General features: G+C 41.7%; 2 protein-coding genes across 5 annotated transcripts; one reads left to right on the forward strand and one right to left on the reverse strand.

The window, feature by feature from the left end:
- Nucleotides 1-21,045: 21,045 nt before the first annotated feature.
- On the reverse strand, nt 21,046-28,943 carry zic1 (zic family member 1 (odd-paired homolog, Drosophila)). 2 transcript variants are annotated; one of them, XM_023806125.1, is made up of 5 exons: nt 28,815-28,943; nt 26,233-26,282; nt 22,816-23,804; nt 22,230-22,393; nt 21,046-21,927 (listed from the first exon to the last, which is right to left on the reverse strand). In XM_023806125.1, the coding sequence occupies exons 3-5, from the start codon at nt 23,780-23,782 to the stop codon at nt 21,733-21,735; spliced, it is 1,326 nt and encodes a 441-aa protein (XP_023661893.1). In that variant the 5' UTR covers nt 23,783-23,804; nt 26,233-26,282; nt 28,815-28,943; the 3' UTR covers nt 21,046-21,732. The 2 variants fall into 2 exon arrangements, with proteins under 2 accessions (XP_023661893.1, XP_023661892.1); XM_023806124.2 differs by lacking the exon at nt 28,815-28,943 and adding an exon at nt 28,373-28,512.
- zic4 (zic family member 4) lies at nt 24,451-33,940 on the forward strand. 3 transcript variants are annotated; one of them, XM_023806123.2, is made up of 4 exons: nt 24,451-25,766; nt 27,455-27,491; nt 29,795-30,418; nt 32,477-33,940. In XM_023806123.2, exons 3-4 carry the CDS (start codon nt 29,938-29,940, stop codon nt 32,911-32,913), a joined length of 918 nt encoding a protein of 305 aa, XP_023661891.1. In that variant the 5' UTR covers nt 24,451-25,766; nt 27,455-27,491; nt 29,795-29,937; the 3' UTR covers nt 32,914-33,940. The 3 variants fall into 3 exon arrangements, with proteins under 3 accessions (XP_023661891.1, XP_023661890.2, XP_023661889.2); XM_023806122.2 differs by lacking the exons at nt 24,451-25,766; nt 27,455-27,491 and adding an exon at nt 28,948-29,686; XM_023806121.2 differs by lacking the exons at nt 24,451-25,766; nt 27,455-27,491 and having other exon boundaries at nt 28,948-30,418.
- Nucleotides 33,941-72,089: the final 38,149 nt, after the last annotated feature.

A 72,089-nucleotide genomic window follows, 5' to 3' on the forward strand; every position in this document is an offset into this window, starting at 1 on the left:
CGCCCTACAACATCATCTTATGTAAGGTCACTTTGACTGTACGTATTGTTCCGTAGCACCGAGTTCTCCCCGTCTGACGGTTCTTGAGATGCCCCAGATTTCCCCTTAGACACGCTCTGCATGGGTTCTGGGGGGGTGGGGGGGGTTGATGCATCCAAGTATGGTTTATAATATTGTTTTGTTTTTGGTTGATGCAAAAAATGTTGAACACAAACCAGAATATCCAAGCCGACAAAAGTGTACGGTAAAATGCCTTTTATAAATGACAAAGAAATAAGATGGTTGACTTTTTAGAGTCATGCTCTTGGTATGACAGTGTCCCCTCTTGGACTGACCCTTTGGGATTGAGACATGTGTCCCCGTTGGGACCTTAAGCTATGTCCCCTTTGGGACGCAACGCCTTGTCAGAATTTAATCCCACGTTCCCTTCCAGATTAAATCTTGTGTCGTCTTCATGAATAAATGCCAAATGGATTTAGTTTCTCTCCTGAGTCTTTCATCCAAGGAAACTGATGATTTTTCTCACACATGCAGGCGGATTTCTTCTTTTTTTTTCCTGGAGCGAATTCAGGTGAAGCTCCAGCAAAACATTCAGCTGTAAAATGAGCAGAGTTGTCAAACAGCTGAAGGAAACAGCAGCAGGATCCATCCTGATCTCTGACCAGGCAGCATCTGTATGGAAAGTTCACGTCATTAGTACGTGTGTGTCAGGGGGCTGTGTGTGTGTGTTTTTTTACACACCAATTGACTTTTAGGAATTCCTAGCTAAACACAAGACTGGGTTTCATCAGGACCAGATTAGTGTGAAAATAAGAAGCATCTTACCACAAGTAACATGGCAGCTGGCCAGCTTTTCCTTTTCACTGGTGTATGTGATGCGACCACTGGATTTATGTGTATCATATATATCACCTCCTAGGAAATACATATTCCTTTATGCGATTAAGCTCATCTGTGCTTGAACATTTGTATGATTTCATTTCATTTTCTTTACACAGCCTGAATTTCCATGTCTGAATGTATCATTAGCCACGCCTGTGGATGGTTATTAAGAGTTTATTAATGGTCTGCTTTTCCTTAAACTGGCACACGGTGATTCTGGCCACGCTGTGTTACACTGGGCTGTATTTTTAGTACATCATATGAAGCAAATATTGCACAGAATTTACCACAGTTACCGACCGTGTGCTTCTGTCGATGACCTTTCACTGGTTTAATACATGTGCCGCTGTTTGTTCATGCACCCTCTGGCAGATACGTCAATGCCGTGTCATAAAGCACGTTCCTTTATTTTTTTCCGCAGGTGTGGGCGGACAGTGATCCTCTACCGGCTTCTGCCGTGCTCTCCTCTGTCCAATTACGGAATTTTTTGAAGGCTCGCGAGAGAGTGGATATGGTGTCATAAACTGAATAACCAGATTCATTTCTGTATTTGTTATGAGTGACAATTTTACAGTCCGGTCCGTTTTTTTCAACATCTGCCAATTACAGGTGTTGATATTTTTTACAAGGATGCATGAGCGCTTGATTAAATCAGCTGAATTCTCCTGCTACCACTATTTTTACTAAACATTCAAGTAAATAACTTGACAGGTATTTGTTAGATGGGGGAGCAGGTTGTCTGCTGCGTTTAGAGATTGCAGTAGCGTGTTACAGTTTGTTGTGTTGTATCTGTGATGGTTGACACTATAAAACCATTCTTACTATTGCAAAGAAAGCTGAAAACAAGTAATGTTTTGGTAGCTTTTCTCTTATAAAAACCCACCACTAATGTCCTTTCTTTGTCAAATTTCCCCCGTCCAGCAGTGCATTGAAAATAGGAGGCTCTTCTACTTATTACTTGTTATTTTTGATATATTTACATCTATTCTTATAATTACAGACACTGCTCAAGTTACGATGGTCCATGTTAGGATACTTTACGATGCGTAAATGTTTTTCACTTTCAGTAAATTGTTCAATAAATTCATGAGATATTCAACCTTTTCTTTTTATATAAATTAGGCTTTGTGTTATTTGTTCAACTGTAGGCTAATGTAAGTGTTCTAAGAATATTTAAGGTAGGCTAGGCTATGATGTTTGTTAGGTTAGGTGTACTGTATTAAAGTGCATTTTGACATTACAATATTTTCTCCATACGACAGGTTTATTGGAACGTAACCTCATCGTAACCCGGGGAGAGGCTGTACTCCCCCTTTAAGTTTTCCTAAGTCAATACAAAAAGTGGCATGATTATATATAACACTTTTGTCCCATCAAAGAAATCCAGAGAGACAAGCAGTATCCACAGAGCAATTACAAATCCAAGTAGCTTCCTTAACGCCATCAGCAATCAGGTTTTAAGACATTAGGGGAGCCTAAAGTATGATTAACTTCAGTCTTACAACCATTCAAAGGATGTGAAGCATGTGACACGAGGACATGTACGTGGGGAGGGAGGGGAGTCACAGGTGACGTTGGTGACGCTTGCTCTGCTTGTCAGCTCCCATGTCGTATTACTGCTCGAACACACAAAGTGCGTCTTGGTGGCTAAAGCGGCGTGGTTTATCTGTTTTCGTCAGGCCGAGGGCCCCGTTAAATAGCAGGCGGAAGATGAAAGGTAAATTACATCCCCGTGACTCATTATGTTAATGCAGTTTGCACGGTGCGAGTTCGAAACTCGCGGATTAGAATAAAGCTGAAATGAAATGCGTGTTTTAGCATGACGCGTGTCAATGCCGTTCCGCTGTATACGTGCCAGCAAGTGACTGGGGCATGTGTGGGAAGGCGAGCCCTGCTGTGCCAGCCCGTCAGGGGGGCATGGCCTCCTCCTGTCCATCTGGGCGGACCTGGGCTGAGCCCGGCTGCTCCGGATTAGGGAGAGTGTCCGGTCCTATTCCTATGGATAGTGCTCCAGTGGGAGGGAAGGGGGGGGGGGGGGGTAATGTCTGGAAAAAGAAGGGGCACACACCTCCTGCACAGTGAGAGAGAGAGAGAGAGAGAGAGAGAACACACACGTACACACACACAGGTTTGTAACTATACTTTGTGGGGACTCCCCACTCATTTCTATAGGGGAAAACTTTAACCCAACATGACGACCTTAACCCCTACCCAGCCCTAACCTTAACCATAAATAACCAAACGAAATATGAGATTTTTGGTAATTTTAGTTTTTTGATTGCATTCACAGGTCTTTGTGGGGACCTGAAAAATGGTCCCCACAATGTCAAAATAACAGATTTTTATTACTTTTTGGGGGACATTTAGTCCCCACAATGTAATATTAACACACACAGATATTCCCACACCTCACACCACACATTTCATCACAATTCATCTGCAGTGTTGGACAGCTTCCCTCAGTCAAACACCAAGCTGGGGGGAGGAGGGATGGGGGGGGGGGGGGTTGCCACAATGACAGTGGCCTGCTGACTCTCAGGATGGGTGGGGCCCCTGGGGGAGGGCTCAGCCAGGCCCCCCATCATGATGCGTTATGTCATCGTAGGCCAGCACTGAGAGCACTGAGACGGGGGCCCGGTGGGGAGAGGGATACACAGCGCCCCCTACAGTATTATCATTGTCCCTCTTTACAGTCAGCACCTGTAGACCTGCAGTTCTGCCTTCACTGGTCTGGTCCCACCCTTCTGGGTACAGAACGTCCTGTAACCCCCACCCCCAAAGATACAAAGCTGAGGCACACCAGGGTGGAGCAAGGACCTAGGCACCTAGGGACAGACCTCAGCCCTCAGAGGGGCACTGACAGTGTCTGTGCTGCTTTTATGTCATGCCCCCCCCCCCTCCCCCAGCAAATGCCACCTGCCTCACAGTTAACCTCACAGTAACACTGGCTTCACACATGGCGAAATAGAAAAATATATCTAATCACTCAGTACCCGCAGACCCCATTGCGCCAGATAGGGGGCAGTGCTGAGCTTTTAACAGAGTTAGCATTAGCTAAATGTTAGTTAGCATTCCTATGTGTGCATGATTCTGAAAGGATGGAGAAACCTTGGTCCACAGATTCAGGTTTACCATGAACCCACAAACACGGAACCACAGCTGTGATGCATGTATGTAGGATAAGCCCTTTACCTACTATAATCAGCCCTGGTTCCTCACCACACACAAAGGTACAGTGGCAGTACCCCACATGGGATTTTGTACCTGGGATCTTCTGTTTTACTGCCTTGTTTTGCCACCAGTCTGTGACTCCCCCACAGTTGCAGTCCTTATCCCGTTAAACTGCAAAGCTGCCGGTGCCATCCGCCAGGGCCAGATCATTCCGGAGCCTTCCAGGCGACTCTTCTGCAGACTCAGCAAAGGGGCTGTGACAGCGAGGATGGCGTGACGGGGGCAGTCTGACCCCGCAGTGTGGAGGGGGTCTTCTGTCAAAATCAGCATCATCCCCACAACTATACATGTTCTGATATCTCTATGTGATTTTCACAGTTTGCTTTTACCCCTATGATGCTCTCTAATGTTATTTTTTGCAACCTTAATGAATGAACCTTGGTTTTTTTTATTTAAGAATAATTTTAAAACAGTTTGGAGTGCTACAAAACGGACTTCTACAAGAAGTTAGGGAACAATCCAACCATCCATTAATCCATCCATCCTCTAATTACATAGTGGAGGGAGTTGCTGGAGCATAATCCGTATAGCATAGGACACCAGGGAACACCTTGGATGGGATTCCAGCCCTATGCTGGGCACACAGATATACACAGACACACACAGACACATACAGAGGCACCATAAAGAGATAAAGGGGAGGAAATTTGGAACGTAATTGGATTGGTCTGGATTGTGGGTCCGATATGAAATGTTGTCATGGACCCATGGACACACACAAACATACAGAGACACACAGAAATATACAGCCACATACAGACACACACAGACATGCACGCCCACACCATGGGCAATTTCGATATTCTTGTCAGCCATACTGTCACATGTCCTTGGATCGTGGGAGGACACAGGAGAGCCTTGAAGAATCCCACGTGACACAGGGAGAACATGCAGGCCGCACACACAGAGTGGGGGCGGCGTTAGCGAATGCTAAGGAAAAGTGCTACAATAACAACATGGATCATGTTATTACTGGGAGGAATGAGCAAATCGCACACCAATCCTATGGCATCTGTCTGTTCCGGCTTCGCATGAGCAAACCCCGGATTTCAGTGAGCCATTCATTTGCAGGGACGTGATTTTTATTGCGTATGGATCTGTGTGTCTATCACGCAGAGTCTGATGGGTCACTTCTCTTCAACAGCTCGGCTGCATCTGCAAAGAAATGGTGCATTTCTGTCCCATGAAGTGCTGTGATGTCACTTCCTGGCATCTTTCTTCATCTGTCCGAGTCACCACTTCGTTGGTTCACACATGTCGAGGCAGGAATGCCTTTCCACGGGTTAGATCTGAGTCCTTCCACTTGAATAGTGGTTCTGATGTTTGACCTGGGTGAATATCGATTGGACTGCGTGAGATAATTGTTCAGATCAGTTAAATAAACCGTATCAAACCAGCAGTTAGGCTTGTGTTTTATTTCCCCAAGCCAGGGATGAAGTTTTCCACACACGGGCTACACATGCTACACGCTAGCCCACCCCCTGCTGTGCAGCGCCCCCCACAGGCCTGACGCAGTGGCAGCGCATTACTCGCGTGCAGGCAGACAAAGTTGACAGCTCTGCGACGCCTCGCCAGCCCTGGCCGCTTCCTCGCAGGAATAAAACCGCGAGGCTTCAGTGCAGAAGCCAGCGCTCATAAGTGGCTAAATCCTTTGGCTTTATTGTCTGTGACCATTGTGATTTTTCATGAGTTCACCACCTCCGAGCCTGAAGCTTCCACCTGTTTCCTGCAGGTGGCGTCATCGTCCAATACAGGCATGGGCCTAAGATGTGATGCTTCCTGCAGCCAACGCATCTCTACAGTCAAGGCACAGGACTGACATGGAGATGAAAGTGAGATTCTCCTTTTAATCCCCTGTGTTTCTGATGGACTTTTTCCCAGGGACTGTTGTCAAGGTTTCACCCACGACTGTTTATCTGCTCTCTTGAAAATACCTTCGGAAGAACCGTCATTTCTCCCCTAGACATGACTGCTCTTCTCATGGAAAGCGATCCATGCCCATTCCCAGCGCCGGCAAGACACTCACATCACTCAAATTGATCTCTCTTTTTTTTTTGTACGTGTGACAGCTTACCACATCTAAACTGTAGATTATGATAAAATGGAGGTAAGTGTGCTGAAACTCACATAGCAGGAGATTAGAGGTGACCATCACTGAATTCAGGCAGAGGAACCGGCCTGATCAGATGCCAGGAAAAATATAGATTCCATAAACTGTTACAAATATGTTTTCATATACACCAGTGTGTGTGCAAATACCTGTATTACCTAAATACATACATGTATGATAGTGACCAAACACACACTATAGTCGTTTTGCATATGAGATAGCGGGTGTTTGACAGATACATCACCTTGCATTTCATTGCAGGTTATAGTCAGACTATATACCTTGCACGTCCAAATAAAACCTTTGACTCTCTGAATCGTTCATTAAGATGGATCTCCATTGTGCAAACATCCCAAAGATCTGGTCCAAGTTAGGGGGGTTTATTTGATGTTTTCACACTGGTTTCATTAGAAGACTAATTGATTTATGTACATGGATTGCAGCACAATGGCTGTTTGCTCACTGCTAGAATCTATCAGCATCGATGCATAACATGCCAATGCAGGTGATGTCTGACAGGCAGTAATGGAAATGTCCAAAAGGTACAGACTGCAGGGTTTGTTCTCTGAATCAGAATAAGGCTACAAACAAATGGCGGAGAGGAAAATGGACAGTGTGGTTGGAGAATCCGGATCAGGCCTGTACAGGAGGAGATCCCGCGATCAGCCTGGAACATCGGTCTGGTTGATGGTCCTCACCTGCTTACTTGATGGAGATAGATCTGTTTAAAACACCTCATTATAGGGTTCCTGTAGCTGACGGCACCTAATATTTCACTGCTGCTATTTTTTTAATGTAAATTAATTAGCTCCCCCTCTCTGACGGAGTTTGGTACTTTCCACCTTACATTCTTCTACTCCCCTGATCTCTACATATAGCTTGCCATTGTTGCAGTTTCCCGATAGTTTGTGAGGTAAGGTGCTGAAATAATATGTCAATATGAAGTTTTAATGGCATTATTAGGGGAGCGCTGTTTGAAAACCGGGCGGGACATTTATGACACGATGCTGTGATGTTACTGCTCGGAGCGCTGGAATGGCCTGGCATGCAGATCGCACCACAGCCGAATCGGAGCATGTGTTCATGGTAAAGCCCGAATTGGAAACAGGCATCACCGGCTTGCTGCCTACATGATGTAACAGGCGCTCTCCTCCATCACGGCGCACCCCGGAAATTCCCCTTCGCTGTCAGGGACGATCTCCTCTGAATACGTTTGTAGAGATTTAATTTCCTTGTTCATTTCAAACCGATTAACAGCCTTTGATATGTAATTCATCTCTCAAAATATTTAAAGAAGGGAGTCGGAGAACAACAGGAGCCTCAGGAGAAACGTTTATGGAGAAACGTTGGTTGAAAGGGGTGGGATTGGAAGAACAAGCGTTCGGCATCGAGCCGCTTTGCTAAACACGGCGGAGTTAGAGATAATTGCTTCAGTGTTTGCAGATGTGCATTAATTACTTGAGCATAATTAGCATTTTCAGTTAATTATTACTTTGGCAAAACCGCTATGCTCTAATGATCTCAGGTGAAGAAAAATTACACGCTATACAAAGAGTCCCATGGACATCTGACTGAACATCTTAAAAGCTGTACAACTCATAGTTTCCGGTGTTTATTTGCTTGTTAAAGTCGTTCTGTAATCTTTTTCCCATTACACAAAGGTATATGGTGTTACATTCGCTTGACAATCTACAAGACAATACCCTTGGCATAGGTATAATCATAACTTGCTACTATCAATTACTTTAAGTTTTAATTATAGTAGTAAAATTAAAGCCTAAATGGGTATTAGCCAATCAAATCAAATTTGCCATGGAATCAGCCATGAAAGGATGACACAAAGCATTTGTTCCTCGGCATAAAAGTGAATTTTTATTACAGAGCTAAAAGCTACCCAATTGGATACACGTTAACAAACTGTTAAGTAAATCATTTTAATGTCAAACGTGTAATTATTCCGAAATATCTAGTTCGAATTAGTGATCCCACGCTAAATGGTAATCCCTCTTAGAAGCTGATTAAAGTACTGTTTTCTGTGCCAATCAAAATTATCTTCACAGATTTCTTTAATGGGTGTCACGCAGGGGTGTCACGGTTTGCTGTTTATACACTGGACAAGGATGAGAGAACGTGGGAAAATCAGATCATAACTTTCTAATTTGTACATTTCTCAGTTTATGGTTAGTGTCCAGTCTAGCTCAGTCTTTAACAGAATTGGTGTGCTAAACATAATCTTCTTAGCGGTATATTCTGGACACAAATAGGCCTATAGGCCTGTATACCTACATGTAATTTATCATACCTTGTTGAGAGGTCTATGTATTTGATTTAAAACATCAACATAAATAACTAAGGCCAGTAAAAAAAAAACTGCAGCATAAGTTATTCTTTGGTAAATGCAAACCCCTATTTAACTGGACGAATTTTATATAAAAAAAAAATCTGAAAAGCCCGCAACCTGTACATATAAGACCCTTTATCATTTTGTTGGATTACCCTTGCCAAGCATGCGCAGTGAGACTGCTCAGAGCGGAAATAGGCCTATGAAATCCTGGATATTCACATGAAAAAGCATCTCGTACTTACCCTTGGGCATGCTCTTAAACAGTCATTTTAGGGCATCATCGCCTCCACGTCTTTGTTCCGATGTGAAATGATAACCCGCCTCTCATACCCCTGTGCCGTTTATTACAGTCACCCCCGAACATTTTCAGGCGCAGCGCAATCGTTGACCTGCCTTTGGCATGGACGCTAATTCAGGATCCGCTCCGTAGTAGCCTACTTGACGGCATAAAACCCCCCATAGCCCGCTGGCGAAGTCACTCAGATGGGCCTCTGGCTCTCTAACGGGACTCAGTACTTTGGCCTTTATTCGCTTTATGGGATCGAAACTTAACAGCGGATTATGTCACCAAATGCTGGCAGTTCGCGTTACTACAGTTCTGACACTGATTGATTTGCAGCCACACCTTTAAACGAGCTGTGTAAATGTTTGATTCTTATTTTAGACCAAGTATGTTCAGGTTGTCCTTTTACAACAACAAGACTATAATAATAATAATAATAATAAAAAATATGGTTTTATTTCACAAATATAATGTGGCTGTAAAAGAGACAGTTTTTTTCTGCTCGATACTCATTTTTTTTAAGAAGAATACGTTGTTAAAATCATATCAAGTAATACATATAAATCGTAGCAATTAATTTTCTTTTTTCAGTTTTTTTATTCTATTATTCTAAGCAGCTTTCAACAAAAAGCAGACTAACTATATACTCACTCTTTTTTTGAAAAACCAGCGAACACATACAGACTTGGACTGCGTTTGATCGCTGGCGAAGTTTAGCGGTATGAAAGGTCCCGCCACCTTGCAAAATTAATTACTAAATGAACATTGGGTGACTGTCTAAAAAGAGCAAAACACAAAAAAAACAGCAATAATAAAATAACATTTTTAAACAGGCTGTGGTGCCTTTGGTTGAGTCTGGGCTCCAGTCCAGCTGAACACATAAACGTGCTTTACGGTGGCTTTTGCGTGTTATTTATGAGGTGGTAATTTCACAATATGAAGGCATTTATTTCTGGCATCACTGCCTGGAGTTCAGCTCTGCCAAGTGGACATGGCGATTATCTCCATGTCCAGCGGTCGCTGTAACGTTTCTGGGGGGGCTTCCTCGCTGATGATAATGTCCTTATTCCTCAGCTAAGTGTGCGGGTTTGCCAGGAACGAGCGAGTTTGCACAACCTTCACTCGCGAAGCTGAGAAATGGCTCCCAAACATAAACAATTTAAAAGATCCAAATCGTAATTAAATGCTGGAATAAAATTACGAATTACTAAACAGCAAATTCTGCAATTATTTCGTAAATATATAATTAAAAAAAAACGATGTTCATTTCGTGGAAAAACAGATATTCAGCTGAGTCACAGGTGCATGGAAAGAATCCAGGTGAGAAGCATTTTACCTTAATGTCATTTTGTAATTTTTTTAGGTCATTTCATGATCTCCACAGCATACTCTCAGATCTCAGATCGGTCTGGAGCGCAGGGTGAGCGGCGCCATCGTGCATAAACCAACCTGGAAAAACGAATAGCGTGCAAAGCGAAGGCCGCGGCCCACCTGATCAAGGATGTTGCGGTAGCTTCTCGCTATCTTCTGGTATAGAACTGAACGTGTCGTATGAGGCCTCCTGTCTGCTATGTTCGCCATTGCATTGAATGAAAAGAGTATAGTACTGGCGTTACATTTAAGACAAACGTGTGAACCAACCTCTATAACATTTTTAAAAGTCATTTTTAAAGTTTTACACACACATGTTTGCATTTCTCCGGTTTAATGCCGTCTTTGTGTTATTCTGTATTCACAACAAAATCGATATTTTTCATCAAATCTAACTGACGAACCAACTCTTGTGATGAGTATAATGTATGAATGTTACAATGATTATATTCTGGTGTTTTTCTGGCAATATTAGCAATGTGTAATTTGGCAATTTTGAATATCTAATTACACGTTTTGAGATCTATAATTTAAGCTTTGAATAAAATTATAATATATTTACATGTATATTGGCTAATGTGTTTAAAAGTACACTTTCATGCTTATTTAAAAGAATTGGAGACGATCCTGATGACCCTTGAACTGAAGGTGTCTAAAAGCTTCAGGATGTATTAAGGGTTAGATGCTATGTGCTGTGGTGTCACCCAGAACCTGCAGAAAAAACTTGTGTTAGACGTTCAGATGGAGCGTGTTACCTGGGCTTGTTTCTGCGGGGGCTGGGCTGGACTCGGATTATAAGTCAGCCCTGGAGTTTTGCCCATACAGGCCCCACCTCACATACATACCTATGATAAAAATTGCCTTTTGGAGGGGGGGGGGGGGGGGGAGGCGGAGGTGTCCTCCACGACAAATTTTGCTGGCCCACAACCCCATTGGCCCACTGGGAAAATGCCCGGTATGCCAGATGGCCGGACCGGCTCTATGTGGGGAGGTCTGATGATGCCGACCAGGATGATGATGATGATGGTGATAGGGAGGTGAGGCAGCCTGTTTCGGTTAAGGCCTGGTGTCTCGCTGCATGATGTTTGAAACGCATGACGTTCGAAACCGTTACCGTAGGGAAGGGCAGCCAATCGGCCACCCTGCTTATCAGCAAACCTTGTCGGAGGTTTGGCTTGTTTGACGTTTTTAGATTAGGCGGTTATGAGCATAACGTGGATGCAGTGCCAAGCTTTCATGAAGATGATATAAGCCCAAAGAATGTGTGTCGTGTTGCAGTTCAGTGCATTGTACCCTCCGTCTGAATAGAAGAAAATAGGATACAATACAATAGAATGTCTTTAATCGCATTGTAACACGTTACAACAAAACTCAATGTGCGTGATTCTACAGCATGCTTTGAGGTACATGTGAATATTAAGAGACTGGAGGATCACCTACCTAAATTAATTTCAACAAATAAACAAAAAAGTATAAAGAAGTTTAAAATATGAAAAATCTTGAACAGGGAGGGAAGGTGACCGCTTACGTTGTAATGAACATATACAGTCTGAGTGAACGCTGTTCATTAAAGCCGAGAGCAGAATATATGTGTGAACTTTGGAAGTTATAAGGGAAGCAGGTCGGAACCGGCTGCAGGCTTCATGCCAGGTCAGAGCTGCACAGGGCTGCTGTCCCAGTCAGGCTAACAGGCTGGTCAGAGTCACATCACAGTCCTGTCTTTGTGCGTATGTGTGTGTTTCTCTGAGCAAGACCGTGTGTCTGTGTGTTGGTGAGGGGGGGATGATCGGGGTCAGTCAGGGGATAGGGAATTGAGTCACAGGAGTTTTCCTCAGAGTCACTGGGCTGTAGTATCTCTGGCAGACAATAGGGGATGGGAACAGCCCCTGCGTCCCATCCCTGGCTGTTCCAGCCTGCTGGAGGGCAGCAAAATTGTAAAACATGGTAAAAAGTTATTTGTAAACATATGACTTTAAGACTGAAGGATGCGTTCATGCTACCAAGCTGCTTTAAAATGTCTTTTCCTGTCCTTTCAACTTAACAAAAACTACACAGTCTCTCATGTAAATGCCTCCCTCGACCTTATGCTGTCGTTCCCGAACAGCATCCATGCACCCGATAATCGACGCTAAGCTCATCGGCCTGTAGGCCCCTCTCCTCCCTTGCATGATGCACTGCTGTTCTTCTCAGATGAGTGTTTAATTGGGTGGGGGGTCTAGGTTTACCTAGGTGTTTCTGTTGAATGAATGGGACTGAGCTTGTCGCATGCTGTAGGGGTCGCCGATGCCACTATTTTGAACAACACCTCAAAACAACGTATTCCCCAAGCGCTTATAACATTTTACACAGTAATTAGAATAATAAAGGTGGGGTACGTTAGATCTTACTCTCATTAATTACTCGGTGGCACCGACTTGCTCTAACTGCGTAAATACAGGCAGCAGTGGTACTTATGGTGGGTCTGACCTAGCTAGGCTATGAAAGTAATAAAGCGTGTAAAATATTATGTCACGTTTGTCACTTATTTGATTGCATTACATTTTAAATTAGGACTATATTTTATATAATTAGATAAAGGAACATCTGCAAACTAATTGAATCGAAATGAGGCATCACACAGATGAAAAGTTTTTTTTCTCCAACGACATGCTGTTAAATGTGATGGAGAGAGGCTGCAGTTGTTCCCCTGACCGTGTAATCATTAAGGCTGTCAGACTGCATTTCAGCATTTCCCTTTGGGGACGCCATGTCTAGAATGCGCATGGAACAGACACATGAATAATTATGAAACTGCAGCGTTCACTGTAAAACAATCAGCTTTTTTACTCATTTCTCATCTCTGCAGCCACGTGTAGTAAAAGCACAGAGACAATATCAAAACACACTTCTGAAAAGTCACGGCTGAGCCAAGCGCCATAGGCCGATTGCTTACTCGTGCAGTCCATTTATTAAAAAATGTATTTATGGGAAACACCAAGACTCAACAGACTCACGCAAAACCACCAAATACTGACCATTTGATAGATTCAGCTAAAGCATCATCAGTCAAAAATGAGGAGAGAAAAACCATGGAAATCTCAGAGGTGATATTATTTATTTACTTTTGGGAAATGTTCATCACTGCCGGTCGCAGACGGAATATACAGATGAAGGTTTCCTGCTTCAAATCACAGTCACGAGTTTACTTCAAAGAGCTGACTTGCATGAATTAGAGCCCTGATTAAATCCCAAATTCAGTACAATTAGAAAAGTTGCATATTACGTGTAGCAAGAATCATCAATTAATGGTACTGTCACCATGATTTTTTTATTTAGAGCTTTGCTTTTACAAGTGTTATTTTTACATTTTTTTTCATAAAGTTGCTGCGTAGTTGGTGTTGTTGTGCAGCTCTTGCTCCAAAACGGCTTACATTTGCACCAGGGGATTTATCGGAAGCCCAGCCTAGCTGCACTGCTTAGGTGACTGGTTGACAGAATGTATGCTTGTAATGTGCTGCTTGCCTCGCTTTTACGTCACTTTGGACAAAAGTGTCTACTAAATATATGTATATGAAAATGTAAGATATTTCAATTATATATAAGCCTCATGATTGCTGATTAACGCTGGTAATAGATCAGCAAGGTAATAGATGACGGCCTTTTGGTGATTCGTGACACAAATCCATAAAAGGAAAGCTCACATTCCACTGATCCATGATTCCTACTTCTGAGCAGAGTAACAAGTCACCACTGCAGCTGAAAGGCACCATGACTTTGATGCAATACAAGCTCCAGAAGGGAAATTCATGGATTGTCATAGATCTGACATCCTGAAGCACGAGAAGCACATTCATTGACACCTCTAGATGTATAAATACACCCAGATGTTGAAATGTGAGTTTTGTCATGTCATCCTGAAACGACATCCAAAGAACTCCGTATCGCAATGCTCTGCTTTGAGCTTCTCTGTCTCCTGCTCTCTGAAATGGATCCACATCGGAATTTGCCACGCAGCCTGATATCTCAATGTATACAAGGCTTAGTTAGTTACATCTGTTGCTGAGACATCTGAAATCCTCATCTCCACACCGAACCAGTTTCACGGACAGTGGTGGGTCAAAATCTGTCTCACTCCAGATCCTGGTAACGGAACATGGGAACACAGAGAGAATCAGCACCACCACAACATGTGTGAAAATCAGTGCCCTCAGAATGATATCATGGTCAGACATCACTGTGTTCACGATAGAAGGATTACACACACACACACACACACACACACACACATACACACAGAGACTCTCAGACATCTGTGTTGACGGACATGATTTCATCTGTTGCCTTCCCGGTGGGTCAACACCATTCACTTCCTGCGAAGATATGGACTAAATATCAATGTGCATTGCTGAAAAATATGGAAGTCCTGAATGCTCTTCAACATAAAAAAATGTTGTGTCTGTAGCAATAAGACAGCATCAAGCTCCCAAGCACATGACGGAGGGAGGAGTGTGGTTCAGTGGGTTAAGCCTCTCGCCCTGTGATCAGATGGTCTTTGGTTCAATCCTTGGCAGAACAGACTCCTCTCCGTTAGGCCTTTTGCCCCCTGAAATGCTCTTGGTGTGCTGGCTTCATGGTGTGGCCCTGTGTTTGGGCCCTGAACATACATATATAGGTGTGTGTGTGTCTTGAAAGAGAACAAGATGGGAATACAGTGTAGTTGTGCAAAGAAAGAATTATTTTGTTCTGTCGAATATTGAAAATAATTGATCAAAGACAAAAATAGTGTACCCAACCTTACAGATGCACATCATTGCTAAAGGACTGTCTGTATATCTGTGACGCTGTGTGCCTGGATTTTAAGAATGCCACTCATAAAAGCAAACAGAGCCTAAAACCCGAAGTATTCGTCAGCGGTTAATAAACGACCAAGCATAGCGTCTTTGAGGAGGTAATCGCAATGTTCGCCATTTCTTTTGGGCCGTATCACCCCCAGACAAACGGCCCTTTGTGTATCTAGGATGAAAGTGTCGTATGTGATTTTTGGAATGTCAGGCACCGCCAGTGATTGGAACAGGCTGCGGGGAGAGAGCGGGCGGTTTTCACCAAGACAGATCCGCTCGGCTGTACGGCACACGTGTGCGTGTTATAGGAGGGTGGGCTGGGAGCCATTTAAAGGGACATTGCTTCTGGAAACACACCAGCAGAGAGAGTGTGTTTTATCGTGGGGTTAATATCCTGAGGTGTTTGAAGGTGAGGTCTAGAAGTGACTTCAAATACATCCACATGGAAGTGTGCTGCTGCGCAGGTGGTGTTTTTGTGACCTGCTAATGCCAAAATACAGCGTCACATGTGACTCGTGCAGCTGGAAATGTGTCACCCACCCAATCGGCATAATCTGCAGACTCAGGACAAGCACCGATCATCCCTGAGCTGGCCTAAGTCTTCCTGCTCGGGGTTCAGCCGCGGTGGTCTGGCAAAGGCCGGCAAGAGGGCTATAAAAACCGTGGGTGTGTCTGCCTTTGTGGTCATCGGCGGGATCCTTCCCTCGTGTGTTTATTTCATTAACGGACTGGGCAAGCTGAAGCTAGAGGCCTGCTTGTTAGCAAATGTGTACAAATGTTATATCAGGCTAAAAGCCGGTTTGGCCTTGAACAGCTGAGTTTGGGGGGGTTTGCGTAGTTCCCCAAAAGGGGGGTCTTTTCCTCCCTTTTTACTGGTTCAATGCACAATGTTAATAAGGTCAGTAATTATGTTAATTAGGAATCATTTCCCATTTGTTTTTTATTAGTTTGGTGAATTCACATATTACCTATAAAAATGCAAGGCAGCAGTCAAAATTTCGAAATAATGCAGCATTTCTGTGAACAGCAAACAGCTTTAACCTACTCTGACTGTAGTAAAGGGATTCTGTGAGTGTTTAGACCATAATCTGCATATTAGTACCTTTTATCATTTATTTTTAAATGAGTTAGTATAAATAATTTAAAATACACGTGCAATACCAGGACCAGTTCAAAAACGTTATTTTATTCGTTAATTTATCATCTAATACGATAATGTAGCTTTCGGTTTTTCTTTTTAATCTTCAGTTTTAATTATAAGTAACCTCGTGTCCATTAAACAAGTGTGCCTGAGAGTAATACTTTCAGATTTCAGAATGTTCTGCCTATCACTTAAATATCACATAAACCAAGACATAACCAAAGACCAGCCTGTGTAAAAGTGGAGAGACAACGACGAATACAGTTTTAAAAATTATCATATAAATAATGGTTTAATTTAATATTTTTAACAACTAAAAGGAAACACCCAGAAATAAGTCTTATTAAGCGAGGGCTCCAAGCTACTGCTATAGGACCAGACAAATGATAACATATATCATTCAGATGAGTGGCAATTAAATGAACAGATGTCCACAAGCTGCTAACTTCCATAAAATGTAAATATACCACTTTCCAGAGTAATACGCCGAAATTCACCAAGGCTATGATACTCCATTTCTTTTGTTTTTTTTTTTCTTTCCTTTCTCGTATCAAGCACACGCATAAAAGAAAATTACTGCATTCGATAGGAGCCGACTGCAGAACAGTACATTTTCACGATACTCAACAGAGAAACAATCACATTGGAAATCTCTCGGTTTTTGGTGAATTGGGTTGAGGATTTTCCTGACTTCATAGTTCTTGGAACGTTTGTCTTAATTTTTCATCTCTGGCTAGTCAAAACACATGAAAGCGAAAGATTGGGACTAAATGTCACGAGAACGGAACCGGTAACGAGAATGATCCCACTTTAGCGAGACGGTACCGTACGTTATGCATGTAGTGTAAACCTGACATAATGATCTGAAATGGACTTCACATCATGAAAATATCCGAAACGAGCCCTCATCTCACATAATAATCCCTAAAGGTTCATTTGTGAAGTTTTCATTTTTACTGCACGCAAATGATGGGAGCATTGTCTTTCTGCATCAGGGTGAAGGAAATCTCGAAGCGAATCGATATATCTCTTACCATATTCCTAATGAACGGCTCACTGTTTCCCCACGTGTCTTTATGCTATCATATGTGAAGGAGGAATCAAACATTGAGCGTATGTATTGAAATGTTGCCCGAATAAACGAAACAATTCGTATTTGAAACAAATTCAAGCTGCTAACGCAATGTTAATACTGTGAGTATGTATTTGCGACCAAGTGAAAGTCTCAAACAGCATATATGGCGGTATGTTTTACTGTTAATTCACTCCAGTAAAGCGTCAAATTCACTCACGGTGCACATTATGAATAATAATAATAATAATAATAATAATAATAATAATAATAATAATAATAATAATCAGAATTTATATGAATTTTTGAAAATCACCGCTCAGATTTGGATGGGTTGTTAGTTCGGTTATTATTGGTTGATTGGTTGGGCTGTAAAAAACTGACAAGCAAGTTTGTTGATGACAACAGTGCACCCACCACGAGCCACGGTCATTTGCTGACGACATACCTACCTGCCTCCCCCTGATGCTGCTGCACAGCCGTCTGCAGTGTCCCCTGAGCAAATCCCTACCAAGCAGCCTCGAAGTCAGCCAAAGGTCAAACATATCTGACGGAGAGGGGTGGGGCACGAAAAAAATGCCAGCTACCTTTATATTTAAGGAAGACCTCTGTACCGCTACTTTTAAAATTCCGTCCGGATATTTCCGAAAAAGCATGAAACATCACCCGCGGCTTGTGGACGGAACACCGTAAATCGTTTCCATTAAAATGGCTTAAAACGTTTAATGGCATTTCCCAACATTAAAAGTGCCGTTGGTTACAACCGTAACGGCTGTTCAATCGTTCTGGATTTCCGAGTATTTAGGAAACGCGGCGTGAATGTGTCTTTTAATTATGGCAAATCTTATGGACAAGTTAGACAAAAAACCGTCTGGAGCTTTAATAGTTAGCCTTAACTGCTAAATAGTACTAAAAAAAATACTAGTCTGCATTGCAAAATATCAGATTTCCTTACGCGTTTGCAATACGCAATTAACTTTCTTTTCTACTCAGTAATGGTTTTTATATTTGATTATGAAAAAAGTCAATGTCTAATTAATTACCAAGTCCTGCGTGAAATCGACATGGATAAAATCCGAGGACAGGCACCAACATGAATTTTATCAAATTCAGAATTTAACTTTTCATCCGGGGCTAAAATTAAATCGATGACTAGGCCTATGAAACACCATGGTCAATATCGGTCTTAGTAAATATTCAAGTAGTATTTGTTTCAGCTAATTAGTTACACTTTCCATCAAAATAACGACGTGCTGTCGGCCATTCATAATTCAAAAGCCACGTGTGGAAATATGCAGAAATGTGGTGAGTGTAAAATTGTAACAGCTATTTACAAGTAACGCTGATGGCTCCCTGTAGTATTTCACAATTTCAGTAATTACTACAATACACAATGTGTTTTGCCAGTTTATATTTTAATCTCATGTAAATGAGGGATTTCGGTTAATGGGCCTTTGTCACGTTTGTCATTGCAAACAATCCATCGTATTTATTTGAGGAAGCTGCAGTTTCCGAGAAATAGAAATGGTCGTCCTTTCAAGACGCCGACTTTGCTTACCTTAAAAATATTTTTCTATACAACATATTTATTTAGGCAATTGCCTAGTTTACTGAGGCAAACAGCCACAGCACTTGCGAACGATTTTCCTTTCAAAGCGTTTTCTTTGCTGACGAATACACGTAAATCGCTGTTTAAATGGACTAACTTTTTCTGTTACAGAAAAGAAATCCAATACGCCATATGCGTCGTTGAAAAGCTTATAGATTTATATGAGATACAAGTGAATACTTCCATCTTTTGTACAGCATTGCTTAAAGCGATTAACCGCAGATAGCAGACTATTTCATCCTGGATTTTACGCCTTTACACGATGGCGTTCGTGTCACCTGCTTAAAATACATCGTAAGAGGCCTGGCTAACAGTTCTTCACCTGTAACTGGCAAAGTGTGTCAAGGGAATACGCAAATGCAGTGGCGTAAACAAAAAGTCTCTATCGCCTGTCTCCACTGCCCTGGTTAAAAAAAAAAACTGAGCAACATTCGCGTCGTGAGAGGTCCAAATCTGGTGGGCTATTGCGTAACACGGTGCAAAAATGTTTCCATGCAAACACGCACATCGTACTTGAAATCCACAAACCGCGAACTGCCAGCTATTAACAACGTTTAAACAAAGGCGTTTGCTTATGACCAAACTGCAGAAAACATACTGGCGAGAACGTAAAACAAAGCAAGCTTTGTTAGTTCCGTGTACACTTTCTAATACACAACACAACTAAAGAAAGGATCATGGTGAAAATACCGAGACAAAAACGACAAATCAGTTCATAAACACTTTCCATTGTTTCGCTACCGGTGTATATAAATGACCACAAACGGAGCGTTTCCCCAGTCGAATGAGTGTGTTAAACAGAGCTGAACAATTCCCTGTCAATGTCATTCACACATTTCAAGACACAACAGCACTCGAATAATAATAATAATAATAATAATAATAATAATAATAATAGTAATAATAACTTCGAGAATCTGCGGTCCTTATTTCCTACATATGTAGCAGTTCAATTGAAACGCAACTGCAAATGGATTCCAGTTTCTGAGACATTTCCCTTCTGTTTTCACAGAGAGGCATAGAGATTACGAATCTCTTCAAAACTAATACTTCTTGTAAATTTCATTAATCCTGCAAGGTGGCGCCATCTGTCCAGTAACATTCCAAGAACAAACATCAAACAGCCCATTTTCCTTCTTGCATTGTATTTAAATCTGAATAAAATCGTAAAATAATATCGTTAAATGTCATTGCACATTTGCTTCCTTAGAAAATTTCTATTTTTAGGATTTTTAAATAAGATTTTCGGAACACACGCTCCAAAACAAAGGCAGACTGCGTGCAGTACATGATATTGCTTATCGTTTTAATGCGTGCTTTTGTTATTTCTGAAGTTGTGTCAGTCTTGCAAGCTGTAAAGTTCACTCGTAAACTTCTTTTGCTCCTCGCGTACCGCCAGCGTTTACTCGGCTTATATGAGCGCTGTGGTCCATTGAAATGGTGTCTGACTAATGGGTCGGTCAAACTAACTGCAAGGGAACAAAGCTTAACATTTCTTGCAACTGTGTAGCTAAGTCTTGGTAGTGTCACAGACCCACCAAATCAAACAACGGGAATCGAATTTACTGCCTGGAAACAACAGTCACCGGTTATTGGATAGCAGCAATTCCATTTTTAAAACACCGACGCGTTTTGGCTTTGTTCGGACGCTTTTCTGGGCAAGATTTTCAAGGATAATAGCGATTAAATAAAATGTAGAAACATAGCAGAAAAAACTCGATTACCTTAATTGACAAATTAGACCCCGAATAACATCGGTATCCGCGGAAACGTTCGCCGTCGAGGTTTCTAGGTGGAAAATCAATAATGCGGTTTATTTCCCAGAAGAAATGCTTTGAAATATTCCGGTCTTCGGACACTTTTATCGACGAAACTCGGTAAAATGTGTATCTCTGTGGACACTTTATTTAATGATATTTGCATACCACACCAGAGGCCGCAGGATGTTTACCAATCCCCAAATTCTTCACGAAACTCTCCAGAGGATCTCGAACATGATTAAATCATACCGAGCCCTTCGTGGAAATAATGCTGAACGCCGTTTTTTTTAGTCTTTAATACTGTACGAAATGTAACCAAACATTGGTGAAAACTAAAATTTACATACGAACGCAATTTCCCATGAATACCGATCATTTCTAGTATGAGATGCCGGCCCTTTACATGCGATAAATATGGAAAATTAAGTTATATACATTTATTATTTTTTGCAATAGCCAAGGGAGTGAACAAATACTTATTTTATCAATGTTTACATAAACAGATTGACACGGAGTTTCAGGCTTTCACTATACGATTTATCGACATGACATTAAATAACAACAATTTACTGGGCTATTCAGACTTGACTTGGGACGAAATGGTTGCACTGTATACAAAGCACATTAAAACTAATAGTCGGTTAGCTCGACGAGTAGACTGTAGTAATACGGAGTCATTCACATTTGGTACACATTAACTATAACATTATGATCAGCCAACACTAAAATTCGCATAATTCTTTAAAACCGTTCAATTTTCCATAAATCTAGGGACCACATTTTCACACATTCCCTTAAAATGTGATATAAGTATTTACAAAATAAAATATTACATTTTTAATCTAGTAAATCTTTATGTACAAAATAGGCCGCGAGCCGGGGGTGTGTCATGCACTTCGAAATCCTTCGAGCAGTTCTTCAAAAAATCATTTTCAAAACTGGCAGTCAGCGTTTTCCCGAGTCCATGCATTGCTCATAATTCGCTTTAATGCCATTTTACAAAGATTTGGGCTTCTTCATTTTTTGCCTTTTCGGTCCACGTTTATGTATTTGATTAGTTTAAATTTGCTTCGGAACAGTCCTAGTCTGAAGTCTTTTTATATAGTATTTTACACGTACCATTCATTAAAATTTGATGACAGCGTGCTGTGACTGGTCGTGTGATGCACTGTCGATGATGCTGGCGATATGGAGCTGCCGCTCTGGTTCTCTGTCGATGGAGACACAATTGTTGGCGGCGTGGATGACTCGTACCCTGAGCTGGCCGCTGGCGACGGTTGTGATCCGTGTGTGGATTCGTGAACCTGCACAGAGACCGTCATCAGCATTTCTTTTATATTTGTGCTCCTGCAGTCTATGTTATCTGCTGTAAAATTTAAAACCTTTTTTTCCGGTTTCCTAAGTCTCCATCTCCATTACAGATGCACGCAAAATGAAACAGATTACATTTTTATTTAACTTAAGTTATACGCACCCAAAAGTATGAAAACCCGTAATTGTTTGCGTTTTCCATTTATTAATATTTTTTAGGACTGCAGGCATAAAATGACATGAAGGAAAAAATCAATTATAATATAATAAAAAGACACGGAAGCTTTTATTTTACCTTCATATGTTTTCGGAGGGAGCTGGGATGCGTGTATGATTTGTCGCACATTTTGCAAAGATAGGGTTTGTCCGACGTGTGCACGTGCATGTGTTTCTTTCGGTCGCTGCTGTTTGCAAACCGCCTGTCGCAGCCCTCAAACTCACACTTAAATGGTTTTTCACCTGCCGCAGAAATAAACAACACAGTTTTAACACATTTAAAATCAGGGAAACATCCACAACCTCGCGGCACAAAATCTGTTTTTCGTGTACAGCACATTACATGCATTTTCGCTTTTTCAAAATTCATTAAAAAAAATACTGAGCTTGTCATTTTTTTTTTTTAATTCTATAAATACGCCGATTTGTCTGTTTCAAATAAAAATATTAATTTAAAAATATCACAAAATACTATTTAAAAAAAAATGTAATATTACATACAACATACAATATAATAATTGAGGAGATATAATTTGGGAACACTTATTTTTCCACTAAAAATATATCGAATTAATTGTGCCTTTTTCAATGCAGCAATACACAACAGCGATAAACATCTAATAGAGAAAAAATGTGTGCTACAGAAAGTCGCGCGTGATTCTTACCCGTGTGCGTCCTTTTGTGGATTTTCAGGTTTTCCGATCGGGCAAACACTTTTCCACAGCCGGGGAAAGGGCACGGGAACGGTTTCTCTCCGGTGTGTACTCTGATATGGTTCACAAGTTTGTACTTGGCTTTAAAGGGCTTTCCTTCACGGGCGCATTCTTCCCAAAAGCAGATATGGTTCGACTGCTCCGGCCCTCCAACATGCTCCACTGTGAGGTGGGTGACCAGCTCGTGCATCGTGCTAAAAGTTTTGTTGCAAGACTTTTTTGGATTCGATAGCTGCTCCGGCTCAATCCATTTGCAAATGAGCTCTTGTTTTATCGGTTGTCTCATATATCGAAAGAAGGCCCCAGCTCCGTGGTGTGCAGCCATATTCATGTTCATGGGGCCGTAGCCGTGCAGCTGGGTCGAAGCATAGTGGTCGGACCTGGGGCTCGTTACGTGACCATACTGCTCTGCTCTGCCGTACATTTCCCCGGAAAAGCCCAGGCGCATCTGGCTGTTCACGACGTTGGATGTCGCGTGAGTGGCCGCCTGCTCGTGAAGTCCCTGGAAAAGGAGATGTCCCGCGGCATCCGAGTGCCCGTGCGGCCCCGCGAAACCGCCTGCAGCAGTAGCAAAGAGGCTGTGCTGAGCGCTCGCCGCATCCCCGAAGCCCCGATTTCGAAACAGAAAGTCCCGGGTGGAGTTGAACGCCGCCGTAGAGTATGAACTGACATGGGCGGGGTGGTGGTGATGTCCCAGAGCGGCAGCCGCATATCCCGAAGCCTGCGAGGTGAATGCCGTCTGTCCAGACCCTAAATCGTGGGTACTGTGGTTGATCTTGAAAGCACCCATCCCCTCGGCAAACGGATTTATCCCCAAAGCCACTTCTCTGTCGGTGACTTCGCTTGTTGAGTGATGTCTGGAAGAACCGAAGGTAGTCACTCCTATCGTAGGATACTGTGGTCCGGCGTCCAAGAGCATCTTCACTCAGTTTCTGAAACGGCTGCGAGAATAAAAAAAAAATCAAAACTACCCACAAATTTTCTCACCACAGCTTTTGCTTGGGAAACTGCGTGGTTTAACTCAGTCTGCGTTCTACTAACGGCAATCCTAAAATTTTCTATGTATCTTTTAGTGGAAAAGGAATTTTACCCACTCCTTCTCCTCAACTGCAAACGCAAATCATGTACAATATTGTCTTTTGCGGTTTATCTTCCTGTGGCGAAACTTTCACCTCCTCAGCCAGGCGGTAAGCTCCAGACTGATAGTCGCAATCATTCCTGCAGATAAATGAATTGAAAGGATAACACCGTCCACCCTTGATGAATGGGGAAGGAGGGGAGGCATCACGTGAGTCCGTGCCTGGGTGCTCATTCGAGAGCGCCTTCTCCCCCTGCTTACACACGCTCGCCGAATAACAGTTTTCAAGGCTCAGGCTTTGGCCCTATTGGTCAATTCCCATCATCAATCTCAGGTATTGTACGCTTGTTGACTATGCCTGTGCTTTATAGAGAGCAGAGCGGTAAGAAAAGTTGACAAACGTGAGCAGTTAATACACATAAAACTCTTCTAAAACAATGCCCTCGGTTTTTTTCTGTCAATTTTTTTTTTTTTGCTAAATTCTTGTTTTAGCAAATACCACAGGAAAATGTCCTGCTTCCAATCAATCATCCTACCCAAGAGAAGATTATTTTGAGCAGAAAAGCGAATAGGTAATTATGCAGTGTGCACTTTCTTATTTTCGCAGTCTAGGCCCACCGCTATTGTATTCCGCGTGGCCACCTTCCGAACCTTCCGCGTGGCCACCTTCCGAAGACCGTTGAGTTGGAATTGTATCATCGGTTTGACGACTGAAACAATAAAGAATACGGCAGAAAACCCCAGTGTCTACCCATGACTAATCGTTTAACGACCCCAAAATTGAAATTGGATTGAGTTCAAGGAGTAATATTAACGTAGCGTTTACTACAACAAAATAATAACAGAAACAAAAAACATATCCAGATATTTTAATATACAAGTTACGAAGGCCTACGTAAGCATTATAGTGCATTGTATAAAAATATTAGCAGTATCGTGTTTATCATTAAATACGAAAACATCATGTTCAAAACAACAACTGTGTTACCGAATTCCTTTATTTTTTCAAATTGAGTCAGCCTACTTTGTGCGCCATTATAGCAAAATGCTTGTTGGTCTTTAACTGGAACTCTGGGGGAAAGTCGCATTTTTATTCCAGCTCGGTACAATTCACGTGACCCACGTGTTTTCTTCCCAAGCCGCAGAAACATTTTCACCTACTTAATTAGCTCGTCAGTAAAAACGTGATGTTTAAAATTATTTTTATAAGTTGCTAACTTAAACACGTGAATGTGATTTGCATAGGAATCTACACATACGTAAAGTAGTTTTGTCTTACAGGATGTGGTCTGTTTGTGCAGACACAACCCGTTAAAACAAAACAAAACAAAAAAAAAACTAACGTGAGACTAGGACATACATTATTTAATGCTGATTAATAATTTACGGTCTAAAGCATTTATGCAGGTTTATACGCCCAAATAGCCTTTACTGTAATAGATGTCAAACTAGTTTGACTAGAGGTTTACGCTGCTTTTTAAGGCATGACTTAAACCCGTAGTCTGTGGTTAGTGAATATTTTTACAGCGAGTTAAAATGCGTTGCAATTACAAGTACAAAAGTTGTGGGCTGTTGAAGTTATCAAGTGGGATTTGCGTCGCCCTTCAGGAAACCGACTGCTTGAGTTCAAAGCCGCACGCACTGACGTGCAGTACAAGCCATTAAAATATCCTGACTGTTCCAGCCTGCCACATGCATTCTCAAACTGATTCCAGACAGAAAGAAGTGAAGAAATAGAGGATCGTAGTTTTTGTCTTTATAGTTATAACGCCAGTTTACGCCTGTGAGAAAAAATCCGGAAGACGTCTTCAACAGGTGTAAAACGGTAAGGCAAACACGTGACTGTGGAACCTTCATGTTCTTTTTGGGAAAAGAAAATAGGGTGTTATAACAGGGGGAATAGTTTTGGGGAGGTCAGGAAAAGTGACTAGATTAGCAATCTGCTTTCCAGGGTTTCTGGCTACAGTAGTGCGTTTCCATTGAATAGGGACATATACGTCATAAATTTTAGAATGAATCAAATATTTATCCGAATTTATCGATGCGTTTTCATTATTTTTTTGCACAATTTTTTATGCATAAAGTTTTAAATATTTTTGGAGTTCGAAAATTATATTACCACTGCTATGTCAAGTTGCGTTGTTTTTTTTAAGCAAATGTAGTAGGTGCAATTTCTTTTTCAATCGTACTAAAAACAACCCTTTATGCTTCACTGGAAGCGCATGGAAGACTTTCTGTGCAGTTGCCTACTAGGTTAACGATTACGCACATTTCAGTCAGCATTCACTTACCGGTGTGTTGACGCGGCATTGTCACCAAAGCCGTATGACAGGGAGTTCAGCTGAAAGAAAGACATTTGATGCTTGTTTAGACGAAGTAAAATACTATAGGGAAGTCTTACTTTTCTGCAGAAAATATTTATTCAGTGTGTTGCACACAAGATATTAAATTGTTTATTAACAATAATTCGTGAGACGGATCCCAGTACTAACCACAATGTATGGTATTCAGTCCAGGGTAATGGAATTTTGAGTTTTGAACTTAAATCTGCTATTTTGTTTGAGAGTTTGTTAGTAACTCTAAGAAATATACTTGCCGCAGAATGAACTCAAATTGATCAGATTACCTGCCTGGGTTTATTTTCCATTTCGTATGTCTTAGATAATCTGCTACATTAATCACTCACTCACACACGAGCGCGCGCGCACACACACACACACACACATACACGTTTTATTCATATCTTTGTGGGGACTCTGCATTCATTTCTATGGGAAAAACTCTAATCCCAACAATGTCAACTTTAACTCCTACCCAGCCCTAACCTTAATCATAAGTAACCAAGAAAAATACAAGACTTTTTGTATTTTTAGTTTTTAAATTGCAGTTACAGTTTTTTTATAAATAAGATTGGGTTTCCCTTGTGGGGACCGAAAAGGTGGTCCCCACACCGTCTAAATGACAGGATTTTAATCACATCATGGGGTCATTTGGTCCCCACAATGTAATATTGTACATGACCCCCCCCACACACACAAATACACGCACACACAAACTACCACGAAGTTTTAACTCTTCAGACACGCTGCAGAACTTTACAGAACTGTAGTTTAATCAACATAAAATTTGCTTATGCCACTGTTATAAAATTCCACTTAGAATACGAAAGAGACGTGGTAATGCTTCATTTGAATTTAAAAGGTTATAATTGAAAGTTTACAATTAAATAACTTGGGAAAATCGAACATATATCTTGTAAACTGCCGGCAAATCGATACACTATTTTCAAATGACATCCAAAGAACATACGATAACATAGCAGTTTTGTAACGTAATAAAGTAATAAAGAGCGTCAGGAAGTAAAATAACTGCCTGATTTTTTTTTTATTTGTCAATGGGGATTACATTTCTCTGCCCTACATATGATCAAACTCTGACAACTTCACTTTATGACCTTTGAATGAACGGTTTCTCTTTGGTTTACTTAACATAGCCATTCTTGTTTGTCTCCAGGCAATTAGAATTAAATTTTGATGGCACTGGAGAAACGGTAAGACCATTTTATTAATATCGCAAAAATATTCATCACATTTTCAGTACCTCACACGATTCGTGATGATTTTCTGATGTGTTTCATGTATAGGATGCTTATTTAGAGGATTCTGATAATAGCGGGAACATCATTCACATTCTGATAATAGCGGTAACATGATTAACGGAATGCGGAGTGTTCACGGAATTAGGCAAGATATGTGGAATGTCGGTGAGTAATTACATACTGAAGAGATGTCCATAAATCGGAAAATACTCATCTCTTTATATGTCTCTACTTCGAAATTAATGTCACATACCGATTTATATTCGGATTATATATCGATGTTTAATCTTTAATGGTGAAGCAATTTGGATCGAGATACGACGTTAACCTGGGTTAACCACTGTAATTGACATTAACCCTTCAGAAATTGTTGCAGTAAATCCAACATACTTTTATTGTTTAAAAAAAGCAGTGCAAACATTTGTTTTATCGCCTGCATTCGCGTGCTGACTGCTTATTATGTTATCCGAGGATAACTATATTTATAATTATTTTAAGTGATGGGTTTTTAATCATATATTTGCTGCTTTTTAATGATGCAAATAGGTGTTTAGAAGGACACAATGTGTTTTACACCGGAACGAAATGCGAATGGAATAGAAAAACGGATCAGACGCGCCATCGAAGCTTAAACGAACTTTATGACGTGGAGATCTTGAAGTCTGTTAACATTTGTTTTGTAGATCTGTGACTAATTATACATTTGTCAGTAATGAATATAGCTCTAAATTAACCCCCTATTTTGCCCAAATGCTGTGTTAATATCAGAAAAGTTGGTCAATGTTTATCATTCTATTCGGTAATTTCGACATGCGATTTCCCTGTTCACTTACTCTTTGATTAGCCACTTCCTCTTGCACCTTTGATCCAATCCAACCCGGCCCCAGATCACTACAAAACTCGGAAACAGATTCACCTCTAGTCTTAAGTACATCACCTTTACATTTCTTCTTCTAAGAGGGATATGCAGTCTTAGCGCTGTTGATAAATACAGAGAAATAAAACCCATCTCGAAGTTTTAAAAAACAACGCAGAAGTTAGGAAGAGGAGGGAACAGGGTGGGATGGTATGGGAAGGGCAGTTTTGGGGGAGGTCTTACAAAAGCCCGATTTCTTATGACAATCATACCATTTCATAATTATTTGTCTGAACAGTGGAAAAGCGAAATCATTTTATATAATTTTCTTATAATTTGTTTATCCGGCACAATTATTATAGTTGATGACGCACGTACGTAAGAGAGTTTTGCCATCTGATTTTGAAAAGAGAACGTACCTTGTGTTCAAAAAGTTTTGCACTGGGGTTCTTTCGATGAGAAATAAAACTTTTGAGCAGGAAACCTACGCACAACAACAGCGGAAAGTCATTTTTGCCGTCAGCTGAACGAGATTCGGCGCAGGCGCTTTGGATGTCGCTGTCACCAAAACGTTTCCCTTCACACTGGAAACTGTCACAAGTGACGTCAATCATTGTGCCCCGACCAATTAAAACGCTTGGCGATTGTTTAGCTCCACGGGCTGCAGCGCCTACCACGAATCTCTTTTCAGTGTACCAAAGCGTCCCGCTGCCTCCTCTCAGCCGAATGGGATTACATGCAGGCACCGAGATAAAATCAAAACTTCACAAAGTTTTATTTTTTGTTACATTTTTATCACGATTAAAATACATTTGTCATCATCATTATTATTTTGCCCGCTGTCAAGTTATTTTAAAATTAGGCTTAATGAGCGTGGATGCTCCGGGATGCCCAATGATGGACCCCGCGTTTTCCAAACGGAACACGGCGCTGAGATTAGTTGACTTGGCAGGGGCTCACCACCATCACCATCATCACCACCATACCCCTCAGTGCGTGACAGGCTTCCCGGGGCTCAACAGCTATGCACACTCAATGGCTCACACGCACCCTGGGGAGATTACTACAGAACCCTGCCTGGGGCCGAGTCCATTCGGGCCAGAACACATGGGGTACACCGCGGCCCTCAAAATCAGCCCAGCCCATCATTATCCCCACCACCATCACCACTACAATCATCATATGGCAGGCCACAGCGAAGTGGTCTCCAGTCAAACGGGAGCCTTCGGTCCGGCGCAGCCTGCGGCACTCCCATACTCAAAGTCCTGTACGACCCACGTGCTGTCGGCAGGTAGGGACTTCCTATTTGGAAGAGATCTGAAAGCGCAAGGCATTCCGGGTGTCGCCGACCACACGACCGGTGCAGCTTCTCACCACGGAATGTTTGTTTCAACAACAGGTAGCTATCCTGGGCACTATGGTCATCACCCCGACGCCGCAACTCATACACTGTTCGCCGGACTCCATCACGAACAAGCACCTAACGGGGCTCCAGGTGGCCAGACACTCAATGGACAATTAAGGTTAGGAATACCTGGAGAAATGTACGTTAGGTCTGGTCACTTGGCAGTTTCAAGTCAAGTGGCAGTTTCAAGGGCTGATCCGTTTGCTACTTCACCGTTGCATAGTTACAGCGGTATAAATCTCAACATGAACGTAAGCGCACACCACGGACCTGGTGCCTTTTTCCGTTACATGAGGCAGCCGATCAAACAAGAACTAATCTGCAAGTGGATGGAGCCGGAGCACGCTGCAAAAAAACTTTGCTCTAAAACGTACAGCACCATGCACGAGCTGGTTACGCACGTTACGGTGGAGCACGTTGGTGGACCGGAGCAAGCGAATCATATCTGCTTTTGGGAAGAGTGTCCCCGCGAAGGGAAATCTTTTAAAGCCAAATACAAACTTGTGAACCATATCAGAGTACACACCGGCGAGAAGCCCTTTCCATGCCCATTCCCAGGCTGCGGCAAAGTATTTGCAAGGTCTGAAAATCTTAAGATCCACAAAAGGACACACACAGGTTAGTGATTTTATTCGCATTGTATAAATATTGTACTTGCATAACTGTTATAGGCAATTTGACTTTCATTTAAAAAATGTCGATCTGTTTAAGAGTAATACAGTACAAGGTCCGTGTTGGTGTTCCACTGAATTATAACTGCGTGTAGTCCAAGATGACTCTACGTATTCAATAGGGAAGGCTATAGGCAATACAGAAAGGCCTGAAAAACAGCAAATGTTTCAGGGCCAACTCTGACATTAATGTAGCCTACTTTACCAGTGTCTCTACACTAAAATCGGCATTACGACGCCGCACATATTTTCGTCTGTTTGCCAAACCTTTGATACCTAATCTTGTAGTTTTGCAACTATCGCTAAATAACCACCCAATATTACTAGATTATTTTGTTGACGCATTCATGCCTGTGCATATGAATTTAATTCTTGAAAGTACAGAGGTATAAAAGATATAAAATCAGCTTCCTTAAATGCTGCCGGTGTAGCCACGATCATTTGATGTGTTCTGCGTGCAGTTTGTTTCTTGTATTCATATGAGAAACGTGGGCCTATGAAGCTGATTGAGAAACAATTAAGGGAAGATTATTGTGTCAGCGATTTACTTTCTTCGGATATGATGACGGAATGTAACGAGTGATTTTTAGCCACCGTCTAATTCCAAGTGAATAATTACTAGCTAGATGCATTAAGACATTCTTCCCTTTCTACAAAGATTTGGACGAGGCATATATACCTAAGTATATAGGAAGTGTTTGAAGATGTGACCAGGATTATTTTAAAGAGTAGATACGATACCGCAGGTATTTAAGCTGCATGTGCAAAACGATTATACTCTTTATACTGTTCTGCTTAATAGCTGTTTTGTTTTTGTTTGGATTACTGTTATTGTACTACCTGTAAATGCGATAACAGATAACAGTAACGTCAGCATAACATTACATAATAGTATTGTTATTGCTTTTGAAACTTTTTCTTCAAACTGCGGAGCTATAATAGTAATGACGCCGAACTTTTGTGTAAAAATGGGATTTCACGCAACAAGTCGACACAGGCATACCACAGATAGGGGGAGCTCTGATAGGTGGGGGCGCACCTGGCGTCTCGCTTCTATCTGCAGTATACGGGACGCTTAACATACGGTTTTATTTTTCGCATGTAAAAATTAATGAAGGAGATGCGATCAAATCGCGCTTCCCGACGTAATAGCCGCACTATAAATCCCATTTCAGCTTTATAAAACCTGGCTTGAAAAAAAAATGGACATGTCACTTTATACAATGTTTAGGGAATTTTATATATATATATATATATATATATATATATATAATAGCTTGAATGCAGTGTGCAGGAAGTGGGCGAACTCTTCGTGTTCGTCTTTAGTGCATTGGATACCGGGTAAAATTTTCGTGTTCTGGGCTTTCCCTGTGGCTCCCTGGAACCAGCGGCAGCTCATTGTCCACTCATATCATTGATTGGGCGCCTACAGCCAGAACCCCAAGGCCAAGCTGTGCTTCGGTTTGCAGTTACCAAGAAGACTTGTGGCGTTTTAACATGTCCATAAGCCTTAGGAAATACATGCTACATTTGTATTAATAATGCAGAAGACCATACATAAAACACTTAAATACGTAAATAAGACGTAAGTGTAACATGCAGAAGTTATTTATACTTTCATTAATTGAAGGTAACCCATTTTGTGTACACTTCTTGTAAAATAATTACAATCGCATCACATCACGGCTCCATAATTATATTTGGATAATTCCATCCTTTCACCTGGCGTAGAAAATAGTATGTTTAATTATCAGGGTGAAAAATATATAGAATGGCAACTGGGGACTAAAATTTAAGGGAAGGAAAAGAAAAAAGTCACGGAATAAGTATGTAGAAGCTATTAATATAATTATGTAACCGCTGTTTGTTTATTTGGTTGTTAATTTAAATCGGAATATTCCCGTGGCCTTGTTGAGCATATTAATTAGCTAGTGTAAATCTTTTTGATCTGTTCACGTCATCATAAAAATAATATTCACGTGTATTGTGTGTATTCTTGTTTTAGGTGAGAAGCCTTTTAAATGCGAGTTCGATGGATGCGATAGACGTTTTGCTAACAGCAGTGACCGAAAGAAGCACTCGCACGTGCACACCAGCGATAAGCCCTACAACTGTAAAGTGAGGGGCTGTGACAAATCCTACACGCACCCGAGCTCCCTGAGAAAACACATGAAAGTGCACTGCAAGTCTCCACCTCCAAGTTCGGGCTACGAATCTTCGACTACTTCGCTAGTTTCTCCTTCGTCGGACTTCGGTAGAGAACCAGGCTCCTCTACTCTCTCTGAACCTCTATCTTCTTCACAAGCGGCCAATTTAAGTGAGTGGTATGTTTGTCACAGTTCGGGAGCGAGCGGTACCCAGACCCCTCCCAGCAACTCGTCGTCGCCAGACCCAGATGATGGCCCTCCTTACGGAAATCCCGAGCCAAGTGAAGCGTTGTAGTCCCTGGGAAATCGCTCAATATTTCACTGAAAGAAATATCAATGAACCGCTAAGGTTTCATTTCAAGGTAGCCTACGTATGTAATACACTGCACCGGTACGTAAACAAACAATGCACACCTACAGAATTGTGGAACTGTTGTTTATTACTTGGCCGAAAATAAAATAGTATGCCTTAATCAAGACATATTATATAATATGCCTTATGATTTTGCTCTGAATAAGCATGTTTCTGAATTTTATGTACATTGTTTTTCGGTATCACCTTAATTTATTTATAAACTTGATATGAACATTTTGTATTATTGAACCAAAGTGTTGAAATTCAGATTGCTGTATATTTGTAAAAAGGTAATGTTTTCACGTGCAGGTGTTGATAGAAGGTTGTTCAATTTAGTATTTGGAGAAAATATTTTTATCGTTTGCTACCGGTTTGTATATTCATAGTAAAACATTCGAAATTAAAGTTTCATAAAATTCTGTCAATTGGCAAGACCTCCATTTTGTCAGTGGTATAGTTCGTAGTGTGAATACATTCTCTGTTATCACAGTTGGTGTGGAATTTGTGATTTTGTAAGTCACTTGTTTATAATACATTTTACCATGGGCATTTAGATTATTTAAGAGAATCCTTGGAATGTGTACCAAACTGCCTTGTATTTTGTCCGTATTTTGAATAAATCGTGTATGATTGTATTGTTTAAACCAAAAAAGCTGTCTTAATGAAAAAAATCCTGCTGGGAGTAATCGAAACGACCTAATCATATCGTTTTACAACTAAAAAGCAAGACTTCTCATGTTAATATCAATGATATCCATCCAAGTCATTTTTAAATCTTTTTAGTTGCAGTTTAATACTTGCATATAGATAACACGTGAAACAATGTAACAACGAAATCTGTTCTTAAAAACTTCAGAAAGAGATATACAATGCATTAGTCGTTGAAATAAGGTTGCGCTAATACTCTCAAGAGAAATCTGCAACAATGAATAAGCACTGTAAACTAATATTATGCTCTTCATCAGAATCAGCAGAATTAATTAGACTAAGACTGCGTTCTCTTTTTATATATTTCCAGTTTTTACATATGCACATGTGTAAAATGGGTTTTTAAAAGGCCCCGTTTCTTTTCAGAGAACTTCCCACATTCTCTCAAGGTAATCTGTGCAGAGACGGATAAAAGGCTTAAATATTCTCATGTAGACTTCAAAGATTATTTTATACAAAGAACTATTTTCCCCACATCGGTGAATCTTCATGGTGCGTTAAGATTTCAATAGCAATAGGCGAGTCAAACTCAAATAATAAGCGATTGAGCCTGAAAACAGCGACGCGTTCTCAAAGAAATATCTTATGTTACTTCCATGCAAATATGTGTTTTTTTGTTGAAAATTCTGACCGATATATTTCTACGTCACTATAAATAAGTTCTGTCGAGGTGATAAAAAGTACGGTGTGAATGTTACAAAGGCCCGTAAGATTTGTTTGGCCTCTGTGTTTAAATCAACATAAGAAAAAATCAATTGGGAAAAAAAACAGGTGAGACGATATGAAAAATAACCGGACAAAAATTCGTTGAGGGAGACACAGTTAATTCTACAGTCCCAATGTGCCATGTGGGCCAAGAAAACACTGTATAAAAATTTCTGTACATATACGTATGAGTTTTGTCTAGCTGGGCGTTATTCTGGTAAGTACTTTCAGGAATATATTAAATCTAGACTGATTCAGCCTCGATTACCATAAGAATGCCTGTCCATCTTCTATTCGCATACATGAATATTTTTTATAATTAAACATTTAATTGTAATTCATGATTTATATTTTTAATCATTGTTGAACGCGACACTTCGTATTCTTTATTTTGAGAGACAAAGGGGATTGATACGTCCCGGCGCCTGTGGATGGCTGCCTTGGGCTCTGATGCGTTTTGAGTTTGTCTTTATGTAATTGCCTTGTTGTTTACTCTGTCCAAGTGTCCTAATGAATAGGAAAAAAATAAACAACGCAAAAATAACCAACCAGCTGATTCCTCTTCAGTGCTGGTCCTTGTGCACGAATGAAATGGATACCTCGGTCTCAATTGAAGTGAGGCGCCTTTGAAGGGGAGGCCTCTGTCTGAGGGATTCTTGCGTGTTGTCTAAACGACGCTGATGACACGGAAAGCGGGCTTTGTCACCGATTTGTTCTCTTCCTCTTTGTTGAGATGTCCTCTGCTGCCGTTACAAAAAGGATGAAAGCGGATCGAAAAACAGGAAAATAAATAAGTAACCAGATAGATGTCTAACACAGTATTCTCAAATGTGAATTTATATAATGACTATTAAACGCCGTTTCTCACATTATATATATATATATATATATATATATATATATATATATATATATATACACACACACACACACACACACACACACACATATCATATATATATATATACATATGTGTGTGTTAAACATATATAATATACATATATATATATATATATATATATATATATATATATATACCTACGCTCTTTCGTGGGTTTCTCTCTTATGTTAGAGTTAATATTAAATAATAAAAAACGTAGCTTCTAACAGATCATATGTGAGTATATGGACCCAGGTATTTTTTTAAAAACTCACTCACTTGCGTAACTTTTCTTCGTGCGCGCCAACAGCGTTCCACTCGAAGTGAGCAGAGGGTAACTGGTGCTTTCAGACACACACACACGCGTACATATGGTGGAATAACCTGGACTCCGCTGTATCGCACCGTTGACTTGCACATCGCGCTAAAATAGACATGCTCACACATATACCATGCCTTGGCGTTACTTATGCTCGATGAGGATATCACGGTGAACTATAGTCAACATCAGTGGGAAGGGCCCAGCTGGACAACATGGTGAGAGACGTGTGGCCGTCATTAGTGACTCTTTTATCGACGCGGGCTTTACTTGTTCATCTTTGACAAAGCATTTTTGGGGCGATCATCAACTACGGCGCTGCTACTCCATGGCATCAGGCAACGTTGAAAAGCCCTCTGGCCTTCACGTAAAGCACTATCAGGAATTTAAATAAATTGGACATGAATAAAGATTTTCATTTTAAACGTATCCATTGTGCTACAGTGTGCTTTAAAAATGCTGAAAACTGGATACAAACGTGTAAACAAAACCGTTATATTGCATATAAATAGTGCACAAGTTGTTGTTGATGCTAATAACTTTTGTACTTCGCTTAAAACTTACTGGAATGTCAACTTGCTGAATATATGCCTCATAAAAGTATAGGTCCACAAAGACAGCAAGGTTTCTAGAAGGTCCAACAGAACATTACAACGTCTTATTACCGTAAGCACCTAGTCTACGACTAGTGAGTATTAAAAAATAAAAAATCTTAAAATTCATAAATTTTCGAAGTTCGACATTTAGGCATGTCAAAGTATTGTGGATATTTTGTAAAACGGTTTTACAATGTGAACAATGAATTAAAAATTCATATCCTTCACGTATTAATTGCAGATTGATTTAAGGGGATTATTGCAGTTATGTTGTAAATGGAAATGCATCCATTTCACGATTTTAGTTCCTAAAAACACAATGCAGCGATTTCAGCCTTATTATGGGATACTAAGACTCATTTGAGTGTGAAATATCATTTCAACGTAAAATAATGGAGGCAGTAATCCCACTTCCGGAAACTGTCTTGCATTATTTAAAAAGACCCTTTTAATAGGGGATTAGCAGATCCTAAGAATGGCATTTCTACGGGGTATTCAAAGGTTTTTTTATGTCATAATTACAAGACATGAAGTTCCTAGAATCAGTATGCAAAAATCACCGGACAGGTGCTATTCCAAACAAATAAATACATTAATTAGCTATTGGCGCTATAGCGAAAAAGAAAAGGAAAATAGTCCATTAGGAGGAAAAAGCGTTTCCCAAGTCTTAGGGGCCTCTCTTGACTGGCACTATGTTTCATTTGAAGACCACGTGACATAAGCCTAAACTGTTGCTTTTTAATACAACACTGCGGCTGTAGGCTAATGCTTCACGGGACCACTTTAAAAAATGTGGTACTGCGGTTACGACTAAGGTTGCTCGTGAAAATCATGTTGAATTTTGCTTCTTACTTGACTTGGGTAGTATTACATATTATAGGATATTCACATAAAAATATAAAAGCGAGATGAGTAGATTAGCTTTACGAATAACGTATGTCCTTTTTGGAAGAATGGGGCGCTGGAATACTCATCTCCTCGGTCAGGTGTAAAGAAAGGAGTCCCTCACCAAAGTGCGCTACGTTATTTATACTTTGTCAATAATCAGATATAGAAAAGAATAACTGGCAACCGTATCCTCCCATTAGGTGTCAAGTTTTTTCCTCCGAGAGATAAATTAATTTGGAATCTTAAATGCACGTCCGCATTATTCTTCAACACCTTCCACATTAGCCAAAAAAACACATTCCCATTTGATTACCTGTAAGGACTATATGTGATTTAGTTACAGTACGCGAACATAAGCTACTTTAATGTTTTATAGGACCACACTAAATGTAGTCAGCAATCGTTCACTGAATTTGTCTTGTATGTTCTGCAGTTGAACCGACAAGCTTGTATAAATTGCGACCGTTTGAGTGCATAACTTTAAAATTTTAGCGAAGTTGCACTGTGACTCTCTAAAATGTATCCTTTCATGTTAGATGTACATGGTTTATTTGCATTTTAAATGCATTTCTAATGCTAAACGGATAAGTCTTGGTCAAAAAATTGTAATGAGAAAAATCTAGCAATAATACGTATTACTTTACAACCACATCAGTCTTGATCTCCTCTAAGCGCAACTTTTCCAAAGTCGCGTTAATTAAACGTGAGAAAACTCTGTTAAAGCCAACCCGCTCATTGCATGGCTCACTGAAGACTTTGAAGTAACACAGGTAATTATTACATGTAATAAAATATATTCCGTATTAACAGTTCCCGGTCTGTTTATGATTATAATTTTAACAAACACAGCGCCGTAACTCATACAGATTTGTAAGGCTGAAGCAAAGGCCTCATTGTACTGAATGTAGGCTGCTGGTACAAAATGTACCAGAGTACTACAGCTGCACGTTTAAAAGAATTTCTCTCATGCTGCTCGATAGTTTTATATAACGTGTTTACGCATTTCAGTTCTTTTGGGCCTGGTTTCTCTTTGCTTTCTAAACCATCTCGGCGCGTTTAAATAACCTCCTACATGAAACTGTTAAAGCAACGGGTGTTCCCAATGGCAAAAGGCGCGGCGCCCCCTTTCAGACTTGTAAAGATTACACGCGCGTGTTAGAGAGGCAATGAGTGCTTCATCATAACTTTCAGTGGTGATTCAACTAAATGAAAATTTCAAGTAGGATTGTTTTAGGTTCTTTAATATACTTGGTAGCTCATATTCTTTATCGTTGCCATATTTGAATTTCTGATATTGATCCCGTGGGAACTATAAAATGCGCAGGTTCCCATATGGTACGCTGTGTATAAAACCCGTCAAAATACATGAGTATTTATAGAGTAGTTTACAGGTAATGCGGTTTCTTTCCAATAGAAACCTGCAATTTGAAGTTCGCGGCGCGAATATTTTTCACAGTATTAGTTTTTGTCAATTTAGTCATACCCAGTTGGATTTTGCGCGGTGTCATTGTGGGTGACAATTTGCGTTTTGGAAAACACATCGTTTGTGAATGAAACATTAAATGAATGTGTTTTTATCTACCTAACTCGGAAGGATGTTTAATAAACTGGGATTATCTCTGTGTAATTGTGATATTGTTAAAAAGATGGCGTTGCTGGTTTAATAACGCCTGCACATCTTTTCAAATCTTACTTGCTAAACTTTTTCAAAAAGTCCTTCCATCATGTTTGAAAATAAATAGAAAATATTGTGTACATATACGTAGAGTACTGGTAAGAATTGAAATGTCAGATTTTCATTTTATGTGTGTCACGTCTCACCAAAATGAAATTAATCTATAGATGTAATTTTTAAGGATTAGATGCCAATCCATCTCTCACCTTGTAATACGTGTTCTCAAATTATATATATTATCGGTTTTATTTTTTTCCGTGTCCTTTGAAACCACATAGATTGTTAATATTCCCGAGGTAACTGCGAGGTTGCTGCTCTTGAGAAAATCTGCGGAATACATGCACAGGTTTTTAATTAAGTCTTAATTTAAGAAACAGGACGTTTCCCGCAAAGCATATCTATATTATTTATGGTTGTAGTTTCCGGTTAGACACCAACAAGAAGTCTGCTTAATGGGCAGCGTTACATCCAGCACAAGGTGTAATATTATACGTGTTCACAAAGAACGAGCTGTTAAAGGGTTCGGACACCCGCTGCTTAGAGTCATTCGGATCCCGCGCTTTTTGCATTTCACATTTGACCTCAGAAACTTTCTGCAAAGCCAAAAACTCATTTATTACTCGTCAGAGAGTCACGTGATTTTGCTTGGACTCCCTTAGCTACTGCCGCGTGTATATTTTGTTGAAGTGATGTTGGAATTTTAACAATGTGATTAAGAGGAAACTACTTCCTAATAAAAGATATGACTTAACTAAGGTTCCCCACAGCAGCAGCAACAACAACAACCATCGATAACGTGGGGAGATTTGAAAAACACGTATGCTGTTAGCTAATGCCCAAATTCGGTAAAATGTCGCCATATGAAAACGTAAACAATTATACTAAAATCCCGATTGGAAGCAAAATATCCTCATGAAAGCAACGAGCCCCACACAGGCTGTTATTGACATTAATTAACAAATGTAAGTAAACATTTTAACTGAATACTTCCATGAAATTTGTCCAATGTCAAAAAACCTTTAACTGCCCAGAAAAAGTGGCGAAACAAGCCGTTGTCTGATAACTGATAACAGGATTGTCTGTCACGTATTCGATGTATCACATTTAATATGTCTGGTAACTGGGGCGAGAAAACGATTTGGAAAAGTTAGGTGGTCATATGATCACGCTGGTACTGGCGCTATCGGATTTAAAAGGTGTTTGAGTGGGATGGGTGGGTGTGCTGGGGGGGGGGGGCTGCTTTTTGAAAAGTGAAGCAGGCACGACCCGATCGTTTCAGCAGGTCTAACTAGGTCTGTGTTAGAAAGAAAGATTGAAAATTAGTGTTATACCTTTACACGCGTGTTTATTTATATTAATAATTATAGTGCATCCGTTCCATTAACACTGATAGAAAGGTTAAAACAAGTACATAGATTCTTATTACTAGCTATGTTTCTATGTTTTTTTCGTGATCGAGGTGTCTGCGAAGCTGCATAACAAAAGCAACTTTATGACGGTGCCCGTCGAAATTAATCTTGTCTTTCATACGTCCAACAGTTTATCAATAAACACGAAACTCTCAGAACTGCGAACAAAATTCCACCAATGTAAAGCTGCGACCCACCGAAGTGTTTCGCGCGTCAAGAAGGGAAATATTCATCAATATAAAAGCACAGTTTGATAAAAGATATAATTCGTATGCTCACTCTAGCAGCAACAAACACTCTGGGTCATTTCTCGGCCTCCCGCAGAAAAGACATTACGCTCCTCATATTTACATGCGCTTCAATATTTGTCAAACAATCATAAATTGGAAATTAATGAAATGTTTGACGGTCGAGATCACACCAAGAACAGTGGAGTATTTTGTGGTTTTAGGCGCGTCTTTGTCTAGATGTTTGTGTTTCATCATACTGTGCTCTAAGTTGGCCTTATCCAAATCACCTGCTCCAGGTACCGTCTTTTGCAGACCTATATTATCTTCATCTTCCTAGTCAGGAAGATGGAGATGTGTGTGTTCCGTATTTTTGTTGCTAAAACATCTTAAACGACAGTAATAAGCTAAAAATTCGTATTTATACACTCTGGGTGGTTGTGGTTTCACAGTTAAAGCATATAAAGCAGTTCTGTTCAAATTGGCCGAATTCATATTTTGAATTCATATTTTGATGTTTTTCATTTTATACACAGTCATGCGGGCATGGACGTCGTTTGCGGAAACTTTTGGAAAGGAGGGTATGAGCGGAATGCCAGACATCCTCCTGTTTGTCATTAGGAGCAGAGAGAGGACGGCCCGGAGGACCGGTGAATTATTAATCACAGAAAGTAAAGGTCGTTAAACGCGGTTCATATATCGGTCCCTGTAAACTTTTTTGTTGTTAGTTCTTTTCTTTTCTTTTCTGCGGACTAGACACGTGCAGCTGAGGAGCCAAAGTTAGTTTCACTTGATATTTTAACAACCGCTGATGGGACACTTGTTAGTATAAATTTAAAATACAGTATTCATCTTATCAAAGCATATATAATAATACTGGAAACAAATTGGACTTTGATAGTTTGTCCTACGTCAGAGTTTATTATTCGAAAAAAACACAGCTTTTTAATGTCTAACGCATGAAAGTAGCGGTGTTATGAAAGTATATGTGACAAATCAAAACAACATTACAGATTCACACTTTTGGTCTGAAACGTAATATTCAAATCATTAAATAACTGAATTAGAAATGCACCCAAAATTGTATCGTATGCATGGGTTTTCCCCAGCATTGCGTACAGGCCTAGTGTGCTTTCTGTGTAAACAATGAGAGGCAATCGCGTTCCAGGATCTCTGTACCTATAACACACAAACATTAATATAGAATCTTTAAGACTGACAAACCCTACAGATTTTAGATGTGATCACCATTATTGGGCATACATAGAAAGAGGTAGCTTTGTTTTAAGTAAACCGATTCATCTCGAGTCACTATGTAGTATTATATGGATTTCTACGTGTACTTGACATTGTCCGCTAATACAAAAATGTAAAATCGCGCCAAGTGTACTTTTAGCTTGCAGCTTTAAATTAAATTTGTTCATTGTTTTTTCGTAGGCCTATTTACAGTTCGCGGATCATCTATGGAAAAGAAATTATTTCTGCCAAACGTATCCCGTTGTCCTCTACTCCATTCACCATAAAGTTTCTATCAGATGTTTTTTTTTTCTTTTTATAAAGAAAGGCAAAATAATAAACCGACCACTGCGACATTCTTTGGGCTTAGACTATTTTTCATAATACTCTTTTGTGCAACTGAGGAAACTTCACAGACGAGAAACACAGAATCGTCTGAGATTTAACGTTTATTAAATCTGTTCTAATTCTGTGTTAATTTGATTGTGTATAATATTCATATATGTTCTACACATCTATTTTATCAACCCCATTTTGCCAAAAAGTATAAAATGTCTTACATAAAATATATCAAGGTAAGTGGTAGCCTATCTTGATTTATTATTTTGCATCGATGGACTGAAATAAAGAGGTATTCATGAGTATATGCACACTTGTGTGTGGAAGGATTTTCACCGGCCTAGTGTAGTGGTCTCGCTATCGTTGCAGTAAAGGATGACTAATTTCAAAACATAATTAACAATATGGTTAAAATCAATTGTTTCTCTGCTCAGTCAGGGTCCAAGGCTGCAAGCGGTGAAAGGTCTATTTGTGCACGTGTGAAAGCAGGAAACGGCGCTACCTGTCATTCATTAAGACAACAAAAACCCAATAGAAAGATACGGAAGCAAGATTATTTAGCTTGTTAGACCTGCCGGGCAATTAATGTTACTTGTTCTTTTAATCCGTCTGTTCGGAAAATAATTGATTTGTGAGACAAAAGGGCAACTATGCCATAGATAAAATAATGATGGTCTCCCATCCTGTACTCCGTTTGAACATAACTATTGCCCAACTGTTTGGCAGTTTATTTAAATTTTTTTATTCTTGAATTGCCACATTTCAGAATACTCAGACTCGTTTAACATATTGTCATTTAGGCATTTGCAAAATATGCATTTGAGTTTGTGTGCAACATATGAAACCGAACATGATTCAGCTTTTGTGTTTGTTATTGAATTCTCCCTAAAGGAATGAAGATTGAAAGAAGAATAGTGTCAGGAATGATGATTTGTCCCGCGACATATTGTAGGATTTCTGCAAAATGCGCGTTTTCCGTGTTTTCATTTCCGTTGAGTGAGGTCAGATTCGGATGGGGCTGCGCGCGCTGTCTTCAGCCCCGTCCGGCCCCTATCGCAACCGAAGATAATAAAGTGCTGTCGCGTCGGTTCCTAGGTGAATCAGTGCATACTCGAACTGAAAAGGACTTGACCTTTGCCTTTATGTTTAGTCCGATGTTTGTCTAAACTACAATCGGCCTTTATAAAAGACATGTAATGGTGTGACACTTCCTTTTCAGTAGATAGATGTTTGCAGTCACACATAATACTAAGCATTTGAATGGGTTATAGGTATTTGTAAATGTTTATGTGGCTGGTCGCGTTCCTCGTTTTATTTTAACGGTCGATTCAGTCTAATAACATTTTCCCTCTATTTTCAGTGTGGATATATAAAATATACTTTTACGTTGTTTCATTTCAGTGAGGAACCAATGGGCAGACGTTACTAATTCACGCTTAAAGTTGAAAATGCCGTTTGTTGTTTGATCAACTATAACTAATGTAATAAAAATGTAATGGTCTGAACTTTGTTGCCATTGCTGTAACTTCACTTTTTGCTTTTCGTCCTTTAAACAATTTGATGATTTTTTTTGTTTAATTATGCAGGATGTGCTTATATGTACAAAAGAGAAAATAAAATACGCATACTTTGAATTAAAGGTAAACCTTATTTTATAATTAGGTAAATTTCCACAGATATATCGGCTATATTTATGCAAGTTTGCGCAGTAACCTATAAACCTATACATGTTCACCGGATTTCTTGGAAACCCGAAACTCGGGAATGATCTGGTGTAGACTGTAAGCGCATTGTTACAGTCGAGACTATTAAGTTATCCTTAGCATGACTAACCGCACGGGTCACTCACGTGAGCAGCGCCGGACTTTGGCGCGCGTGCATTTTTCACGCTTGATGCGCCCCGTATGGAGGGACTCGGCTTTGGAATATATGTCCACGACAGGCTGTACTCAAAGGCTCGAGCATGTGCTACATAAATCACACATTCATTTTTACTGTATATTTTGCTCCCACTTGTCCCAGAATGTTTTTTTTTTTGTTTGTTTTTTTCAGAAAAAAGAAAGCCTAAAAGTTTATTATTATTATTATTATTATTATTATTATTATTATTATTATTATTATTATCGTTGTTATTATTATTATATCCACTTGTAAGTCATTAAAATAAATCTATGTTAGATGTGGTTATAGCTATTGGTCACATTGGTTTGATAACCATTTTCATTCGGGAAAAAATAATTACCACAGAGCCTGAAATTTAGTTCACATCGGTCTCTATAAATTATGCAAAAGACATATTCAGTTATAATATCTGCATAAAAAGTAAGACAAATATATTTATTGGAATGAGTATACGGAGCACGTGCTTCTGTATTTGTATGCGTCAAAATGCAAATGTAGGGTGAGAATTGCATAGTCCATATATTGGAGGGACGATACAGACAGATAACAAAGGTAATATTTAAACTGATGAAATAATAAGATGTAGCAAAAAACAACACTACTTCATCTATCAGTGTTGCAGCATTTTATTTAACACAGGGTTTAACGCCTTCCAGCAAAAAAAAAAAAAACGCCTAAGATGTATCTGTAAACTTTCGTGTTTTTATTCTAAGGAGGACAGGTTAGCAATAAAAGCAATGCAACAGCGTTAACGGGTGTAGTAAAATACTTATGGTAGTTCAATTGATCTCACATTAACTAACGTTTCTTTTTATTAATGTGATGCTACAATATAGCGGAAAACAATATAAAATTAACCAATGACTGGTGGAATGATGATAATCCGCAATAAGTTTTATTTACGAGCGACAAAAACTAATTTTATAAAATGTTAGTTTTACACTGCTTTTCAATGTGTTGGTCTTTCTTCAACAGAGTTATATTAATTACCAATTATCTCCCTTTCACAGTTTTAAAGAATATTTGAGAAAATCTGAAAGCATATTATATGCTAAAGTCGCGTCACCATAACTTTGGCCTTTTCATTTTACAGATCAAAGGCTTCTAAATTTTGCAATACGAAGATGTACATTGTTGTAATGACAAGATAACAATGCAGCGAGAAAAACATGCTCCATCGGAAATGTCAGCATGGCAAGGATAGGAGGAGAGAGAGGGGGCCGGGCGCACGGAGAGAGAGGAAGAGAGAGCGAGCGGGAGTTGTTTTTTGCGCTTGTTTGCCTATTGATGTATTAATAACACATCACCTGTGGCAAGTCGCGGACAAATGGAATTCATGCCAAAAAATGTTTTGTATTTGAATTAGAGAGCGGGAGGGAGACAAAAGCAGAAGGGGGAGCGGCGTCTCTTGTAAAGGCGTCTTTCACATCCCAAAATTCATTGTCTCCAAGGTTAGAGCTATACAGTAGATCGGCATGGTAGGACAACCTGCTGCTCAACAAACAGTTCAAGTTAAGAGGGAGCTGAAGTGACCATAGCCGCGACAGCAGCAGAATAAACAATATTTGATTCATTTGAGAAATGAGGGGGTTTGAAAAACAAGACACACCGAACAAAGCGCCAAAAACCGACCATGAATACCGCCATTGTCCGGGCTTTTCAAATTTTGATTCACCATATCATATCCCCTACGACGAAGAAAACATCAATATTCCGATGGAACCGACATGTTTCTATGGAAAACTATGGAATTTCGTGCACAACAGATCTGCTTAAAAAAAATCAAAGGGATCAAAGGCAGCGCTCCCGCGAGCGTGGATGCGTCCACCATTCAGAGATAGACGACGCTGACTTTTAAGTACTTGGCAAGATCTCGCATTGCAGCACAAAGCCTATTGCGTTTATAACGATATCAATATGTCAGAGACTTCTGCGAGGCGGACAAAATGAACTATTAGACGGTATACATGTAATAATACACCAAGACAAATAAAGCACAGTTTGGCGACGAATGCTTGTGCTAAAAACATTAAGGACTCGTTATGGCGTAACAGATTCACGCTAGAAAGCAAGATATGTGTCTGTGATGTGTTTCAGTGTCTGTGTGAAGACAGAGCAGCTCCTGTTACACATCTGTGTGGGTAAAATACTTCAAATACTGTGCTGAAGTTTTCATTTAGCTGACACGGGTCTCTCGCAAAACTTAAAACAAGTGGGGAAACTTCGTATTTCAAATTTTATAACTTCCTTAGCATGCTGATGTAATCTGGTGCCTTAGAAACCGCAAGACGCGCACAAACTGGGTGTCAGAGCGAGTCATTGGGCTCATCTTAAAAAAGACGTTAATTGCCATACGGTTCACTTGTCCAAACTGATTAAACAACGTTTACGTGTAACATTCATTAAAACTGCCCGATAATCATGCGTGTAAGATACAAGTGTTATATCTAGTCAAGAAAGGGCATTAAATAAACAGGACAGATAGAGGAATGAACCTTTTGTGAAAAGAGCGCAGCTGCCCGGCCCTCTATTGTAAGGAATTAAACTGACCGCAACCTCCCTGCTACCCCCTCCGCCAAAGCAGCGCGCAGAAACAGATTGGGATGTTCTGCATGCGTGGGTAACACAGCCTCCCCTTTTAAGTTCCCCCATTGACAATGGGGCGCGGTGAACTTTCCTTTTCTGGCAATTACAATGCCGCTATAGACCGCTTTGCGACCAAATACAGAGAAGGAATTAAAGTGATAAAAAGCCAGTAGCAAATGCGCTCTACGGCAAAACAATCAGAAGGAAGTAAAATACAAACCGTTATGCAACTCCAAGGAGATGTCTTTTTGTCTTTACGGAGTTTTCCTTCTCCTAAAACCCAAGTCAAATAAACCACTAGGTAACGTTGACTGCATCAAGGCCACCGGTTATAATAGAAAACAAAGAAAAGAGTTGAATGTGCAATGACCGGGCATTTTAGTGAAAAAAACGGAATAATTAATTTGACACGTGCAATAAAAATCCATCCAGTAAAAAAAAAAAACAATCGGCATTTCTCAGACCAAGGCATAGTTTGTATTATGTGGACTTTGATGGGGGGGGAGGGGGTGTAATTTTTGCTGTCGAATAATACACTTAGAAAATAGAATTCGCATCAATGGTAAGTAAAGCCATTTGTCATCAGTTAGCCTGTTTCCAAAGTTTTAGTGTACTGTAGTTTATTATAAATTATTGTTGTATAAATATGAGATGACATAATTTAAAAGAATTACGAAGTATACGTGAACCTTATCTTAATTCTGAACAGATGGATAAAAACTTTGTGATGCTATAATATCGCCTATTAATATACGTGCCACCCTAAGCCAACAAACCAAGAAAGAATGTTGACTGTACCCATAAAAAAGACAAGGTAATCATTACATTAGCACTTGCAAAGGGACAACTAAAAACAGATGCAAACAAACACACACCCAAGTCTGATTTGTCTGTTCAAGATTATTTTAACTGATGCAATATGTGTCCATTTGTGGAATAATCAGTTGATATTAACCTACATGCTCAGCTGAGTTAGTTAATCACAGCAATCATAGCATCATTTTGTCTAGTGCTGACTTACACGAATCTCTGGGCTTAGCCTTAGCTAAACTCCTAAGAAACCTATTCCAAGCTTTACTTTGTGTGAAGGGAAATACTCTCCTTGCTCTCATCTAAAGTAGTCCCTGTCTAGTTTCTATTTGTGGCCTTTTGTTTTGGACGTAGCACTAATATTAATGAAATCTTCTGGGTGAACCTTATTTCCCCCACCTAATTGGGTAACTTTGCATTTACCCTCACTGAAGTTAATTTCTCAGCGCATTTCCTGCAGCCTTTAACATGGATTATTTTGAATAACTTTGCTGCCTGTTCACACCTGCTAAATCAGCTAACTCTCTGTCATCTGATAATATAACAAGTTAATTATGTACAACAGTGGTGCTGTCGTTCATGTGGTTCAGAAATGGGAGCGGGCCCAGAAGAGAGCCTTGAGGCACTCCGCTGATTCCATTGGGCCAACCAAATGTTTACCCTGTAAAATTACATGCTACCCCCAGTTTGCCAGCCTAACTTGTATCCATGTAATGATATGACTCTGGAACCCAGCTGTCTTGCCTTTTGGACCAGCCTTTTATCTGGAATGCTACTTTATGCCTATTCAATAAATATCAGCCTTCTTAAACGCTCATACTGTCAGCTGCTTTCACTGTGCGATCAAAGAAATCCAGGAAGTTACTTTGGCAAGACCTGCCTTTCTGAAATCCTTGCTGTGTATCCTTTAAAATTCTGTGTCGCATAGGCTATAATTTTAACTGAAAAATAGCCTTAATAACCTGCACCGGTAAAGTCAGCTGTACTGAGGTAAGGCAGATCAGCCTACTTCTATTGCCCTGGCTGTGGACTGGCGATACATTTATTTTTTCCATTTGGTGCCATACTTTCTCTGTGTAGCCACATCTACAGTATGATAGCCAGAAGGTTACATGAAAAATAACTCATTTTCTGTAAAGCTGAGAGGCATCAGGCCCCGAGGTTATATGCATATTTGGATTATCTGGACCCCGCGGTATGTTCACGGTAAATGTACTAGCAGCAGAAATAGGATGATATTGAGTAGCTATTTATCGCAGCATCTCCGTTAACCAGCAGTATGTGATGTTCATTTGAGGGGCTCTCCACCTTGCACTTGTTTTGCCTAACAGACAAGCCAGCTTCACTCTGATGTCCGCTCCCAATTTACTGACACGTCTAAAGAAAATCTGGTTTGGATCCGACAGACCCTGTAGAATGTAGGCATCTTCCAGCGCCGTGTTTTGTCTCCCCTTTGCGTTGGAGCCTAGCCGGGGCCTGGAATGAGCAGGACTGGTTTCACGGATGAGGCTCTTCCCTGCCTAACAGTCAGCAAACTGCACCACTGCTCACCAACCCTGGAGCAAGCGGGGAGGGGAGGGCTGAAGATTAAAAGAATTATTATAAGAAGAGCAAACAGGCCCTAGGACAGACAAACAACGAGGAGATAAACACCTCCCCCCACCTGGCTGCGTGCCAACATGAGTTGCCTGACCTGTGAGGAACCTGCAGCAAATGTGCAATAATGTAAAAAAGCACAAGATGTATTTAATTCTGCCTAATGGACAGATGGTTGTTTCTCTGTGTTAATTGTTCATTAACGTGTTTAGTGCTCTCCTTTTTTTCCACACTCAGCGAGGCAGATTTATTTCCGCACTTAAAGTTTTTCGGCGTAGTCGGCGATGGGGACAGGTGGACGCTCGTCGAGGGGCGTTTATAAGAATGGTGCCGGACGGGACGTTTAACCCTTTAATTAGGGTTACCGTGGAAACCTGTCAGGGAGCCGTTAGGAAAGTTGGGGGTGGATAGAGAGGCAGGGCTGGTACGGTGCACGCTAACGTGGCAGAACGGGAGCGTGGACACGCAACGCTGGAACATGTGATGTGTATGATTCATAGGATCGTGATGCTGTGTTCTACAAATCAGCCTGGCTGGTTCTTCATGTACTGTTTACGTGGTGAGGAACAGTAAATATGGGATGGAAGACCGATAATGTCTTTAGCTCCTGTCTACTCGTTCTCATGGGCTGAAGGTTACAAAAAGAACATGTGTAAAAACAGGGGGGGCGTGTCTGGGGTGGGGGCACGTGGTGGAGAACACATGCGGTTTCGGGGGGCGAGGGGCACAACCCTTACTCTGCCGCTCCCTCTGAAGGGGGGTTAATTAGGCAGAGCGGGTGACGCAGTGCCGCATCCCAACCGTGTAGGTAAACACGGGTGGGGGGGCGGGGGGCTTTACGCAAAAGGCGCTAAACATGTGTCGAGGCTATGGGGGTATCAAGGTCGCAGGGTCACACTTTGAACACTTCAAAGGGCTAGATGCTGCCACTGCTTTTAAGTTTTACGGCAGGTGTGTGTGAGAGGCTGCTGGGCAACCCAGGGTGGTCCTGGGAGTGGGGGGGCTGAAGAGGGCCCGGGAGGCGGCTGGGGGGGGGGGTCTGTAGGGCTGTCTGACCAAACTGTCCGAAATGTCTTTATGCTGCGGGAGACTTCAAGAATGGTGTAGCTGAGAGGGGTTTGGGAGATGCTGCCCAATTCACTTCACTTCAAGCGTCTCTGGTTTCAGAGGACCTCAGCAGGAGCTGGCTGAAGCCTCCAAAGCAGCAGATCCGTCTGCCTCCTGAAGGGCGCGGCGGCGTAACCCGCCCAGCAGGGGGCGGCGTGACCAGACGGTAATAACAGCAGCCTTTAATGCTGACTGTCCGAGGTGCATATTTTTGTCATGTAATTAATAAAGGGGGTGGATAAGTCATAAGGACAGAGTGAGAGAGAGGGACATGTCCATATAACAGACCCTTTGCCTACCACACTGCCCTTGTGTCCATCGTCTAGAGGTTGTGGCAGGTTAAAATGATGCAGGAGCATCAATGGTGGTTCACAATCTGAAAGAGGTCAAAATGAAAGCGCATGAATTCCCATGGACACGCTCTGATGATTCGGTGCTTCACAAACCACTCGTAACCCCTGCCATATTCAGCAAGAAGCAAAGCTAATAATTTAAAAGGTACGCCGATGGAATTGGCTGAGTAGCGAATCCTGTTCCTCCACACTGACTTCTGGAATAGAGTGGTGATTCAGATTATCTCAATAAAGCATTACGAAGCAAGAAGACCTGCACACAGATTGCACACAGAGAAGGTGTCATCTCCTCCTGATATAGGAAGGTTAATATTGTGGCAAGATGATTAAGATAACATTACCTGGGCCATGAGATTCCCAGAATGCACTATGCTAAATTGGCTGTTTTCTTTTTTGTGATTAATTGAGCATCTGAAGCCACATTTCAGCATGCTTTTATTTCCCTATCCCGTCATATCCTATTATTAAGGAGAAATTCCAAATATCTCTCTTGGAGTCCAATTAAGGATTTGGCCCGTGACTATATTTTTCACTTTAATTACCACATAAAAAGTCAGGTTGGTCTTACGTCTATATTTATCAAACTATGTAAGGGAAACCAAATTCATCAAGGAAACAGATAGCTGTAGTTATAATTGCGGCACGTTCCGGGCGTACGGAGGAAATATGGAGCTGAAGGTGTCTTTATGGACAGAATAATAAACACTGGAGTAATTAAAGGCGCAGAGTAAATCACTTACGCGTCAAAACCACGAAGATGTGCTGTGGGAGGTAGTCATTCCCGCACAAAAGGGAATCTTTAAATTCATACGGTGACAAAAACACAGGGGCGTTTCTCTGTTAGTTTTAGTGGCAGCGCGCCCACACACGTGTGTTTAGATGCATGTCTGCATTTTTTTTTATATAATGGTGACTGTTGATGAAAAAGCAAAGACCTCAGTCGGCCGGTTCCCCAGCAGCTCTTTACGTGCGACACTGTAGTCGGATTATGCTCTTTAATGTCCAGCCATTTGTGTTAAAGGCAGGGGGTCATAAGGTGTGCAGGTGTTTGGCCGCGCATTGCAAACTCATTGATCCGCCTGACAGGGCTGCACTCCCTTTAACTGGCACACTGTCACACGTCACATGACCTGTCCAGCTCTCCTCCCCTGTAAACAGCCATGACAGACAAGGCCTACAGATAGATATTACAGCGATTGTGTTTTACCAACAGGGTGAAGAGTTATACTGAGCTAATTAGCGGTCTTGCTGCTCCTGTGAACAAAAGGATCGACCAAACATTCTTTTCGTGGGACCCAAAAACATCACAGTATACCCCTTACATACAGTAACTCATGAAGCTCAGCTTCTGAGTCTCCTGGGCTTCAATGATGCAGCTTCAGATCTGCATTCCTAGTCAACGTCGTCACGCCTGCAATGCCCATCTAATGGAATACACTCCCACCTCAAAACACTTTTCAAAAAACAAAACTGAGTTTTCATATGTTTCAACCAATTTTTAATAAATCAAACGAAAGTCAGTGAATAAATAAATGCTAGCAAATTGTGCCAGTAAACTGAGGCACCTAATGAAGGTAATACTAGAGTAGAGTAGCAAACACAAGAAACGCAATGGTGATGAAAATTATCTAAGCAGTTTTTTGCTAGTAGTGTAACCTGATCATGTTTGGTTGTGTTTCCTGGTTAAGAAGCTCTTTAAAAATGAGATGAGCTTTTCACCCCTCTTACCCACACGTACAGTGGCACCCATGCCCCCCCAGCCCTCACCACATGCTTTCCCCACCGCCTCATTTCTGTACGCTCTTTCAAACGGCCCCAGGCAGCCTAATGAGTCCTCGGGACTCTTTTGGGGCCCGGCCCCTAGTTCATTTCTGCCCCCGAGACTGTCTACGTCCGCCAACGGTATCAAGAATGAACAGCGCGTCTGTAAAGGTTAACGGGGATGAGCGTGGATGGGGTTAGTGCTGAGTCTGTCACACAGATCTCACTAGAATGCCAGCAGAACGATTAAGATGGTCCTGATCTCATCTGCTGTGGATCCAGCAGCCAAACGACGGGCAACTTCACTCATCACTGGAAACGGCCTTTTCGTACGCGAGATGGTAGCGATGGCCTTGCTCGCTCTCGCTCTCTCACACCAATTAAATAAAGACGTAGTCGGTCTGACACAGGACTACCCCTGCCAGGGCCCCTAAGGACTTAATAAACTGCAAACTCATCACGTCTGCAGCAAAAGTAAGAAACTGTCGTATTGCTGCAGAAAGTTCCCAACTCTGGGGGCAGTATTTGGTGAGATGGCGAATTGTGGTCACCATTTCTTTGTGGGGGGGATGCCCGTCTCAGAGCAGCCCAGAGCATGGGGGTGGGCCTCGGTGATGGTTCCTGCACTGCTCTCCGGCCGGGGCTCTTCGGGTCCCAGCGGGCAGCTGACATGCCTCGCTTCCCTGTGACATACGCTGCCGTCCCCACGGCGCACAATGCCATCGCCAGACGGGAGGTGTCCGATCCCCTTGCCGAAGGGCCAGACCCCCCTCTCCCCCACCCTGATTTCCTGCAGAGGCTGGTCGAGGCTCTGATCACACGGCTTGTCAGCTGCAGGATGTGCTTGGATGACGGGGGACAGCAGAGTGCCAGCGCTGTGCCAGCGGACAGCTCTCTGCTGCTTGGTCCCTGTCACACAATAATTAATTCATTTTCAGTCACACCACCCCACTTTTATACATGATAATTCACTTAAATGTGTGTGAGTCTCGCCAGACAAACAAACCATGGGGGCCAATAACGGCCCCCGTGTCTTTAAGTAAATGCGGCAGCCAGGAGGCGGGCGGCTCCGAGCGGGAGTCAGTCTCGGGCGGAAGGGCTCATTCGGAGCAGGAATGCTTTTCATAACGGACAAATTCTCACCATACAGCCGCCCAAAAAACGTCTTCTTTTGCCGAAGGGTTACAGGGTTGCACATGGAAGGCATTAACTGCCCTTTTAACACGGGATAAGAATGGAACAATAAATGTCAGGAATTCGGAATAACAGGACTAAATTATCTGAAGTGAGCCAGGTTAGCTTTAAGGTTCGGTTTGACATTTAAAAGGGTAACTCTTTCTGATTGTTTGAAAGCTACCCCCAACGGGGCGGCTAAATCTGGGATCATTACAGGGGGCATTTTTACTGAACATATAAATAAATGATAAATGCACAGCGAACATCGGGTCTACCATAAAGATGATTCAAAATATCTGAGCGACGTAATTGAATGCTCCTTTGAGAAGCAAGAAACAACGCAGACACGTGCCTGGACTTTAAAAAAATGTAAAATACAATAACCTACAGATCGGAACTTGTCAACTTGTAACCATCCCCTTATCTGGAGGGCTCAGGTCCAGGGAGAACTCCGCACTCTTCAAGGGGATTATGGTAATTAGCTGGGCGCCAAGTTATCCTTGGCTAAACAGCTAACTAGTTAGATAATCTCTTTCAAACAAATACATGTAAATAAATGATGCATTATGACTAGCGCCTTTCCTGTGTCTCTTCAGCCTTGCGCCGTTCTGCAGACGGCGTGGTGGCAGTGAGTGTCTGAGTGTTCTCTGGACAGTGACCGTCGCAGCCGTAAAGTATTTCTCGCTGCGCACTGAAAACATACAGATCTTAATGTAGCAAAGCTAATTTTACTCCAGAGTCCGTAAGGGGGTCGTGTGCAAACAACTGTAGGGCTCGATATTGTGTTATTTATTAGCACTGATGACGGCTACACGGGCTCCCCAAACCGCCCAGTAAAAGCATATGAATGATCTTTATGCGCGTCATTAAAGGCACTGTTGCGCCCTGTGGTGCTGAAAGGAAATGCCAGTCACGGGGAGAACTAGCGCGGATTCACTCGCTTATTTTTAAGTATTATTGTTATTATTTATACTTTTTGTAATATCTTATACAATTTCCATTTTTATTGAACCCCAGGGCAGCCTAAGTAAGGTTTGAACGTTAAAATATCGTATACTTATTTTTAAAGAATGTGCGTATGAAAGCATGCATGGTAAACCATTGCTCTGTAACATACTGGAGGGTGAAATTTGTTTCCCCTCTTACTTGTTTGTTTGTTTCACGCCATCTTTTTTTCCATTCCTAACTGTTTCTCGCCAAACTTCGCATAATCGGCCCCAGAACCACTTCTTTTCAGGTTTCAGGCGGACAAGATCTACAAGCTCTTAGCTTTTGTCCCCCTGGCGCCAGTGCAGCTAAAGAGAAGCGTTCAGCTTCTTTCATGAATGTCTGATACTGAGGGATAGTTTCGTTAGAGAGGCTGTTTGCGTTTTAAACACATCCGTACATTACATACGTGGCACTGTATACAGAATATGTTTTATATTACCTTTCCCCCTGGATATATTATCATTTGTGACTATAGCAGTCAAAATAATAACTGAATAGCCTGCAGAGTTTTGTCATAAGGCTTCAAAGATTGCTCTTAGCCTAAAAAATACGATTTGTTACATCTTTACCATATATCTTTTTTACATTACGCACAAAGTATATTGCAGAGTAAGAGTTTTCCCCATTAGGTACATCCAGTATGTATGTATTACATATTAAATACATACCACATGTAAATAGGCCTATTATTGTCACGTAGCAAAAATTGTACTTCTCGAAAGTGTGTAGGCCTACGTGTCTGTGGAATTTTGATTTTTCATCAAGTTTAACCGACAGAATAAAATCGTAGGTCTACAGATGTTTTCGATATGCATTTCTGTCAGTGGCAGATTATCCCCCGTAGCAAAATCTCATTAAAGTGCAATTTACAAAGCTTTGTTGATGTTGCCATCAACCAAAATTAAAGGCATTAATTTTTCAAAGTTCACAGAAGTCCTTACATAAATGATGTATCAGTGTGGAAGGACGATTTGCCAAAGTATTATTTGGAAAATTAACTCACATTAACGGTGCAAATGCGGCTAGGGGATTGGACATAAGCTGCGAAGCAAATATGCAAATGCCTCCATTTTACTGAGCCATACTGTACGGAGAGGTGTCTAATAAGGCGGTCATGCTGAGAGAGGCGCGGAAAGAGAGGAGGCAGGATTATGACAGGCGCGTGACGCGTTTTCACATGCGAGGTCAATGAGCCTGTGCGCATTAGCCCTTTGTTTAGGGCTGCAGCGGAGTGGAGCGTCATCTACAATCAGATAGCGCACCTTAATGAACAAAAAAGCCGTCTACAGGTCCACCGGGGAAACGTTTGCTCTCTATAAGACAGAACGGGCAAACTATTGGTTTAAAACGTCCATTACTTATTTTAAATGATCTTACGTTACACCCTAGACTTAATTAATAACCTAATTAACCCAAAACCTCAGAAAGCGTACCCCCACGGAGCAGGCAGAAAGGGGAGCCACTGATTGGGAAATATGCCTAGCGTGTTGGGGTGAGAGCCTGAAAGCAGGTGGTCCTTCTGCTCAACTCAGCCGCTCGAGGTGCCGAGTGCTTAATATTGGGCTAGAGTAATGGGCCTCGGGGACCCCGTATACTTCCAGTGTAAAGTGTGTCGCTGCCTTACTCGCATGTTTACGTCTGTCGCTTAGCATACGCGCGCAAGGAACATGTTCGCTAAACAGGCAACGATTACTACCAGCTATAGCATATATATATGTAGAGATATAAGACTACTCTTTTGGCATTATGCATAATGGTCAAGTACAAGCACACGTAGTTAAAAAATATTTTTAAATTCACTACAAAAGATGAAGCGAGAACGATTCAACATTTGTATATTTTCTTCTAAAAATAATAATAGGTTATTCTAGTTGTTAGTACTATAATTGCGTTGTTGTTGTTGCTACGGTTGGTGTTATTTTTTTAACATGTTATGCTGTAGGCCTACATAAATACACACGCGATTCTACATGTCAGTGATTTTAGGGATTGTCGATAGTATCGATTTTCCTTTGCCTTTATCTTTAGATGTTTTTTAGTTTATGAATTGTAATTTAACAAAACTAAATGACAAATATTACTTCTGGATGCTACTATAGTTATAGATTTATTATTTTTTTTTTATCTTTTTAAGTTTATTTTTTATTGTATTCAGTGCTGGTATCTAAGGGACCGCAGAAATAAAAGGCGCTGTTTGCGTTTACGTACAGTACGAGAATCCGTGAGATCAGGGCTATAGAGCTGTCGCTTCGGGCAACAGGTCACGGATAAATTAATGACATTGTTCAGTCGCCTCCGTATTTTACTTCCATCTTCCGTTCTTCCAGAATTAGACGCATACGTTTTCCTAATCCTTCCACTGTAGAACACACATTTTTGTGTAGAGATAGTAATGGAATGAGATGTAACAACTTTTTTAACGGATACGTAATATTCTCGCAATAATAGATCCATAAATAATTTACATCATTTGCATAATTAAATTTATCCATTAATTTACATGTTTCCCTAGTAAATGTTTTACAATTAAAGTGCTTCCCATGCAATTATTTCCAATTGAAATCAAATTGGTCAACCAGATTTAAATAGCATTTCCAGATGGAATCTCAGAAAACAAGTTGTTCAATATTCGAATATTCACGCATCTTGCCTTATGTAGCAATAGTCAATTTAAAATCCAGCGATCGGACAGCTTGTTGCATTTTTACAGTCTTCAAAATATTTTACGTACATTTCGCAACATCTTCGTTATCCACAGCGTGTTCAAGTCATCCGTGAAATAAGTTCATAGCCTATTAAAAAAAAAAGCCCCGCTAAATTTCGTTTGGCTGGATAAATAGACTGAACTCCCATTCAATTAATTTATAATATCGAATAATACCAACCGTGCTGTACAGAAATTAGTGTAAATAGGCGTTTAATTTCGATGCAAAGTGGGCTATTTTGCTGCCGATCTAAGTTACTCCACATGCGCAACAGCTAATAGAGAAAGAAGCCAATTCAACAAACAAAACACATATATCGAATTAATAGAAAAAAATAATTTTACTATTGTCACTGATTTATCATTTTAAGCCTTTCTCATTTTTTAGAACCTGTTACTTGGAAAGTAATCGCGGCTTGTTTCTTGGTGACGTTACCGTTTAATGGCATGTTGACATTGACTTAATGATGTTGAAAGTCGCCTCCCGATGGATTATCGTCACCTTCGTCATGAATGGCTCTCATCAGTGTCCGCACATCCTTTATGTGTGTCAATATTTAGACTTCTTGTCAAAGCCTGCAAATTAAACGAAAAATACACATTCATTCTTTAAACAGCTGAAGACTTTCGGATTTAAATATTTTTGAATATCACTAGATTTTTAAGTAATCGAGATTTGCACTAAAACAAACATTATTTGTTATTGTTATTGTTGTCAGGTCGGCGATTACTAGTTATTCTGCTATGGGCATTTCTGTTAAACTTACAAATACAGGCCTGCTTTTTGTCAAACGTATATCTACATTATATTGCGTTGAATTATTTAAATAACACTTTTCCTTTTTGCCAAAAGCGTTTGCCTTTCTAAATGAGTATGAACCGTCTTTTAACTTTTAACTGTGGCTGGAAACTGTGGCTAAGGACTGCCGTAGTGTTGAAAACTCCTGGGAATGTCGGCATGATTTATTGTCTTGGCGAGTTATTTTAGACAACTTTAAGGACACGGGAATACTGGCGTAATATTGTTACACATTGGTTTGATTTATGTTGGTATTTATTATTTCAAAACGGCACAATTAACATCCATATACCCCCATTAAAATATACTAAATGCACACTTTCACACATAGAATGACTGAAATGAATACATGCTCTATTTTATATGCCAACATTTTACTTCTGAATTAACGTTTGGGAACTACCCAAATGTTTTGTGCATTGCATTTTTAAAAAATAAATCAGTAATTATAACCTCGTGGAAACATGGCCTGGGCTTTATTTGTTTTCCCGCATAAATACCAGCTTCTAATAGGCTACGTGTTTACCTGTTACAGGCTACTGGTGCAACAAGAATGCCGGAGTAATTCATCTGTTCTAAAAAAGTTGTTGTATTCATTTATAATAATAATAATAATAATAATAATAATAATAATACTTATTATTATTATTATTTTATTATTATTATCGATGATGATGAAACTACTACTACTACTACTACTACTACTACTACTACTAATAATAATAATAATAGTCATCATCTTCGTATAGAACCGAATTTGTTTTAAAATTTAAGAAATACTGTAATTTACGAAATACATAATACACATTTTGCGTCTGTTTACTTTACAAATGCCTAGCTTCTCTTTGAAAAAAATACGTGTTTAATTAAGTTAAGTTTAATTAACTTGAGAAAAGAGGATGTCTCAGCGTGTCGCTCTCGGTCTGCCCGGTACAATGAGGGGCAAGCGCTCGCCTTTCATGCGTGTTTCAAGGGCACGGGACCAAACCCACTCAACTAAATATCATAGGAGTGAAGTTTCCAATCTTTGTGCTCTCGGTCTTTATTGCGTATAATCCTCCCACCCGCTGTCTGGACTTATTTAAATTCAGTTTCTCCGAGGAGCGAGGGTAAATGCATGCACAGAAAATTATGTTAGCGTGATTCATTTTGCTGAAAAAATAAAACACACAAATAAAATAAACATGTTTTTTTTTATTTGTTAACCATAGCTGTTTGACAAAGCGTCCCCATTTCATTTGTGTTCCTTGTTTGACATTTGGGTCGTTTATAAATCACAGCAGTTTGTTGTTTCACAAAGTAGACATATATTATACAGAAAACAAATCCAGACTTCTTAGTTTTAACACAATGTATAACTAAATTAATTTAAACATGTTATTTATTATTTACGTATCTGTGAAAACACGTTGTAAAGTGCAAAGCCGTTAAGAACTGTTTATTCATAGAACATGTCTTCACAGGCGTTTCTGACTGCTTGGATCATTACAATAATGTAAATAAACGACGTGTAATTCGCCATGAATTTGATGCGCAGTAAATAAATAGATAACCCAAAGGCCAAACTTGATTTCAGAAAAATGCTACTTAATACCAGGAAACACTGACGTGCTAGTTTTTCCCCAACAAGAGGTATGCAGATGCTATTTAAATTAAACTCATTAGGGTCATGTCTGTGATGAGGGCCCCATTGGGGCCTTTATTAGGTAGTGCAGTGATGCCGCCCCCCCGTACTCGCCTCTGACTACTTAGCAACCTGGGGTGCCGACAGATGTCTGCCTGTGTATGTGGTTGGGTGATGCCCATGTCTGATCTGAGAGCCCGTTTTACTGCAGCCTTTGAACGCGGCACAGGTATCCGGAGCCATCCGCAGCGTCCAGAGGTGCTCAGTCACGTCATCTATCACTGCCCTTATTTATTTATTTATTTATTTGCCTAAGCAGCTTCACGGTGAGACCGAGAATGTCGCATTTACTGCATTTCTTTTGCACACAACGTACTAAATTTACTAAACTTTACTAAATGAGAAATGAAAGCATTTGTGAGGTGTCAGAAAGAGAGAAGAGCGGAGCGAAATCGCGTAAAAGGGAGCCTTATTCTCCGCTCTGGCTCGGCTGTCGGGAAATCGTACTTCAGATGTGACGGAAAATCAGCTACCGATGGCTCCTGCCAGCAGGTGGCACCAGCACTACGTTTGAGTAGCCCCACCCCAGGCGCGGTTAATGAGTGCTCAGCGCGTGGGCGGGGAGCCGGTGGAGGATGCAGTCATACGGTTCAGCGTGCTGTCATTTCGCCGGGTTTCAAGGCCAGTAACAACCAGATTTCGCTGACGAGTTTAAGCTTCAAAAAAGTGGAAAGGAGACCCTGTCTACGGATTAACACACTATATAAGTGTCCATCTTTTTTTAAGCGCTGTAGAGCAAGGGGCTTCCCTGAAGCTGCTTGTGGAGAATTGTAGAATATTGTAATGTTCAGTGAATATTCTTAACAAAGGTGAAATTCCCTGAAAAAAGTGACTTTCCACCCTGATCTTTGTAATCTCCATGCTCCACGCTGAGGACATCTCAAATGGTCTGACATCAATGCTGTGTTGACAGACATTCAGCACAGCACCAAAGCATGAGCTTTCTTTGTTTCTTTTTGCATTTCGCTTAACTTTCGGTTAATTTAGGCACTAAATTTATTGGGCCGGTACTTCCTGTAAAGGAGATTTCTAGTCAGACCGCACCCATCATATACCTGCTATGAATTGTTTTAATAAGAAGACAAAATGATAGCGCTGAATTGTTCATCATGCTGTCTCCTTTGTGAGGGCCTCGCTTCAGTGCCCGGCGACTGCGGATGCTGCAGGTAATTGCAAAGATGAATCACACAATTGGATTTTTAATTTCCATAAGGTGGCCTCGGTCCAGATCTCTGCAGGTCAGTTGGAAAGGACCGGGAGATGGACTTGGACGTCACTGGGTGATTAGTGTATAATTTAAAAACATGATACATGATGATAATTACCATCTCTGCATCAGAAGGTAACGTGGGTCACCCCCCTACTGTAAGCGAGCCGGAATCAAAGCTACGGGCTGCTTATTCTGCAGTAAAAAGAGGCAGTTCGGATTACACACAGGTCATCTGACTTCTTCAAGATCTAGGTGGAGGATCTCTTTTGAATTTGCTCCAGCATTATTAGCTGGCTAGTGTTACTCTTTCTCCTGCGTAGTTTTATGCACGTGGCACTTTTCAAAGACTGGACGGTTAATGACACGATATCCAAGCTCTATGTCCACGTTCTACAACCTCTCTGATCGGCTGCCGATGTCCTCTATCATCATCATGACTATTGATCTGATTGATTTGGATTCGACAGACATTTGCAGCATTTCAGCCTCACTGGGCTTGGCTTCCGAGGGCCACACCCTGACTGGCGTCCCTGACGGCTTGCCTTTCCATAATGACGCCCCTGATAGATGCACTTTAATTTTTTCGGGCCTCGTTTACATAATCCTGGCAGATGGCCCTCTGGGACACCATCGGAAGGGGCTACTGCGAGAGCCCTTGCTGAATTTCGGAAGGATTTTGGCGATAACAGAAAAGGGGATCTGAACAGAGGATTTTCACTCAAACAGCGCAGATTTCCACAGCCCGTATTGTTGCAAGCGGGGTGCGATAGGCGTGCTTACCGAAAGGGAAAGCGAAGGCTCAATTCAGCTACACGAGTAAGGGGGATGATGGAAGAGGGAAGAAAATAAAAGCAAATAAGAGAAACATAATAATGTGACCCCCCCCCTCCCTCAGATGCCCTTAATTAAAATCAGCACGCTCCCTCCCTCCAAGATACCTCCCTCCTGGCCTTCCAGCAGAGGTCCACAATTCTGGTGGGGAAGTCCGGGTTCCCGTAGTGTGCTGGGGGGGATGGGGTGGGTGGGTAATAATCTCGGTCATTATGGTGTAGCCTGCACTGCATTTGGGGTGAGCGACCCAGGGGTGTCGCCGTGACGACTAATCATTAGGCATTTCTTTCCCCAATGATGTGAACACGCTTGCGGCTCACTGCGAACACTGCATCGGCCCCAAGCTGCTTCCAACACTATGCCGCTGCCCCCACAAGTGACCCAGGTACCACATAAGTGAAATGTTTGCTGTAAAAGCCAGCTGTACCTATAGGGGGCTAGTTTTCCTACCATAAACTGTGGTTTCTTCACTGAAAGTGACCACCATTAGTCTGTGTATATGTCAGCTGAAATGTAGTAACAAGAAGAATTTAAGGTGCTGTGAAGTGCTGGTCATACCATTAGGTGACATAGGTGGCAGTTTATGTTGCTCGGATGGTGGGTACTGGTGGTGAGGATTGTATAGGCTGCTAAATGAGCTTTTACTGGTACTGGTGGCATGCTATCGATAGGATGAACGTGGGTGAGGGCCGGGCCAGCGGTCATTAGATGCAGATCTTACCCACTCACGATGGCCCACGAACCCATGTGAATGTCACAGGGAGCTCAGGCCAATCTGTAGAGCTGGGTTTCAATTCCACACCTTTGCGGCTATGAGGCAGTGATGTCACACTATACGTTTGTACCACCTTGGAGATGCTGTTGCCAGGGTTCATTTAGGAGACTTTTAAAGCGCATTAAAGGTGAACACAGGAAGCTTGAGTGCGCTTGAGGCCAAATGGCTTGAGCGTAAGGGGAGACGCACCACTCAAGCTGATCCAGGTTCGACAGGCCGTCCGATTGGTGGACAGAGGTAAGCACCTCCCTGCATGTAAGTCCGTCATCTCAGAACCACAGCGAGTGGGTTTCCCATGCTACTTGCTGTTCAGTATTATATTGTCCATTTTTTTCTGTTTAATTAACCATTGAAATGGCTTGGGTTGTGAAAATAAGGACGCATCTTTTTAAATAAGCTAAATTATCAGTTATATATCAAAGGATCCCCATGGACGCTGCGTATCATCTCTACTTCACATTTCTTTTAGTAACACAGGGCAGCCTCATCTGATTATCACCAGCGTGATCTGAGAAAATGACCCATTTTTTATGTCTGAGTTCATTTAAAGGTTTTATCTCTGGCCTGGACAAATACCCCCAAATTCGGCGCTGATGGGATTTCAGGGAACTTGTGCCACATGTGTGATGTTCAGGTTTTTGGCAGCACTCAGTGTATCTCCAGCTGACAAAGAGGAGCGCTCCCCCCCCCCCGCCCCCGACCCCCCATCAGCCGCGTGGGTGTCATGGAGCACGTTTCTGCGATGGAGGCCGATTGGATCATTTTCGTAATAGCATGTGTGAACGAGGCGGTGTGAACAGCGAGCTGGAAATGACTTTGGATTACCTGCGCCTGAAAAAGAGGGGATATCTCCCAGGGCTTGGCACGACACTGGAATTAACAAACCAGGAAATGAATTTGCGCTTTTATCCGCAAGACGAGCCCTCCTGCAACGGCGAGAAGGACGGGAAATGATTAATCACGTTGGTTTTTCATCCCGGTGCCGGCATTCTGGAATGGGCAGGGAGGCCATCACCGTGAAGTCTTGGAAGAACGGTCGCCCGTGGCAATGTGGACGAAGAGGTGACGTCATGCGTCTTGTGGCGCCACCTGGTGGCACACGCAGAGGTCAGCATCTGTCGGTGGCAGATGTTAGTGGGGTCGCAGGCTAGGCGGGGCCTGGCATACAAGGCGAGGCAGAGGGTGCTGCTCCTTCTCATTCTAATCGTAACCCTGCGCAGTATTGTGCCCTGCAAGGGGGCGGCTGCCAAGCCCCAGGATGGGCCCAAGCTGTCCAGTGGGGGGCGTGCCGGCCAGCCGAGCCAAATGAGGGGCATCTGTGTGAGCGGTGCCAGGCGTCACCTCCTAGCCCGGCACCTCCGCACTAATTTTAGGGCAGGGGTGTCGCCATATGCGAGCGCACTGTCGCCATGGTGATGCTCGGGATTGGGCCGGGGGAACCTGCAGTCCACGGCCCAAGCCCAATCCCCCCCCTCCCAGCTGCTAGGCTGCCATTACCACGGTGCTGTCCATCATGCTGGGTCAGAGAGAGGAGTGTGGAGGTGCCACTCTACCTACCTCAACTTCACTGCCCCCTGCTCCTGACCCCAGCCCCCTACCCCCCTACCCCCCTCTCCCTGTTCCTGCCCTGGCTACAGCTGGGGTAAACCAGCCATTCTGTCTTTGTTTTTCTCTCTAAAGGGGTAATTTATTGTTTAGGCAGCGTTAGAATTATGTCGTTCATCCATCCGTCTGATTTCCAACTCACCCAGCTGAGGGCGCATTGAAATTACCGCCTTAATTTGATATTCTTCTGATTTTAACTTTATTATGTCAACATATTATGCAAAGATAATTTCTGTATGTAAATAAAACCAAACCATTATCTTTTAAATAATTCAGGACTATGCAGATTTTATTTGCGCAAATGACTTCCGTCTGGTCTTGTGTTTATATGATTATATATATGATGTTTTATGACGTTAAATATCAGGGATCGATATAAACACGACTTATGGAAACTTATGGAAAACATGTCTACATCCGCATGTCACTTATCCAGATCTCACCAGAACTATTGTTGCAGGATTAGGTGAATCACAAAAGTGAACAAAACAACAGACCTTTGATTTGTTTTTGAATTTGAACCAATAGTTTCCTTGTGACGTTATCTAAACATACTATACTTTACTTCACTACTCCTGTATCGATATTATTATTATTATATATAACATGTAGCATTGGTGAACATGGCACAAAGAGTTGCGTGGTTGCCAACTTCGGCCAGCTGGCTGGAGGGAGATTTTCAATTCGAGACAAGTCTGCACACGGATCTACATGTATGTTCAATTCAGTACCTTGCAAATAGTTTGTAGAGTTTGCAAACTACCCCAATGTTTTTGATGTAACTAATATCAGGTTTATAATGGAGTAATACATATTTCTTGCATGAACGTGAGAATCTGAAAGCATGAGTTTCACGCCAGATGCGTGAGAGATGGCAACCGTGCCGGACATATTGTACACGTACGGTTTAATAATGATATTCTATTCTATTATGCAGCTTGGAGGGTACCTCCATATACAACCAAAACTCTTACTGACTCGATGTTACAACAACAACACCCTCTGAAATCCATTTCTTTCACCACCGTTACTCAGAACGTTTGGCCGCAAAATCCAGCCAGAGGCAGGTTTGCTTCAGGATCAGCTAACAGGGGGTTGGGCTCCTCGTACCTCCTTGTACCTCCCCTCCGCGGTTACCAAAAGCCGCCCTCCTCAGAGTGCCGTCCAGGTGAGCCCCGCGTTGCCTCATCTGCCCCCTTTCTGTTTCATTCGCTCCGTAATGTCGATGCCATTAAACGAAATACATTCCCGGCAAAGCAAGCAAATTTGCTCGCCGCTCCGTTGAAGCCGGGCACGTGTGACGTTAAAATACATATCGTCTGCAGAAATAAAGAAATAAACTCGCAACTCGGTGCGGAGATAAGGCAGAGTGGAGAGTGATAGTGTGCGGAAAACATAATACATTTTACATCAGGATGTAGATGATTTGTCAGCGGCAAAAAGATATTAGATCGCTCTTCAGAGATGCGGGCGCGATCCGAGATGGCGAGTTTCCTCTTCATCAGTCTCTCCTATATTTTTCGACAGTCTTTATGCGACGACAATGACTTCAATATCAAACATTTTAAATGATGCTTGAAATATCAGTCACTTGACTTTGATGTCACAGGCAATTAAATCCAACCCTTTCCCCGTTAATAACAGCAATCTCGCCAAGTCTAGTGCCTAATTAATGTGCGCTATTTGTCACTTTGCCGTGACACGTGAAAATTGAAGAGGAGTGTGTGTGTGTGCGCGCGCGTGTGGGCTTGTGTGTGTGTTGGCAGGTTGGGGTGGAGTGGGGGTGATGTTAGGTCTTATTTGGTGGGGAGGTGCTGCATTTCACACTGATCTGACAGGAAATCTGGTCTGGGATCTGTGTTAACAGGAGGTCCACTTGGTTATAACCCCCTTAATCCACAAGTGACGAGAGTTTGGAAAGCTAGAGGGATTTACCACACAGGGACAATGTGATGAAGAGACCCTCCAAATCCAAGGGACAAAAGCAGGCCAGTTAACTTGGTATTTAGTTAGCAGTACCTGATGGCTGTTTGGTTACTACCCTTACCATCGCGTCTGTTTTCACTAAGCGAGCACCCAGAAAAATGGAGGGTGCTTGAATGATTGGCTGATAGCATCCTTGAGGGGAACATGATTTGTTAGCATGCTGTCAAAGAAACAGGGAGAACATTATTACTCTCATCATGCAATAACTGGGAAGAACATGGAAGACGAGGCGTCACAGTAAGTGTGTCATTACGGCTCTTGATCTGAAGCGTAAACATTTGTGAATCAAAGAGTCATGCTTGGAATTTAAATTCCATTAAAAGATCATGATTTTTACACCTCAATTAAAAAGGCAGATATTAAAAAACACTGATGTAGGCCTTCCTCCCACCTGCCTGACCAGGCTGAGGAGGTTGGAGGGTGGATGGATGGAACCATCCAGAAGAGAGGGCAACACCTGATGGCAGAAACGCTCAGTCCTGAAATGCCAGGTTTTTATTGTCTTTGTTACCTCCAGTTGCAGACAGTATGTACAGTTTGTTCATGGCCTCGTTCTTCAGATCAAACCATCCCTCACAAAAACAAAGGCCAGTAAAACGCGGTGGGAGAGGAAATGTTTACTGCTATGCGCTCACGAGAAGAGCGCTTAGTGTGATTGAATTTTTGCTGCATATCATGATGTGAAACCAGAAGAGTTTCACTCCACTAAACACGAGGAATATTCACAAATATTAATGCTACAAAAGAACATGCTCAAACTTAAAAATGTGCATTCACTCTTAAATGTCAGTATGGGCACCTTCAAAAATTCTAGTAAGCTGTATGGTTTCCTGAAATATTAGGGTCGTTTTCTTCAGATTAATGAGACTTTCTTAGTGATTCTCTTCAGATCTTACACGCATTGTCTTTGAGCTCCCTAACCTCATGCTCATATTTCAGTATTTGGAAATGATTAATACATCACTGCATTAAGTACAGATGTTGCCACGGATTGCCGTGGAAACTGCAGTTGAGAGTCGTTTCTGAGGATCGTTTAAGTCGGGTCTGTTATTAATTTTTTTTTTCTTCTAGTAAATGCTCTGAGTCTCCCAGATGCAGCCCCCGGGCTTTATATAACTCAGCATTACATGACAGAAGGCAAAATTTAATTTAATTCAGAGGGAGGGGGGACTTCGGCTGCTGCTATTTGGCCTCGCTGAGCCCTGTGAAAGCATGGTGAGGCTGTTTGGCGTATTGGGGGAAACGCAGCATTGCCGAGTGGCCAGTAAGGCAGGTTAAAAGTGTGCAAACTTACACATCTGCTCAGAAAATAAATAGTTTTCTACAGCCCCTAGACTGGAGGATGCGCTGGTAAAGAATGTGGTTTTTATTGGCTGAACAGACTAATGTACCATGCGATGTCGTAGCAGCAGCATTTTATGCAACATTGAAAGAGCCAATTAATTTGCATAATTCACAGAGCGGTTGCCATGACGTTAAGGTGAGCCATGAAGCTTGGTGCCAGTGTCTGCTGGTGCCCCCACTTCTGATAAATTAATCATTCCTGCTGTACAATTAATTACACTTATGACAAAGCGAGCCTGCTGCCCGCCCACGGGCCTGGAGATGCATTGGTGGTGGGCTGCTATCACCACTCTCCAAAAGCTGGATGATTTACAGAGAACCGTAACAGTGGAGTGAGCCCCAGGCTGAAGCAAATTTATATTTTGTTTCCCCATCTGGAGACCCCAGTAAAATTAATGAGGAAGGAATGCCCATAGCTAAACAAGACAGCGATGCGTCAATGGTTTTTAACTTGCGACTGTTTGCTTGAGGTGAGAGCCACATTTTGGCCATATGCAGTAGACCACTGTCACTACATGCAGAAGCAGTTGTTCATTTACATTGTTATATCCAAGTTGGGCAGCCCAGTGGAAAAGCTGTAGACGTTGTAGAGGCTGAGAAGCTCAAGGTTCCAGTGCAGGGTCGCAATGAGCCCCGAAACAGGGGGGTGGGAGAAGGGGACACCCTGCTGTCCTCTGGCAAACATGATGGGCTACAATAAGCTCTCTGAGTTTAAGGACTTTACAACCACACCTAGGCTTAGATAAAGAGGAAAAACTCCTTCCCATGATTCTAGCAGTTTGACTTCATTATCATAATGGACTCTGATTGGCTGAAATAGCATCAGTACAAAATGAGGCCAGTTACATTTACTGCTGAGAGCAGGTATGGACCAGCTTGAAAAGCTGATTAAGAAGGCAGGAGGGACAGAAAGAGGTACAGGCTGTTACCATTTGGAGGGAAGAGGAACGGCTAATGTCTTATAGACCACTCCCGGGAACGTGCTGAGATCACCCTGTCCAAGTGGTGATGTGTGACAAAGCCCTGCTGTTTACGGTTGTTAGCGGATCTGCAGACAGATACAGCTGCTGTTTCTGGAAGGTTCTCATTTTGAAGCTGTCATAGAGTCATTTTAAGATTAGTCGGGAAATTGATGGTGGGTTTATACCTATATCTTTATGTCCATATTTTGAGATGCCTAAAGCAACTTCACATGTGTCTGAAGCAGTATGGGTGGTCATTTAACCACACTTCACTGTCACTGTGATGGTTATACCTTACAATACTCACCCCTACCTTAACTATTATTTATCTATTTATTCCGTTTCACTATATTTATTCCCTCCATTATACTGCTGCTGTATTACTTATTGTTTACATACACATTGCACTAAGTATATAAACCCTTGTGTCCTGCCCCCCTGTTTTGCACTGTCCTGTGTTTGACACATTATGTCCTGTTAAAACCCTCCCCCTGTAACTCACTGTCTGTATGTTGCCCTGTGGTCCTGGGGAAATGTTATTTGGTGTCACTGTATAGCGGTATATGGAAGGCATAACAATGAAGGCCACTTGACTTGACTTGGAAGGCTGAATAGTCTTTGAGGTGAAGATTCATTGCCAGCAATTTTCGCCCCAGATGCTTCGCTTCAATTCAATTCAATTCAATTCAATTCAATTCAATTCAATTCAATTCAATTCAGTTTTATATAGCACCTTTCATTACACAGTCACCCAAATATGAGAATATGGTGATCCAATACTATGTCATTTATACAGAATGATGCATAAAACAGGGAAAAGCAAAAGAAATAAAGAATGAACGAATGACTGAATGAATGCCAAAAGACAGCTGAGGGGAGAAACACAAAAACTCCCAAGATGCTGTGTGTTTTTTTTTTTCTTGCATTCCTCCTCTCCATCAGATTGGGTTAAGCCAGGTAACTGCTTGATGATCAACTGATCAGTTAAATCAATTTCTGGAGGGACACAGTGAATGTGGAGGAAGACTCCCCTTGCTGGCAATAGAGATGGAAATGATCCCATTAAGTTGGCGATTTTCCTGCCGTCGTCGGAGGCTTGGACGCATCCTAATGCCGCATTACCTGGGCACTCATTAATCGGGCAGAGGATTGTTTACTTGGTGGCTGTTCTGGAACACACTGGTTGCCACCCCCCACCTCGCCTTCAGCATGAGGCCAGTTGCTTTGAAGTGTCGCTTCAATTAAGGGCTTCGACCCCCTGGGTCATGCTTTGATTATCGACACAAAGCTGGCGGACGCTGATCTGGCCATGATTACAAGGCTCTTAGTGGAGCGCGTGTCAGAGGAGGATGCGACGCCCTTTCACAAGGCGTGCTTATTTAACTGGCTGCATGCAGCACCTCCCTTCATTCTAAAAAGGGGATGTTTGACACGATGCAAGGCTTTCAATGCAAAAGCAAGAGCTTTGTTTGATAAGGCACGAATTACAGCTGGCCTGTTACATCAACACAAAAATGATCGTTTATAAGTATTTGCTTCAGTACAATTGTCGTGCAGCTGCAATAATACCTTTCACTTCAACAATCTTTAGGGTGATCATTTTAAAGGGGCATGTACTAAGAGAGCTTTAAGAGCAGGTTAGACCTGGGTTAAGATGATCACTTCACTGGCATGGTTGCTGAACAGACATTACTAGCCGATGTGGAGGACAGTCTGATGTTTAACATGTGATGTGCAGCAATTGTCATATATCACACTTGTATTCATCCCTGTTCATGTTCACAGTACTCAGAGACCCCCTCCCAAAATGCCATCAGGCGGTTTGGGATTTGGTGGTGTGGGGTGATGTGACCCCCCCCCCCCAACCACCACCACCACCACCACCATAGTGACATGGGAGGCTGTTGAAGGGGCAGCAATTATCTCATGTCCCCTGTCACCCTGTGATTAGCGCTACATTAACAGCCCATGTCCCCTACGATGAGCCTCTGCACTAAACAATATCCCCCATGAGCCTGTCATGACCTGGCTCTCGCCTTTCTGTCTCCAGGCCTCGCTGACTAGCTGCGATCATCTGAGTTAGCTGGAGTCACAGCGCTGTGATAGTGTGAATCGCGCTGGAGTCACAGCGCTGTGATAGTGTGAATCGACTGGAGTCACAGCACTGTGATAGTGTGAATCAGCTGGAGTCTCAGGGCTGTGATTGTCTGAGTCACTGGAACCTCAGCACTTTGGTCATCTGAGTCACTGGAGTTGCAGTTCTGGTTGTTTGAGTCATTAGAGTTACAGCGCAGTGGTCATTTGAGTCGCTGTAGTGGCTGCCTGAGTCAACTGGAGTCACAACACTGTGGTCATCTGAGCTACTGGCATCACAGCGTTGGTGTTGTCTGGGGTCGCAGGGTTGTGGTGGTCTAAGCTGACTGGAGTCTCGGCACTGTGGTCGTCTGCTGTGGTTCTCACCCCTGCTGTGTGTGTGTGGGGGGGGGGAGTTTGCATGTTCTCCCCATAGCTCATGTGTTTCCTCTGGCTGTTCCTGCAGTTTGCTGAACTGGAACTTCTATTACATTACAATTATTTAGCAGATGCTTTTACCCAGAGTGACCCATATTTTTGATAAAGCAGGGCCAGAGAGTCCCTGGAGCTTTGCAGGTTATGGGCCTTGCTTAAGGGTCTGACAGTGACATCACTCTGCCGATCCTGGGATTTGAACTGGTGACCTTCCAACCTTCACGCAGCAAAGTTGCCATTGCACAGTAATGTGTGTTTAACATCAAAAGCTTCTTTACATTACATCTGTATCCGTGTACATTTTCCAGTAATTCTCAAGCCATCTCCCAGGCAATAGGAATTCAGACACACAATGGATCAGCACCATAAAGTGGTTCATCCCACCGGTACAAAAGCTGGTGTCTGTACGATTTCTCGGCTTGCCACATAAATTCACCACACTCTGAAACTGATCCCGTCATGCGGGGCTGAATAATGGATCACAGCCTCCACCCAAAATCACTCGCTTAGCCCTTCGAAAAAAGGCTCTCTGCCCATTCCTGAAATTCCCACAAGCTCATGGGTGAACAGGATCACGCAGCTCGTACCCTGCCGCTGGGGGAGAGACCAGCCTGGTGTTCGGTAAATGGAGAGATAGTGTGGGGCTGTCAAGCAAGCATGGCTACAGGAAATATCTGTCCACAATGGAGATGGTGCAGCTACAGAAGCTGTAGGACCTGTAGGATATAGTGGAGCTGAGGCAGCCTGAGGGGCTTCCGGAGATCATGGAGATGGTAGAGCTGCAGAAATGGTAGGAACTCTAAGACCTGGACCAGCAGAAGGAGCTGAAGTGCTTGGGAACAGCTGCATTTACACTGGTATTTATCAACCTTTTACTGAAGTCAAGATCACAGGTCACTGCAAGTACAGTCATAAGAACATGAAACGACCCACACAGGTCATTCACACAAGGTCATTATCAATATCTGCAATTACATTTGCTCACAAGGCCTCCATTTTTTCCATGGAGGGTGGAAAAATCAGCCCACGGCAGATTCATACCGCCCACAACATAAAGCACAAAACCCCTGAGGCAGAACACGGACTGTCCATAATTCTGGCAGGATCTGAATCGATTTGCCTGGAAACTCTGAGAACCTTCCAAATACTTTCTTACATTACAATGGTTGCTAAACCGAACGTGCAAGAGCGAGGAATTAAACTGTGAGCTTCCCGTTGCAGACATAATGCTGGAAGAAGGGATTCTACAAGGTTTCATGTCTGATTCTTGAGGTGCCCTCTTGCTGAGGACCGTGACGCAGTTCTGGTGTGTTGAAGTGTTTAAGGTGAAAACGGGGCTCTCCCCTCGATGTGGGGGGGGGGGGGGGGGGGTCACAAATGCAAAACAGGCCTCAGGTGGTAAAAAATAAGAAGGTCTGATTGGATGTTCAGGAAATTCCCTCAGC

Source organism: Paramormyrops kingsleyae, chromosome 1 (genome assembly GCF_048594095.1).
Source record: "Paramormyrops kingsleyae isolate MSU_618 chromosome 1, PKINGS_0.4, whole genome shotgun sequence".
In the NCBI taxonomy this organism is placed as follows: domain Eukaryota; kingdom Metazoa; phylum Chordata; class Actinopteri; order Osteoglossiformes; family Mormyridae; genus Paramormyrops; species Paramormyrops kingsleyae.

Bases quoted from the DNA above. Each gene is read 5' to 3' on its own strand.
- zic1 (XM_023806125.1), bottom strand. From the start codon at position 23,782: ATGCTCTTGGACGCCGGACCACAGTATCCTACGATAGGAGTGACTACC. The intron at 22,394-22,815 runs GTAAGAATCACG...TTTCTGCGGCAG, and splicing joins CCACAAAAGGACGCACACGG to GTGAAAAACCATTTAAGTGT. The intron at 21,928-22,229 runs GTAAAATAAAAG...GTCTCTGTGCAG, and splicing joins CCCTCCGAAAACATATGAAG to GTTCACGAATCCACACACGG.
- zic4 (XM_023806121.2), top strand. From the start codon at position 28,948: ATGTCGCTGTCACCAAAACGTTTCCCTTCACACTGGAAACTGTCACAA. The intron at 30,419-32,476 runs GTTAGTGATTTT...TTCTTGTTTTAG, and splicing joins CCACAAAAGGACACACACAG to GTGAGAAGCCTTTTAAATGC.